This window comes from Ochotona princeps, chromosome 12 (assembly GCF_030435755.1).
Source record: "Ochotona princeps isolate mOchPri1 chromosome 12, mOchPri1.hap1, whole genome shotgun sequence".
Classification (NCBI taxonomy): domain Eukaryota; kingdom Metazoa; phylum Chordata; class Mammalia; order Lagomorpha; family Ochotonidae; genus Ochotona; species Ochotona princeps.
This window is the reverse complement of record NC_080843.1, coordinates 10925512-10991074: the sequence shown is the minus strand read 5'-3', so window position 1 is coordinate 10991074 and position 65563 is coordinate 10925512. Positions and strand designations below refer to the sequence as shown.

General features: G+C 41.6%; 1 protein-coding gene across 1 annotated transcript; it reads left to right on the top strand.

The window, feature by feature from the left end:
* The first annotated feature begins 6116 nt into the window (after positions 1-6116).
* RAP2A (RAP2A, member of RAS oncogene family) lies at positions 6117-39355 on the top strand. Its single transcript, XM_004577387.2, has 2 exons — positions 6117-6555; positions 38727-39355. Exons 1-2 carry the CDS (start codon positions 6242-6244, stop codon positions 38962-38964), a joined length of 552 nt encoding a protein of 183 aa, XP_004577444.1. The 5' UTR covers positions 6117-6241; the 3' UTR covers positions 38965-39355.
* Positions 39356-65563: the final 26208 nt, after the last annotated feature.

The window sequence follows — 65563 nt, the reverse complement described above, 5'->3', positions numbered from 1 at the left end:
ACGAGTTTTGAATAATGCTTTAATTTTAATTGTACTCTGTACTGCTACTTCTTCATTATTTTCTATGTTTTTATGCCTTTTAAGATCTTGCTTCTGGCTTCTGGCCCACCTCTCTTCCCAAGTGATCACCATAGAACGAGAGGGAGTTCGGGACTCTCAGTTTTTCCTGCTGTTTTGATGCCTTCTATTTGGAGCGCTGCTGTCATCTTACCTATCCTGTCCTTGGTCTACGTCCTCCAGAATCAGGTTGTCTATGAACTCCCTTCAGTTTACCCTCTTGGGTTTTCTGCTTCTGGACTCCTGGAAGACATTCCTGTCTAGACCATCTATCATCACGTCCTAGGAAAGTGTTTGTTTTCAATTTTACTTGTTTTGGTTACATGTTAATGCTTCCCTTCATAATTTTACATTTTCTTACACTAGCCTCTTTTTCAAGTATGGCTATTTTTACATGGATGTACACATATAATTTTGGCTGCTTGATGTCTGTCATTCATAAAATACAAATGATTTTGGCTAATTGCCCATTATTATATCCCCAAAGCCTAAAGAAATTTACATAGTATGTACTCACTAAGTATTATCTGTAAAATACCATGCTGGACGTGAGAAGGAAAGTACTTGCAAATACAAATACTGATTTTTTTTAACTACTATTTTTGCCTAGAGTCCCTCACATGTTTTCTAACAGTTGGAATGGATTGTAGAATGCAGAAAACCTAACTCAGACTCTAACGACAGCAGCTGTTTACTTAGCTCTAAATCCAAAGGTAGGCACAATTAGCACTGTTTTGGCAACCTCATGTTGTCTTCTAGGACCTGTGTTCTCATCCTTCTCCTTAGCGAACTGAAGCCAACTGACATAAGGCATCTCAGTCCAATGCACGAAGGAAGAGGTGGAGAGTGGTGCTAAAAAAGATAGACACCTCACTCCTGTTTGCCCATTCCAGTGACAAGAACCAAGTCAGGCATACGGCCTATTGGTTAAGAAGCCATCTGGGATGCTTGCATCCCACACTGGAGAGCCTGAATCAAGTCCCAGCTTCACTCCTGATTCCAGTGTCTGACAGATACGTGTGGTGAGAGGGAGCAGATGGCAGCTCAAGTTCCTAGGTCTTTGATTTCTTACATGAGAGACTCAGATCAGATTCCAAACTTACAGCTTCGGCCTGTTACACGTATGTGGGGAATAAAACAAAAGCTGGGAGCTCTCTCTCTTTCTCTTTTTCTTCTTCATCCTCCTCCTCCTTCCTCTTCCTCTTCTTCCTCTGGCTGGGAATTCTCTCTCTTTGCCCTCCTCCTCCTTCCTCTTCCTCTTCTTCCTCTGGCTGGGAATTCTCTCTCTTTCCCCCCTCCTCCTTCCTCTTCCTCTTCTTCCTCTGGCTGGGAATTCTCTCTCTTTCCCCCCTCCTCCTCCCTCTCATTCCTTTCCTCCTTCTCCTTTTTTCTTCCATCTCCTCCTTCCCACCCCGGTTTCTTTGCCTCTCAAATAAGTAAGAAACTAAATGAAAAATAAATATCACATGTCTCTTTCTGCACCAACCATGGGCACAGGGAAAAGCATTGCTCTTAATTGCTAATTGTGATTCATCCCAGGTTTTTGGCACAAATAAAGTGAAACTGCTGGGTATGCCAACAACTTTGTGTCTGCACTTCTGCTACTTAGTGAAATGAACCACACTAAAGCTCTGTTTCCTGCGAAACTCATAACTTCTTAAGATTCTTCAGGCTTTTCCTTTTTGTCTCCTTACATTTTTTTTTAAAGATTTATTCATTTTGTTACAGCCAGATATACACAGAGGAGGAGAGACAGAGAGGAAGATCTTCCGTCCGATGTTTCACTCCCCAAGTGAGCCGCAACGGGCCGATGCGCGCCGATCCGAAGCCGGGAACCTGGAACCTCTTCCGGGTCTCCCATGCGGGTGCAGTGTCCCAAGGCATTGGGCCATCCTCAACTGCCCTCCCAGGCCACAAGCAGGGAGCTGGATGGGAAGTGGAGCTGCCGGGATTAGAACCGGCGCCCATATGGGATCCCGGGGCTTTCAAGGCGAGGACTTTAGCCGCTAGGCCATGCCTCCGGGCCCTGTCTCCTTACATTTTAATCATTAAGCCATTGCTTTTAAAATCTTACTCTGCTTAAAGTTGCCTATAGAAACATTTACTTTTTCAACTGATGGATTTTTCTTTCTTTGACTCATTTCATACATTCTAACATTCTTCCTCTAATTCTTTTCATTTCAGAAGGATTCAGACATATTGTCCTTTCAAATGAAGAACCACCTTAATTGGCTCCTTCTTTTCATATATACATGCATCTCTTTACTGACTCCATTAGGAGTCGCAGAGGCTAGGCCTTTTGCTCCTTGATCGCTGCCATCAGCATTGCCTAGGCACAAATCGTACTGAGGTGGCCTTCCCGTCCAAGACAAACCAGAGACAAGAAGGTCTGAACAAAGTGCAGCAGGAATCAGGGCTCCACAGCCAAGAAACGGGGCAGATCATAAACGTTCTTTCATGCCTCCTTCACATTCATTTCTTTGCATATTTGTTTCTTACTGGCATCAAGAACAAGTCCCAGTACACAGTGTTTTTCCCACCTCATTCCACCTTTTCCAACGTCTTTCACAGAAGGAAATAAAGGAGCTGGGTTTCCATGGTAACACAATGTGACAATTGAGGGTATCTGGATAAAGGTGAGATAACTCCCTTTCAGATCCAGCAGGAGAGGAGAAATGAAGTTTTTCTTTTTCTCCTCCCAGCAATGTATTTTTGAAACTAAAGGGACCCTGCAGTGTGAGTGTACAGTGTTAAGTTTTCAGCATCATAAAGATTAATAGTTCTTGGGAAAAATTCAATTTCAACTGATTTTGTTTCTATTTTGACTTCCCTGCAAAGAAATGAACAAAGACACAAGTTGTTATAACTAAAACGACTCTTTGAACAGAGCACAAGAATGAATATGATTAAGGATTCAAAAAAAATTTCTATCTCTTACCCAAATCTTCAAAATTCTCCTTACAGTCACTAATCTTTCAACTTTTTCACATTCCCTCACAAATCAGAGTTCTCCCATCCAAAGAAGAGGTGGGAAAACATGTTCCTACCTGTTGCTTCTTTCATCTCCTGCTCACTGGAAGACAAACTGAAGGCCGCTGCTATGAGACACATCAATGGGCTGCCACTACTTCATGGGCTGTAGTCCCCACAGTTTTGATCAAAAAGCTGGCATTGATGAAAGATCAGGGAAAATACCCTAAGAAAGAGCAACATGGTGCCCCTCTAAATGATGTTCAGTGGAGTGACTGGAGTGCCCTCTCAACGTTTTGTGACATTTTCTATCAGACTCCCTCCAATCCAGAGTATTTTTAAGGGCCTAAAAACAGTCACTCTCCAGACCCACCATCCCAAAGCATATTAACAACAACAGCAGCAGCACTGACGCTGCATTCTCTGCAGAGCAGGTGAGCGTTCAGGCCCATGAGATGCCAAGCACTGGATGGGCTGTTACACCCATACAAGCAATACCGAAATCCCCAGCACAGCTACATGAAGCATCAGAGAGAGCCTTTTCAACCTCACTTCTCCACATGAGAGTGCTAGGATGAAATGGCATATCCTGTTGGGTTTCAATCCCCTCAAGACATTGTGGATTTTTTTGTTCTTTTCACTGTCTGCCATCACTGCTGATTATGGCAGTTCAAGTACAGCTGTAGTATTTTTGGTGATAGGTAGTCATGAAGCAAGAACTTAGTTATGCAGGCGGCCCTCTATATTCATGGTTTCTGCAATGGTGGATGCAACCAACCACAGAAGGAAAACATTTGAAATATTCAAAAACAATCACAAATGGGCTGAACACGTACGGACTTCTAGCACATCATACTACATAACGGGCTTGAGTATGGAGCTTTTGGCATGTCTGGGGGGTACCAAATCGAATCACCCAAGGATACTGACCCATATATTTTAAGTTTCAAAGGATAGCTGCCATCAATTATTTCAAATTAAGGCTTTTGTCGTTTATACTACAGATATGTGCTAATGCAAATTACCCATTCTTGCATAATGGGAGTGATAGCGGCAGCAGATCACTGCCTTATTATTATCATTATCATTATTATTATTTTAGTAGACTTCCATCATGGACAGACGAGATGGTTAAACAGCACCTGTGTTTAGAGGAACTCGGGTGCAAATCTTTCTTCCCCAGTCCTCGTGAAGAAGAACGGTGGAGGGTATGCCACGATCCAGCATTAGAACAGCACAGGTGTCATCCTAGAAACGGGAAACAGCGATGGACAGGTGTACACTAGCTGAAGAAGGATGCAGCAAGGCAAATCCAATTAGTGACAAATCAACCCAGGAATGTTCATCGATGTGACATCTCTACTAAAGTATGTGTGGAGGCCCGGCTCAGTAGCCGAGTGCCTCAAGTCTTTGCATGCACTGGGATCCCATATGGGCGCCAGTTTGTGTGCTGGTGGCCCCTCTTCTCATCCAGCTTCCTGCTTGTGGCCTGAAAAGGCAGTCAAGGACAGCCCAAAGCCTTGGGACCCTGCACCTGCGTGGGAGACCCGGAAGAGGCTCCAGGTTCCTGGCTTAGGATGGGCGCAGCTCCGGCCATTGTGGCCACTTGGGAGGTGAGTCAAAGGATAGAAGCTCTTTCCCTCTGTCTCTAATCCTCTCTGTATATCCGCCTTTCCAATAAAAATAAAATAAATCTAAAGTATGAGTTGGAGTGCCAGTACCTAAGAGCTAAGGCTGGAGACCCTAGGTGGCTCGAGACGCCACCTTTGAGCAGGGCCTCCACTGCAGTCGTCTGCCCCAGGGCCTGGACGCTTGTCGTCCTAACACAGACATGTCTGCCCGTGTCCCGTGACACCACCCCGCGCCCTCCAGAGAGGATGCAGCCCGAATGCACCAGCCTAGGAGGCAGCGCCCAGCGCCTCCACCTTAGCTCCTCCCACACCCCCTGCCGGCCAGAGGGGTATCTCTAGCTACGATTGGCTCAGCCAGGCCTCCGTCACGCCTCAGCTCGCCTACGATTGGCCACGGGTCGTGCGCAGAAGCCCGGGAAGCCTGCATCGAGACGCCTGCCTGATTGGTTGAAGGAGAGGGCATCACGTGGCACAAGGGCTACTCTCTGTTGGCTGCAAGTGCTGCCTTGGGGTCCAGGGACGTGATTGGATTTGCTGCAGTGAATTCCGGCTTCCTACCCGAGGCCCCCTGCGCGCTGTTGCTAGGAGGCGTCCCTGGCTCTCCCGCAGGCTGTTGCGGGCACTCCGGGCTCCACGCTTTCCCGCCGCCCGCGGGTGACCGGGCATGGGAAGAGCAGGACTGGAGGCGGGCCCCTGGGGGCGGGCCCTGGCGGGCGCGGGGCGTGGTCTGACGCGGTGGGTGGGGCCGGTGGGCGGGGCTCCCGCGGCGTCCTCGGGCGTGGGCCCGGCTGCTGCCGTGACACCTCGCCTGTGGCGGGCGCCTGAGGCGCTCGGCCGTCGTGGCCGCGGGGCCCCCCTCTGTGTCCCCACGCTCCCAAATAAACTCCATTTCGCTGTGGTTTTACAACCTCAGGCCGAGGCCTGCCAGTGCTGGAAGAAACAGCTTCCCATCGTTTAGGTGTCAGTCAGGTCCATCCAGAACTGTTCTAGAACGCTGACACACGGCACGGGGGTGGAGGGGACCGGGCTGAGGCAGCCGGACCCGGCGCGGTCGCTTCCTCAGACTCCCTCCTGTGGCTCCCGTCGGCCTCGGAGCCTGTGAGGGCGGCGCTTGGCGGCTGTCGGCGCGGGCCGGGCCCAAGGTAGCCGGGCCCACGGCAGCCGAGGCGGGGCTACGCGGCGGACTCCGCCCCGGGCCGCCAGGCCGTCCCCGCGGCCGGGCTGCGGCGGGCACGCGGGCGCGCTCCCGGGCCGGGGGAAGCGGCGGCGGCGGCGGCGGGCGGGGAGCTGGGCGTGGAGGCGCGAGGGGCGGGGCGGGCGGCACTGCGGGCCCGCGGCTCGGGCGGCTCCGGCTCCCTGCTCGCCCTCAGCCCCGCCGTCGGCCGCGGGAGCGGGCCCGGCTCGCCGCCCGGCTCGGCCCACGCGCTGGGCCGCCGCGCCCTCAGCTGCCGCCGTCGCCGCCCCTGGCGCCCGGGGGCCCGGCGCGGCCGGGAGGTGCGGGCGGCCGCGGGAGGCGGCGGGCTCCGGGGGCAGCAGCGCGGCGGGCGTAGGTCTATGTCGCGGGCGGCGGCCGCGGGGGGACGATGCGCGAGTACAAAGTGGTGGTGCTGGGCTCGGGCGGGGTAGGCAAATCCGCCCTGACGGTGCAGTTCGTGACCGGCACCTTCATCGAGAAATACGACCCCACCATCGAAGACTTCTACCGCAAGGAGATCGAGGTGGACTCGTCGCCGTCGGTGCTGGAGATCCTGGACACGGCGGGCACCGAGCAGTTCGCGTCCATGCGAGACCTGTACATCAAGAACGGCCAGGGCTTCATCCTGGTCTACAGCCTCGTCAACCAGCAGAGCTTCCAGGACATCAAGCCCATGCGGGACCAGATCATCCGCGTGAAGCGGTGAGCGGGCTGGGGCGCTGCACGTCCCGCGCGCGGCCCTGGGCGGGAGCCGAGTGTGGGCAAGAGCTGGCGCTGTCGGGGTGCCCTGCCTGCCCCTCGTCCTCTTCCATCTCACGGGGCGGTGCTTTGTTTCTCGGTTAAAACCGGGCATCCCGGTGAGCCCCCAGCCCCTGCTCTCTTTGTCCCCGGGATGTTGTGGGTAGCGCTGCTCATCACCCCTCTCCCCCCAGCAAACTTTAAGTTGAGAACTTGGGGGTTGAGGGGCCCTAGAGAGGCTTTTGCTCGCAGAGCTGGGGCGCACTACTTCTGCCCTGATGGTGCTTGACAGCCGGACCACTCACGCCTGGGCTGCGGGCAAGAGGCCGGGGGTCCTGGTTAGGTGCCCCAACGTGAACTCTCTTATGCAGGGTGCAGCTTTAAAGAGGGAGTGGGATGGGATTTGGAGACAGCTCGGTGGGGTTGTACATTTGGGGTATGAATGAACCATTCACGGGAAGAGAAGGCTGTTCGAGGTTTAAATTAGTAAACGAAGTCTAGCTACTTTACCCACTCCCCCCATGCCCCCCCTAAAGGGAAGGGAGGCAAGCAGTTCTGAAACACCCAGAAGTCTTGCAGAGGTAGGTCTCAAGTATTAGCTAATTTAAAGTTCAGGCAAATAAACTCCTGTTAGCACCCCTTTCCTAAGGCAGGGATTTTTGAGATATGGAAGACAGGTTTAAAATAAGCCAAAATGTGGGGGCGGGAGGTTTCCTCTTAGAAGTCCCTAAATGTATTTTTCCCTATCATTTCGGCTATCAGGAATGTAATAAGATCTTAGTTCAAAGTTTTGGCAAAGTTTTCTAGTTACTGTTTAATTACAGCTGACTGTTGTGTCTAGTTCGTGTTGGTGCTTGGTGGTCATTTGCGTATAATTTTCTTTTTTCCTGCCTGACTCTCCCTGTAGGCTGGAATTGAAAGCCACTGGCTGCGAAAGGTGGCCCGGTGTGTAGCACAGTGATGTTATGGGTCAGTTTGAGTCCTGACTTAGATGGAGTGCGGACCGAGCTCTGTATCCTCAGCCATGCTCACAAACCCCGTGCAGGTGGCGGGTTTCCTATAAAACGTAGGAGATCACAGGAAGGACTCTCCTCCTTGTCCTTAGTCAACTTTAAGAACTGATTTCATGTTGCAGTAAATTTTGCACTGGAGTGCAGTGGGTATTCGTGTAGGTTTTACAGACCTGCTGTTCCCAGGTCTGTGACTCCGCCGGCTTTTGACTTTACCCATCTCGTCTTTTAAGGTTAAGTGTTTACAGTTAAGAGTTGAACGATTTTGGCATGAACCTAAATAGCGTAGACATTTAGGGGCTCAAATTCTTAGCCATGTCCTCTTCCCAGTACTACTCAATTAAAAAGAAAACTACAGCAAGCCCATCTCATCCGTCAATGTTAAGCCAAATACATGTCTTAAATTCTAACCCAAGTAACCCTTCACATGAAGATGCATACATACATTGGTGAAGTCTTGTGCCCAGGGCTGGGAGGAAGGAGTGTGTCTGAGTGTCACTGGATGGTGTGACCCACCAGTTGGGTAGTTACCACTTGGTGCAGATGACTTCTCTCAGTGTTTGAAATGGGTTAACCTCGACGGGGGTCCAGGAAGGGCTGACCTGTGGGTGCTGTGACCTGGAGGGACAGAGGGGCAGACAGGGAGACAGGTTCAACCCATAGCGCCAGATGGAGTCAGGCGTCTGGATCAGCAAGAGTTTTTCATAAACTTTTCACTGGAGTTTAGTCGTGGCACCCGTGAGAGCCGCTGGGATCCACTGAGTGCTGTGACTGCCACCTCCTAGCTGGCTTCCCTGACTGCAGCGTGTTCTGTGCCAGTGGAAGGCAGAAGGGCGCTATGTGTGCTGTATGTATTGGAAGGAATGTATCACATGGATACTCCTCCCAGTCAAAACAAAGAAAGCATGAATTTCAATTAAGTGGATTTTCTACTCTTTGGAAGAGCAATGTTTAAATGAACTGGTTGTTCTAAGAGTGATTGTTCCCACTTCTTGGCCTATTGTGTGCCCTTAGTGGCTTTTGTTTTTTCAAAAATTGGGTATTTTGTTAATAGTAAGTTTTGTCCCTTTTCCTGAAATCTTGACCTTGAGATAAGTGAAACTTTGGAGGAAATAATTTAAAGTTGTATTTGCATTTTGAAATTCATTACCTACCATTGACGGGATAAAACTAAAACACGGTTAAGTTTGGAAAATTTCTGTTGTTATTTCTTTAAAATATTTTCTGTTGCTAGAGTACTTAGGGAAAAAAGCATGAAAATGAATATTTAACTTCAACTACAGAACCAATGTATGGCCAGTGAAATGAACTTCCTGCATCGTTCTTACTTGAAATGCTTCATTTTTGAAAAACATAAAACTGGCTCATACTCCCTTAAGTATATGTGGGTGCACACACATCCATTTACTGGGAGACTTCAGAAAGTTCATGGAAAAGGGCAATGGAAGATGTTTATTTTTATGCCCAAAACAATTGTAATCTATGTTACATTTTTCATGATGTACATTTCAGTAAACTTTGAAAAATCCCTTACTACAAATAAGACTGCTGGTCAAAGCTAAGTGGAACAATTGAAAATGTTGCACTTTTACATTACTATTTTACATTAATGTGCTTAAAAAATCCCTTGGGTGGTTGACATCACCAGTCAGAGGAGTGATTGAGATACAGGTGTTTCCACGGAACAACCAAATGGTGTCTGACTTGGTGACTGCATCTCTTCTTGTTGCAGGGTCGGCCTCTATCCTTACTTGAAGTATATTGAATGTGATTTACTGGGTCTGTTTGTTCTTAGGGTAAAGCTCAGAAACTTTGATTCTACGTGGCCTTCCAACACCTGGCGAGTTCTTGTCCCTCGCTGGCTCTGCAGCCTGAGCCCTCAGTGCTCACCCCCACCGCACTGCAGCCTGCACGTCACAGTTTAGTTCTTCGCAAGTCCTCGGGCTCCTCCTCTGCCTCACAGCAATCTGCTACCTTTCTTACAGATTTCAATCCTGGTCATTCTTTGCCCCTGGTTAAAATATTTCCCCCACACCAGGGAACCTTCTCCAGCGGAATCACTTCTTCCCCTGGCTTCTCATTTACACTGCGTGCCCACCAGCTCCCTTAGCTGTACATCTCCAGACCTCAAGAAATCCCATCCTTTCCCTTTTCTTTGTAGCACTCAATAGAGTTTGCTCATATAATAGCTGATGTGCAGCCTTCTCACCAAACTGGAAATCCTTGTACAGGCAACTTCCTGGCAAATAGGAAACAACTGAGAAATGTGTTGTAAAAAGGCATATTCCAAGAGAAGCTCATATTCCTGTGGTCCTTTGGCCTTCATTTCTCCCGAAGATTTTTGTTTTATAACCAGAGAAAATGAGCTCCCTTCAGCCCTAACATTGCGAGAGAGTTTATCAAGTTGAGACACAAGAGAAGAGGTGGGGCTTAATTAAGCTCGATGTCCTTTAGATGAAGGAAGTGGCAGGGAGATGCATGGAACATCGTGTCTGGATGCTGAATTAACCAACTTGGCTAAGCTAGGAGTCTGTCTACAAGTGTTAAGGGAGGTATTGTTAAAAAAAATTAAAGTAGATTACAGAAGACTTTGGAATTGATCCTGTAGTCAAGAACCATAATCAAAATTATTATAGAAATAGTGGCAGAATGTTAATGTGATAGGGGGCTTAGTGCTAATAGACCACTCTCTTGTAATAGGAGGAATAATTATCCATATTGTGACAATCTAGTATTTACATGAAATATCAAGATTCTGGGTTATTGAGGTGTCCATAGGAATGCAAATGAAGCAGATGCAACTAATATAAAGAATGAATCGAACTTAATTGGAGAGGGAGAGAAAGATCAGAGGTTACCTTGCCATTTCCACATGAGTGAATAGGATTCTGTGGGGATTATGAGCGATGTTTCCTTTTGGGGGTGAATAAAGCCCAGAAGTCAGGTTCTGTGTGAATATAAAGGCTCTGGCTCGTCTGCACAGTTCAGACTGGGAGAGCGGATGAAACCCAGAGAGCATAAAGAGAGAGTTAGGAATAGCTATTAGAGACGAATGCCTGCAGCCAAAGGTAGAAAGGATAGTTGTGCTGTGTACAGTGGAGACTTCACAACATATAAGATTTGGAAGCCTGCAGAAAAGAATGAGAAGAAGGTCTTGATGTATATTGTCCATAGTGAATAAATTATTGTTTCTTAGATAGTATTAGTAATAGATTCGTATCATGTAAGTAATAGTTTTGAAGTAATCCAACTAATTGCATTTTTCATAATAAGTAGTTAAAAGAAATCTGTTCTAAATTGGAAGCATATTGCCATTTCCATACATAGGTCTTTGGCCTATGATAGATTGGTGCTGATTGGTGCTTATATAGCCAAAACTAGAGAACTCAACATCAAATGACGCTTGTCCAAACTAAGTTGAAACATCCATAACTGCACTGCCTTTCTTCCTCCCCAAACACCTCCTTCCCCAGGCACCAAAATTCAAAGCCAGGTTGCCCAAATGCAAAGCCTAAGTTATGTATTTTTTGGGGGTGGGGCCAGGTGGCAAGGAGTGGGACTAATAATGCATCAGTCAGAACAACTTCTAATGATTAACTTAATAAATGTATACCATGAAGATTAATAACAATCCTGACACATAAAAAGAATCTACATATGGAGAAAAGACCAAATGGTGAGAAATGGACAAAACAAAGTCATTAATAGTCATGTTGGGAGGAGGCAGTGTGGGAAGTGATATGAATTGTCAAGTCATTTTTCATTAGGGGACACCTGATAATCAAAAATTGAATTTTAAAAATTGACACCAAGAACTCAGTACTTTTGTTAACCTTGTTGGTCTGTCTTGAAAACCGTTTTATTGAGGTATGATTGGCCTACAAGAAGCTGTACCTACTAAATGCATATAATTTAATGAGTTTAAAGATAAGTTTACAAATATAGAACCATCAGCCATTGTATATGCCAAAAATCTGGTCTTCAACTCCCAAAGCTTCCTCCTACCCTATTTGTTTATTCACTTACTTATTTATCCACCAATTCTTTCCTTGGTTCTGATGAGGATACTTGACATGAGATCTAGCCTCACGGCAGATTTTTAAGAATATAGTACGGAATTGTGGGCTGGCGGCACAGCTGTACTGTAGATCCCCCAGACTCGTTCATCTAGCGTCTTTAAAAAAGCAGCTTTGTTCAGTGAGTCATTTTTTATGGTCCAGTTTTTGTTTTGTTTCGTTTTGTTTTTTTCTAAAAGGAAAACTTTGTTTTTACTCCATTGTAAGCTTGGAAGATGAAAGATGTTTTTCTTTTTGCCATCCCAGGATTGGAATTTTTCAAGTTCACTCTGCCAATTGAGATGAGCTCCCTTGAGCTCAATCGTTCTGTGAAATTGCTTCTGTCTAGTAGGGCTGGGGCGGAGGAAGGTAAAGGTTAAAAGAATCGTCAAGAATCAGCAAGAGTGTAACGTGCAAATCTTGGCTTATTAAGGTTTAATGGTAATTGCACCAATGAAACCTGTAATCAGAGTGATCTTTATGATAATGTTTACTTTTTTTAAAATTAGGAAGGTGCAAAAATCAGGAGCCAACCAAGCATTCTACTAGACAGGGGAGAAGCTCTCAACTCGCCCTCTGGCAAGGAGACTGAGGAGCAGATCTGAATGGGGACACAGTGGGCACTCAGTGGGAAGTTCTTAGACTTCCCAGCTGTCTTCCAGGAAAAGCCAGATAGCTTACTAAAGTTGAACATTAAGAGCAGGAAGAGCAAGTAATGACAACGTCTGTGGATGACACAGCCAGTGGGGAGGGCCAGCAAAGCTGGCATCTATTTACTAAAACTCTCAATGAACTTGGGATTCAGTTTCTAAAGACAAACTTCTTGCATGTATCTGTGGCATGTTAAAGATTAAAGTGTATATTGAATACAGTTATACATATTTCTGAGCAAAGATTTTTATATAAAGCCAGCTACACTGTATTAAAAGGAATTTTAATTCTTTCCATGTTTCCACTAGTCATTTTCTTTGGAAGCAAGGCCTCCAAAGTAGGGTGTGTGTGTCCAGTCTAGCACTCTGCTGCTGTGTTGACTCTGTGTCATCTCTTGCTCTCCATCAGTTTTTACCTACGTTTTTCTTATATCCTTGTGCTTTTCAGACTTACCTTTAAAAAGGTATAAATGAAAGTTGGAGGAAAAATAGTTGAGTTTGGATAAGAATAAATGTTTGAGCCAGGCAAAACTTAGGGAGATTGAGTAGTTAGGCAAAGAATTTCTGTAGGAAATTAAACATGAAATTTTGATAGTGTATAGAAATGTGACATTTAGTATACACTTTTGCCTGTTATTTATTGTTTTGACAGTTGTGGTTCTTCATTAAAAATTACTCACAAGCTGACAGGTTTTAGTTTGTTAAACATGCCTTTGTGCTTGATCAGCTCAAGCCCTGAGCCTGCGAGTAGAGTGGTTATTTCTCTGGTATTTTGAGTAGAGGGGTAATTCTGATCTTGGACATTTCAGTAAAATGTGCAAGCAAGCTATAAAATGTCGATACCATTTAAGAAAGTGGAATATCTGAAAATCAAAGTTTATGGTATGTGGAGTAGAGTCTTATTTTGGCACAGACATCTTTCAGATAGGTGGATATAAAGGATCTTCATAAAGTTCATGAAAAAGGCATATCATGACAAAATGTATCCTTCAATTCCAGTTTTCCAGGAACCCTTTGAAATGCCTTTATAAACTCTCAAGTTGCTAAGGTTTTATCATATGACACTCTGAATACTAAATAGATTGAGATTGTTTCTCATCCAAGTTTTAAGCCTCTTTGGAAATACTAGGACTAATAGTCCAAGTATTTTACCTTTTTCCCCTTGTAGGAAAACTAATAAAAAGCAAATACTTCATCAGTTTAGTTTTTGGTAAGTTTCTATTTAAATTGAGGAACACTGCTATGAAATAAGATTTCTTGGGGCCAAATGTGTGCTAGGTTAAGCCTCCACCTGTGGTGCTGGCATCCCATTTAGTCCTCAGTTCAAGTCCCAGATGCTCCACCTCTGATACAGCTCCCTGCTAATGGTCTTTGAAAGCCAGTAGAGAATGTCCAGAGCCTTTGGGCCCATGCACCTGTGCGGGACACCCAGGAAATTGCTCCTGGCTTTGAACAGGCCCAGTTCTGGCCGATGTAGCTATTTGGGAAATGAGCCAGTGGATGAAAGATTTTTGTTTTTTCTTCTAATTCTGCCTTTTAATGCCTCCCCAAGTGGCCGCAACTGCCAGAGCTGAGCCACTCTGAAGCCAGGAGTCAGGTGCATTATCCGGTTCTCCCGGACTGGTGTAGGATCGCAAGGACCTGGGCCTTTTTCCCACTGCTTTCACAGGCTGCAGCAGTTGGATGAGAAGTGGAGCAGCTGGGACTAGAACAGGCAACTGTGTGGAATGCCAGTGCGTGCAGGTAGATTAGCCTATTGAATCCCACGCTGGCCCATGGGTTTGAGATTTTGTAACTTGCCAAAATTGGTATCTTAGGGAGAAATGGGATGATTGATAATTTTATTTTTTTAAATGGCTTCATCTTCCAACAAAAGTATTGAAAAATATTAATAGGTCTTTATCAGTCTACTCAGCAGTAAGTTTCAGGAATTTCCTAAGCAGAACTCTTACAAAAATACATTTTATATGATGACACTGTACTCTAGGGTAAAAATGTGTCGAGCTGAAACCAGTGTTTCATAAAACAGTAAACTTGTCACATTGCTTTTGCTACATTTTCTGTTTATCCTTTTCATTTTTGTTCATTGTTTTACATATCCTCTGACCACCAAATTGATATTGTCACACATAATTAGGAACTGCTCTTCTGGAACATTTTACTCTAAGAAAACTAAATGGAATTATCTTTGATATTTTGAAATGTTATCTTCTCTCTCCTGCCTTTCCAGTTTCCAACAATTCTACTTAAGATTACAAAATGAAATACTTCCCAACACAGGTTAGTAAATGTTACCTCTGCTGTAGAAAAACCATTTAGTCATTGAACAAAAAATTAAGTCTTCTGAGGAATTATTTATAACCATTTGTTGTGTGTATTAAAAATATAAGAATGTGTTTCTTAAGATAAGCATGTTCACTCTAGCAATGTAAGCTAACACTGGGCTTGTGAAAAATCTAGAACAGAGTAAGGGAGGTTGTTTGAGTTGAACATGCCTAAATGGAAAATCCAAAATCTGAAACTCTCCCGAGTGCTGACATGACACTGCAAATGGAAAATTTCCACCTGATCTCAGGTAACTGGTCACAAGAAAGACAACAATATGCCCAAACTGTTGTATAAAGTCACCTTTAGGCAGGTTGTGTAAGGGAATGTAAATGAATTTCATATTTGGACTTGAGTCATGTCCCATGAGATCTCATTAGTAATATGCAAATACCCCAGTTCTTTAAAAATCTGACCCGTGAAGTCCCCTTATCCTGGCCGTTTGAGACAGGGGTACTTGTAGTAGTATTCAGACCCAAGTGCGTGATGGCAGAGTTCTCACTGTAGCAGGTTGCTGAGGAGGCCTGGGGCCGGCCACATCTGCGCAGGGTGATGCTGATGTGGCCGGTGTCGCTCCTCCTTTGAGGCGCTCAAATGCATGATGACCACATTTAAGCAGATTTCTGAGAGTCACTTGGTTAAGTTACCCAAGAGAAGCACTGCAAACTTTTTCAATGGTTGACATGTAAATGTGTGATTTTCCTGCTTTCTTGGCATCCCCTTTAAAACTAATAATCCAAGTATGAAAATCCTGTATCATATCATTAATGCATTTTGATATTTTCTCCCTACCAAATATCTTTACAGCTCTCTGTTAATGAAATCTCAGTGTGTTTTTCTCTATAATTGGATGGAGAACTTTGTTTTGTTCTAATTATGTCTGTAGGTTTCCAGTGAACACAACCAACACCATATAACTTACCATGATTCTCTAAAACAGTAGTTCATGGTGCACACTGATCTTAATTTTTTCATCTTTGAAGACAGTAAGTATTGATAGATGTAAAACTGAGTTCTGGCACTCACTAGTTCAATAATTAGGAACAAGTTAATGTTCTCTGCAAGGCAATTTTCTCATCCATAATATAGCTATGATATCATAACTAATGAGCCAAAAAAGAATAAAGTGCTTCTTGATATAGCCAGTCCAAAAGCATATCAATACTAAGATTTCACCACAAGTCACGGCAGAGGAATGGGAGCCATGTGTTGGTCTGCAGCAGACGGTACGTTGCTGTGTGATTTCTAGGACTTAGGCTCAGTTGCAGAACTCGATCGATCCTGTGCCGAATCTGTTTTCCATTGCTTTCTCCTCAGTGCTTCAAGCACTTGCACAGTATGTTGTGGAACTTCTACAACATAAGGTCTGAATGCATTATATTTTTGCCTTCCCTACACACTTATACATGTTGACATGCAAATGTGACTGTTTTTATGAATCACAGAGAGTCATAGTAATGTTTAGCAAATGTACCTTAAGCATAAAAATACTGTGTAGGAAGTGACTTAATAGAACTTTTCTTTAAAAAAAAATCTTGATGGTAGACCTCCCTGTGAGTATCAAAAACTTGGCCTAGAGTGAAGATTATTTTCTAAGTCTTTATGGTTAGTTATATGTAGTAATTGTGTTGACAGCTTTTTTAGTAAGTCAACTCCAGAAAAAGTTTTATCTTTTTATAAAAATCACCACTGTATTTACATGGCATTACCTTAAACATTATGCAGAATAAATAGAAGATACTCCCTTTACCCTTCTGATTTGTCAAAATGTAATCCTATCTATGAAAGTATGTTAGATGATGTTATTATGCAGAAATAAGTGTTTGGATTTCTAGTTTCTGGGTTTTTTTTAAGTCAGAAATTTGTAGGACTGAAGACTGTTATATTTTACTTAGTCTGTCTTAGTTCATTCAGATGCAATGGCAGGATGCCTTAGCATTGATGACTTCTAAATGAGGGGAAGTCATTGCTCTCAGCGTGGAAGTCAGGAGGTCCAAAATGAAGACCGTAGCTGATTCTGTGTCTGTGAAAGCACATTTCTTGGGCGGCAGCTCTTGCTGTGCTCTTATGATGCAAGGGACAAAGTGATTCCTTTTGGCCTTGTTTGAGAGGGCCCTTATCCCTTCCACAAGAGGGGAGTGCTCCGGAGCTAATCATCTTTTTTTAACTTCTTTTTATTATTATCATTTTATGATACAGTTCCATAGATCTTGGGATATCCCTTATCCCCTCTCCAATTCCCTCCCCCCCACTGAGTTCCCGTATGTCATTATCATAGTACAATTCCCCATACACAGTCATATGTCCATCATTGCGGGAATGGGCAATGGCACACAGTCCAGCATCCTATCGTCAAGATATAGTAAACAGTTTCATTTGGAGTCCATCTTTGGTCTGGAAGTAGAGATGCATATTGCATTGTAGCCTCATGTCTGGGTATGATAGACTCCACTACAGTTACTATGCATCCCCTTAAATGAAAAGCCACAATACAAAATCAACAACAGGAAGAAAAATAGAAATTTATAATGCCATGAAGTTAAATAACATGCTACCAGATATAATAGTCTCCATTACAGTTACTATACATCCCCTTAAATGAAAAACCACAAAACAAAATCAACAACAGGAAGAAAAAGAACAAATTAACAACACCATGAAGCTAAATAACATGGTACTGAATGACTAATATGTCACTGAAGAAATGGAAAAGAAACCAAGAGCCTTCTTGAAGAAAATGATGCTTCTGTATGATCTATGAGTCATTGAAACATTTAATCAGAGGAAAGTGTTTTGAAGAGATAGAACTAAAAAATAAATCAAAATCCATGAGATACAGTTTCTGCTGATCTTTGTTGGTGAACTGTGTCTCCTGTAGGCAACAAATAAATGAGTTTTGTTTTTTAATCCAGTCTACTAATCTGTGATGTTTGATTGATGAGTTTAAGCTGTTTACATTCAGGGTTAATACAAATAGGTGGTAATTTGGTCCTGTCTTTTTAGCAATGGGTCGTTCATTGATTTTGTCTTCTGTTGTTATTTTACTGGAATGTTATTCCCATTTTCCTTTGGTTTTGGTGGGTGCTATTCCTTTTCTCTGTCAAGAGAACATCTTTAAGTATCCTTTGTAGGACAGGTTTGGAAGAGGCATATTCTTTTAACTTTTCTTTACTGTAGAAGAATTTTATTTCATGTTCAAAGACAAAGGAAAGTTTTGCTGGGTACCTTACCCTACACTGGCAATTTTTTTCTTTTAGAATCTGGAATATGTCGCTCCATTCTCTTCTGGCCTGTAATGTTTGCTGTGGGAGGTCTGCTGTGAGTTTAATTGGCATTCCTTTATATGTCAGGTGATTTTTTTTCACATGCACATTTAAGGATCTTTTCCTTATATTCAATTGAAGAGAGCCTGTTGGGAGTTCTGTGCCCCTCCTGGATCTTGTTTCCTAATTCTTTCTCCAGATTAGGAAAATTTTCCCTCATTATTTCATTAAATGCATTTGTAAACCCAACTTCTCTTTCTGCACCTTCTGCAACTCCCATAACTCGTATATTGGGCCTTTTAATAGTGTCTTTCAATTCTTGAATACTTTTTTTGACCTGATCCAGCTCTGCTTCCAGCTTTTTGGTTGTTTCCCCGAGGTGACAGGAAATATCTTCTAATTCTGAGATTCTTTCTTCTGCTTGCTTCATTCTATTTTGGCGACTCTCCACTGTACTTTTAATTTGCTCCACTGTAGTCTCTATTTCTGATATAGCAGCTTTCATTTGATTGGTTTTGAGTGCAACATATTCCTTGAATTCCTTGAATGCCTGCTTTACGTGCTTCTTGTTGTTGATAGTTTTATAACAAGTGTTTTGAATTCTATATCTTCCATTTCTTCAGTGTCTTCATCAGTTAACTCTGAATTTGGCAAAGGGTTTTGCTTGTTTGCAGGGGAGTCTTCAGTAATATTCATTGTGCCTCTGTCTCTTCTTTTGCTCTTGGTCATTGTACTTCTGGTTATCAGATTCTTCTCCTTGGAGCAGGTTCCTAAGCTGTGTCACCCACAGGTCTGTATTTCAGTTTTACTTATTGCAGTTGGTACATGGCTTTTTGTTTGCAATCAGTTGGCCATTGCCTCTAGCAAGTTCCAGGTCTGGGTTCTTATATTAGATTTCCACAAAGAACTCCATAACCCCAGCTCCTGGCTCACTGGTCTCCACCTCCTGTTATACCATGCTGAGGCTGCACCGTTGTCTGTGCAACCTTTCTCCCACTTCCAGTTGGAGTAGGTCCCAGGATTAGGGAGACACCAGGTGTTCTATATAGCTAGGTTGTTGGTTGTGCTGATCTTGCCAGAAGCTGTTGGCTGTTAGGTCTGAGGGCCACACAGACCTATTTTGACCTGTACAGTGCCATAGTTGGTATTATTTTGCTGTAGAACCAGCACAATGCACTGAGTCCAGTGAGTTCTCGCGAGCTCAGCACATACGCAGCTCACTGTTGTCCCCTGCAGTCTTAAATTCTTTGCCACACTGTAAGAAATGATGCCTGATGTGCCACTACTAGAGTTCTTGATCTGCTGGCCCTCAAGTCTGAGGGCTACCCAGGCCTGTCTTGGGTGGAACCTATAGGAAGCCATGTTGTTGTAGTTCACTGAGGCAGAAATGAGTTCACTCCCAGCTCTGTGCATGCGTAATCCTGCCCCATAGCCCCTGCCTCGTTAAGCAAGATGGCGCCCGATTCGGCTCTAGGACATGGACTGGACTATGAAATTCACCCTGTTCCTGCACAGCACCGCCCTTTCTGGGAACTGCTGCTCTGTCTCTGCTCCTGGTCAAATCAAACAGACCAGCAGGACACGCAGTTCTTTTTTGGGGTTCACCTCCTAAGCTCCTGGTGAATGTTCCTTCCCACCTTGTTGCTGGCGTAGTTCCACTGCTGGCGGAGTTCCTGTCACCGTTTGCTGAATGCTGCTGGGGTATCAGTCACTGCAACACCACACCGTTGTTTTCACTGCTTTTCTGTATCTGTCAGTCTCCAGGTACCCCTCTGCTGTTGTTCTGTCCTCTCCCATTTCCCAAAATGTGCCCTCTCTGCTTCATACTGGCTGATATTTCTCTGTCTGTTTAAACGTGTCCTTACCCTGTTCCATCATCTTGATTCTCTAATCGAGCTAATCATCTTTTAAAGATCCCACTCATGAAGATAGTGGCTCATTGGGGATTACATTTCTTTTGAAATTTGGGGTCAAACAAACTTTCAGACCCTAGCAGTATATTCAGTGTATTATGCAATGTGTAGTTTCCCACCCCACACCTAAATAGCAACCTTAGTCTTCTAAGTACAGTCAGTGTGCATCAGCAGTGTTGGTTGGTAATGTGAAGGACTCTGTGCCTGTTGGTAAGACAGCAGTAAAGCACTGTCAAAATGCACCAAAACATCAGTTGTACTATTTTTTCCCCTAGGCTGTTTTAAGAAGATAAGGCTTTGTCAATGGGTGGTTGAGTCTTTGCATAATACTAATGACACAAAACACTTCATTCACCATGATGTGGCATTGAGGGGCACCAACGCATGCATGCATCTTATGTCATATCTTCCCTCGTGGCTGTCAACTAGGTTTGGAGTGCTTGTCAATCACTTTTGTTGAGAAAGGGTATAAACAGTGTTGCATCAGAGGATGGCCATGTCAGTAGATGTGGTTGCTGTAAGGAAAAGCTCCTTCAGCTCCTTTTGGACTCATCAGGGCAAATGTTGTAATCCACTGGAAGCATTTACCTTGAGAGAGGCAGTGGGATGTTGGTGTTTACAATCCCTGAATTAGCATGGGATGCCTCCCAAGAATATATACATTTTGTTTATTAATTTGGAAGGCAGAGAGATGGACAGAACTCCCGTCCACTGGTTCACTCCTGAAATGCAGTGAGCAGGGCTCAAGCAGAGCTTGAGCCAGAAGTACAATCCAGGTGTCTAGTGAGGGTGGTAGAGACCCGGTCACTTGAGGCATCAGCTTTGTCTCCTGAGCTTTGTATCGGTGGGAAACTTGAGTCAGCAGCTTGAAGCCAGGAACTGAAAGCAGGCACTCACGTCTGAGAATGCAGGCATCTGAACTACTTGGCTAAATGTCCACTCCAAAAAGGCTACTCTTTAAAAAACAGATTTATTTGTTTGTTTGTTTGTTTGTAAGGCAGATCTACATGGAGAAGGAGAGATAGAGAAAAAAAAAAAAAACAACTCTTCCACTTACTGTTTCACTCCCCAGTTAGCTGCAGTGGCCAGAGCTGAGCCGATTTGAAGTCAGAAGCCAGGGTCCTCTTTAGGTCTCCCACATGGGTGCGGGATCCCAAGGACTTGGGCCATCCTCTGCTGCTTTCCCAAGCCAAAAGCAGGGAATTGGATCAGAAATGGAGCAGCCAGGACCTGAACTGGCACCCATATGGGATGGATGGAGGATTATCCAGTAAGGTACCTCACCAACGCCAAAATTACTCTTCTTCCCTCTGTCACTTCATTTCATAGTCCATTATTATTATTATTATTATTATTATTATTTTCCATGATATAGTTTTATAGGTATAGGGTTTCCTCTCTTTCTTCTTTTTTCTCCCTCCCCACTTCCCTCACCACCATTTTCCTGCAAATTATTACAATGTTATAGTCCTTCAGCTGCAATCCAAATTCCAACATTCTGCTATTTATGTGTATCATGGCATTGTAGGTACAGGCAGTTGAGGCTACTGTTAATGACAGAAAATATTTATTACTAAGGCCTCCCAAGCATATTGTGGGGTATGTGTGTGTGTGTGTTTGAGTGACAGAGACAATCTTCCTTCTGGTGCTTCACTCTCAAAATGGCCACAGTGGCTAGGGCTGAACCAAACCAAAGTCAGAATCCTTGCCTAAGCTCTAGAGTGGCAGGAGCTGGTGTGGGCTCAGGCGCTTGGGCCATATTCCACCATTTTGCTAGTAGCAGGGAGCTAGATTGCGAGTAGACCAACTGGAATTCAAACTGGTGCTCCTATATGGGGTGCAGGCATCATAAGTGGAGGCGTAACTAGCCACACCACAGCACTAGCCCCTTGTCATCTGGTTCTAGTGAAAGAAATGTTTATACGTTTATGGTGCCGGGGACAATCTGGGGAAGGATATCAGAATGGGTATGGTAATATACCCTTTGCAACCGCTTGAAGTAATTGGTACTGGCCCCTGATCACACTCTCAGCAGTGTCTGTTGTTTGTAAAAGTAGCTGACATGGACCATCTAATTTATTTGAAAAAAGGAGTTGCTTCCATATATTTCATGCTAGTTTGCTTAGGTTTTGATATCTACCATCTAGCACTTAGAAAGTACTGAGTATTTTGTTGGGTTTATGAATAAAGATCCTTTTAGGTCATTACATTCTGTATTTTGATCACTTTCTCCCTCAAGTCTCTTGAGACCCCTGTTATATGAAATCGGTATTTTAGCATCCATTACAAGGCATGATGAAGAGAATAAAACTTTGAAAATCGTGAACCTTCCAAAAGACCATGTCAACCTTGTGGCCTTGTATGTGTTTGCCTGGTGTCAGGGATGAGGTTTTGATTTTGTTTTAATTGGGAACAATATACCATGGATACTTATTTTTTAAAAAGGGTCAAGTTTGAAGACCATTGCTTCCGTAACTCAGTTCTTTGATGCCTGTAAGTATTGAGAATGAATTTTAGCACTTGGGTACAGCTGCATATTAAATATTCATGGCCCTTCATTTCTGCCGCTCCCAGAAGTAACTTCAAGGGTAGCAGAGCTGGCAAAAGGCAGAAACAAGACTCGAATTCAGAACTCCTAACACTATTGAGTTGGGTGTTTTTCCTTTTTTGACCCCTAACCATTATCTTACTAGAACTTCATGGCCGTGTTTCCTGTGTAGCAGCTAGACTAACCAATATTTGCAATAGGAACATAAATACACTTCTGTTTGCAGAAGGTAATACACTGGCAGCATGTGATAGCAGAATAGTGTGTCTCTTGTTTCTCTCCAACCTTTCCCACAAAGATTGCTGATCTTGGATGTGACTGTCCTTGGGCAAGGGAGAGAAAGTCAGAGGAGATTGGCATTTTTTTTTTCATAGCTGTATCAACACAATTAAAATTCTAGAGCTCACTTACTAACAGATGGTTTGAGTGAACTTAGAAAAGAGTAATTAGCATTTTATATAGTATTTTACAGTACTCACAATACTGTAATGGTTAATTCATGTAAACCAGTATAATGGCTGGCACAAACTAAGGCTTTTATGGATGCTAGCCATTATTGGTGAAGTCATCACTGGTTTCTTTTATTCTTGTATATTAAATGTATTGGTAATACATGAGTATTATTAATGTTTCTCTTTCAGATTTAAGGGACCTGAGGTTTGGAAGGGTCAGGTGACATAGCCAAGGGAGCAGGTATTGTAGGTACTCTAAATTCAAATCTGGTGCCTGCTTGATTGCTCGCTCTGACTCGCTCACCCTTACTGTCACTTTCTGACTTATAGTGCACTCCATCTTGATCTTAGCAAGTGATTAAATTGTGATTGGCTTCACTGGTAATCTACAGGAGAACTTTAATCATTGTAGAGTCACTATGTATTTTTACGAAGGTGGTAATCTGTGGGGATGGGGGAAGAGTACGGTAAAAGCAGTGTGTTTTCAGATGATTGTTGCCATGATGGCATAGGATAGAGTGGTGGAGGGAGAAATCGTAGGTGAGACCAGAAGCTGTTCCAGGAGCTTAGGTATGAGCTGTTCTGGAAATCAAAAGATTTTTATAGTGGAGGTAAAAGTGAATCAGGACCTGATTTCTTCATTCAGTAGTTCCTGAATTACTGCCCATCCCTCATAGTTGTTGCCAGGGTAGACCTGTTGTTTCAGCGTTTCTCGCACCTTATTACAGTTATTAAGACTGCACAAGTCCTGTTGTTTGTGCCCCACAGAGATGTCTTCTATTTCTCACTTTGCTTCAGGCTTGAACCAACTCAAAATCTCTACTCCATCATTCTGTGTTGGTTTCTACGTTATCTGTCCGTAATGAGTTTGCAGCTCCTTTCTTCTTGAGCTTTTGTGTTTGTTCTTGCTTTTGCCGTCCGTTATCTGTGATCCAGGTCAGACATCACCAGCCAGTCTCATGCAGGTTGAGCCACTCAGTTACAACATGTGTGTAACTGCTGTGTTCTTCCTCTCCTGAATTGCTAACTTCTAGCCCGAGTCTTCTGGATTGCAAAGCTTCCTCATTTCAAGATTTCCTGTCTTTTTGTTTCACTTGTTACTATTCGTGTACATAGTAATTTGAAAATGAGAAATTTTTTTTGTATGTCAACAGTAAACAAAATCTCCCGGAATAAATACTCTGATTTAAAAGTTTTCAGGAGTCTTAGCTGCTGTATCTTTAAAGCATCTTTAAATCCTCATTCAGATGTAGCTTTAGAAAGTAGCTGTAACTGAACTTTAATTATGTAGCAGATACAAATTAAATATGTACCAGATAAGAATTGTCGTTCATGGGCTCCAAGCTATAGTGTAGTGGTTCCTATGGCACCGAACCACCATCCCATATGGTTACTGGTCGATTCCTGGCTGCTCCACTTCCAGTCCAGCTCCCTGATAATGGCCTGGGAAAGCAGTGGAGGGTGGCCCAGGAGTTGGACCCTGGCACCCACATGGGAGAGCAGAAGCTCCTGGCTTCTGGCTTTGGCCCAGCCTACCGCTGGCAGTTGCAGTTGTTTGGGTAGTGAACCATCAGGTAGAAAATTCATTCTCTCTGTCTGTCTCTCTTTTTCTCACTCTTTTACTTACTTTAACTCTGCTTTTCAATAAAAAGAAATGTCTTTTTAAAAAAGAATTTTAATTCATCAAAAAGCTTTAGCCAATAGTTCAGATATGAACTGGTGCTAAGAATGCATGAGGGTCTTCAAAAAGCATACAGAAAATAGATATTTTAGAAATACCCAGATTTCAAATTTTTTTGTATTAAAATAAACTTTCAGCTCCATCTTCCCATGGACTTTTTATATAATTTAGAACTTAATCCAATTATAAGTTTAGGTAACAACCCAACTGCATACTGACGAACACTTGACTCAGTTTCATCTTCATAAGTAAATAGTTAGGCCTGTGCTTTTCATGTTTTAATGCACAGGTTGCAGATTTCAGCTCACCAAAGGTAAGATGCATGTGTTAGGTCTAAACATCTCTGTTCCTGTTAGAAAGGAAAGCTGTGTGTTACTCCTCTTTGTGCCCATTCCTGGTGTCTCTAATTATGTAAAGAAGTGTGCTTTAAGGAGAGATCTTAACATGATAGAATTTCAAAATAATTTTTTGGTGACACCTAAGAATTGTACCTAGCTGTAGAATGCTAAGCCATATCTCTCTGTGCATGTGTGCGTTCTGTGTTGTTCAATCCGAATAAACATGTCAGTCTTACAGAATTCAATACTGTGATTTTAACTGGATGACAATTTATCTGTACATCTAATGCATATGTCAAATATAGACTGACAGCTGCTTTCCTTACCTTATCACAAACATCTTGAGTATGCTGCTGTTTGCTTTTAGTTTCTAAATGACAGTTCTGTGGGTTTCTAGTTATAAAACCTTCTCTCAACTAATGCAATTCTGGCCTAAATAATCTCCATTTTTGGTCAATAAAAAGCAAGGTTAAACATAATCATTGTTATGTTTTCTCCTTTTTGGCATGGATTTTTGAAGTACGTGGCATCTTGATCTCTCTGATTCATGGTCAGATAGATGTGAATTTTAGACCTGAGAGTGAAAGAAACCTACAGAATTATTTTCATTTTTATTTCCAATAGTACGTTGTACATTGTACTTATGCTTTCAGTCTGCAGCCAATTTTGAATATAAAAAACAGCTTGCAGCATGAGATGAAATTTTAAACTGATTAGCAGTTTTTAGCTGAATAACGTGCATTTTGATGACTTTAAATGTGATAACCAACATGCATGTGCACTCCATTTGTCTTGAAGATTATTTTGTTGTTCCTGTTTTAATTAAAAACTTACTTCTTTGTCGTGCTTACTGATTCTTTCTTATAACTGAGGTGTTCTTTTTATGCAGTAAAATGCACAGATCTCAGGCATGTAACCAGATGAATTTGTTATGTAGCCAACTCACAGATGAAGATGTAGGCCAAACATTTCAGACAATGTTGCAAGCGCTTCATGTTTTATTCCTATCCCTTCTGTGCCCAAAGATTGTCACAGAGTACTTTTGTCTACTCTTCAGTCTGGCTTTTGCTGTTCCTGTTTCTGAAGGACATCCGTGCTACGGATATGTGGCAGTCGGTAGTTCTCTTAGAAGCAGAGTGTGTCCCTGTATGAATATGCCTGGATTCCTGGTGGGTTCTCTTGGTGGGCTGTGGGGCCAGCCTGCTCTTAATAATTCTATTATGAGCATGTAAGAACCGCACATCCTACTACGCATCTTTTGTTGGCTTTCTCTTGATGTGTACTTTGGAATGGAACACAAATGCATATGTTCGGCATTAGTAAATCCTGCTAAAATGAGTGTTTCCAAATAGGAACCAGTTTGCTATCCCATCAGCAAGAGTTCCAGTTATGTCACATCCTCACATGTAATAATGCCGATATTAATATCACCAGTAGCTAATCTATTAAGATTCTGAGTATCATTGTGATTTCCACTTTCTTAGTTTTTATTTCCCTGGTATGTTGAGCACCTTTTTTTTTTTAAGATTTTTTTTTAATGCAAAGTCAGATATACAGAGAGAAGAGACAGAGAGGAAGATCTTCCATGCAATGATTCACTCCCCAAGTGACTACAACAGCCGGTGCTGCGCTGATCCAAAGCCAGGAGCCAGGAACTTCTTCCGGGTCTCCCAAGCAGGTGCAGGGTCCCAAGGCTTTGGGCCGTCTTCGACTGCTTTCCCAGGCCACAAGCAGGGAGCTGGATGGGAAGTGGAGCTGCCGGGATTAGAACCAGCGCCCATATGGGATCCTAGCACGTTCAAGACGAGGACTTTAGCCGCTAGGCCACTGCGCCAGGCCCGAGCACCTTTTCTTACGCTTAATGTTCATTTGTTGTCTTTTGGAACTATCTCCTTAAGTCTTTTGTTTATTAAAAAAAAAAAAGTTGAGGGCCCAGCATGGCTGGCTTGGAAGTGGAGCAGCCAGGAATCAAACCAGCACACATATGGGATGCTGGCACTGCAGAAGGCAACTTAATGTACTGTGCCACAATGCTGGTTCCCCCAAAACTACAATCTTAATTCTCATAGCTGTATTATAAATGTTGTTATACGCTGTCTAATCCTCCCACTTTGTTCTTCAGATTTGCTTTTGTATTTGAGCACACTTTGCTTTTGTATAGAATCTCATATTTCTAAGGATCAGACTGTCCATTTCTATGTGGAAGTGGGGGATACCCCCTGGCATTTTGATTCGGATTGTTTGAAATCTGTAAGTCAGTTTGTGGAGAGTCAGTATGCTAATAATGGTTCATCTTCCAGTCAGTATGTGTATGTTTCTGCTTGTCAAGGTCTTTCTGAAATTCTTTAAGCAATTGTTTTGTAATTTATTTATGGTATTTTGAATTATATGTAATATATTTGGTAGTATTATACTTTATTTTAAATGGATTTTCTAATTTCAATGCAATTCAATCCTGTGTCTAGATCGACTTTGTATCTATAACTTTGCTTTCTACAATTTGGTAGCAAATGTTTGCACTTTTGTATTGCAGGTTTTTGCCTTTTTGCACCAGTAAGGAATTCAGTTGTGCTTTAAAGCTCCCCTTTTTATACTTAAAAGGTGTTTTTTTTTTATCCTTTCTGTTAACTCCCCATAGCCTTCTTGTCCACGTTCCTCCAGTTATTACACCTTGTAAATGGAACATTCCCGTCACAAGAAGTCATTTCATCCCCTTTGTAGCCACACGCCCCTCCACACCCACATGCTTCACTGGCCTCCATTAATCTGTAGTTTTTCCTGTAATTTGACCACTCAAGTAAAGTCCTAGAGGATGTAACCTTTCGAATTGGCTTTTTCCTCTCAACTAAACTTCTTGGAGTTTTATCCAAGGTTTTATGATCCCAGGAGTTCATTCCTTTTTACTGCTAAGTGTTCTCCTCCTCTTGATTATCACAATTTGTTCATTTATTGAAAGACATCTCAGTTTTTTCCTGATTTTTTTGTGAATAAATGATCATAACTGTGTATGTCTAAGTGAATGCAGGTCTCCATGTTCTGTGTTAAGTGCCTGGGGTGCATCGCTGCTCCTGGGTAATGGCAGCTCTCACTTCATCCTGTCCGGCTGTTGTCCACAGTGAATGTGCACTCCACGTTCATGGCAGTGTCTAAGGGATCCACTTCCCTTACATTCTTGCCAGCATTTTAATATTAGTGTTTTTATTGTAGATATTCAGGTAACAGGTTGTGACATTTCACTGAGGTTTTGATTTACATTTTCCCAGTAACTAGCGGTGTTGAACATCGCCATAGCTTCTTCAATCAAAGTCTGTTCATGCCTTTTGTCCGTGTTCTAATTGGGTGACTTGTTTTTACAGAGGAGTTTTGAGACCTGTTTATATATTCTACATATTAACCCTTGGTGATTTTACCCTTTGTCAGGTAATAGATACGTTTCTCGGTGTGTGGCTTGCCCTTCCATCCTCTTAGCAAGGTCTTCCACAGAGAAAAAGTTGTGATTTTGATGAAATCCAATTGATCAGTTTTTCATCTTACAGATTCTCTTTTTGGTATCAGATATAGACTTTTTGCCTGGCACTAAACCATGAAGATTTTCTCCTATATGTTTTTCTCTAAAAGTTTTACAGTTTGGCATTTTAGGTTTAAAACATAATCCCTTTGTAGTTAATTCTTGAGTAATACGTGAGGTATGGTTTAGTCTCCTTATTGCTCAAGCCTGGAGTCAGTCGGGCCTATTTGCATGGCTCTGTTTCTCAGTCTCCTGTGCGGCTTCATTGGTCTCTGTAGGTCAGCTAGTGCTCTGCAGTCTTGGTGACTATCTGTGCATAGAATGGTTTCCAGCATGTCTGCTGCGCATGAGTTGTCAAATAGCTGTGTGCTTTGGGCCAATTGCTAATGGTATAGTTTTTTAATCTTTTATTTATTATTATTATCATCATTTTATGATAGAGTTCCATAGGATCCTGGGATTTCCCTTATCCCCTCCCCAACTGCCCCCCTTCACTGAGTTCCCCTATATCATTACTAAAATATAGTTCTTCATGCACAGTCATATGTCCATCGTTGTGGGCATGGACAATGGCACACAGTCCAGCATCCTATTGTCATATAGTAAACAGTTTCATTGGGAATCCATCTTTAGTCTGAAAGTAGAGATGCATATTGCATTGTATCCTCACCTCTGGATATGTTAGTCTCTATTACACAGTTACTATATATCCCCTCAAATGAAAAGTCACAAAACAAAATCAACAACAGGAAGAAAAATAGAAATTTACAATGCCATGAAGTTAAATAACATGTTACTAGATATGAGAGCCTCCATTACACAGCTATTATACATCTCCTTAAATGAAAAGCCACAAAACAAAATCAGCAACAAGAAGAGAAAAGAAATTAACAACACCAAAGTTGTAGTTTTTAAAGAAAAATGCCTTCCTACCTGATGTTCATTGCAAGTAAATATGTCACTTATTCTGTGTGTTTATCCTGTGTTTTGCCATCTTACTGAATTGATTTAGTAGTTCTAGAAAGATTTATGTTTTGTCTTTTTTTTATTTCTTGGGATTTACTAAACAGATAATCTTGTCACAGTTTTATGTTGTCTTTTATTTTGCATGTGTGTGTTACTGTTTATTGCAATGACAAGAACTAATACTGTATTGAGTAAGAGCAGTGCCTTTCACCATTAAGTTTGGCCATTGTAAAGTTTTATAGATATCCTTTATCAGAATGTGGGAGCTTTTTATCATTATGAACAGCCATTGAATATTATAATGCTTTCTCTGTATCAGTTGATGAAATCAGCTTTTGTTACTGGGTTAATATGGTATGTTATATCATTGGATTTTTTTTTTAAGCTTTATTTAGTTACAGAGATGGAGGCAGAGATAGAGCTTCTGTCTGCTGGTTCATTCCCCAGATGGCCACCAGGAGCCCGGGCTTCATCTGGGTCTGCTGTGTGGGACCAGGGCACAAGCCGCCTGACTTCTGCTTTTCCTAGTCCGTCAGCTAGGAGCTGGATCAGACAAGTAGCAGCCATGATAATAACCTCCCTCCCGTATGGGAGGCTGGCATTGCAGGTGATGGCTTGACCCAATATGTTAGAGTGCTGGCTCTTGATTTTCTTTTAATATTCAGTCAGCTGTGCATAATACTTTCCTATGCTAATTGTCATCCATATGTATGAGAAATATTGGCTTGAAGCTTCCTAGTTTTGGTCTTTTTTTAAGATTTATTTACTTTTATTGCAAAGTCAGATACACAGAGAGAAGAGACAGAGAGGAAGATCTTCCATCTGATGATTCACTGCCCAAGTGACTGCAACGACCAGAGCTGCACCAATCTGAAGCCAGGAACCCAGATCCTCTTCCGGGTCTCCCACACGGGTGCAGGGTCCCAAGGCTTTGGGCCGTCCTCGACTGCTTTCCCAGGCCACAAGCAGGGAGCTGGATGGGAAGCAGGTCTAGAGGATTAGAACCAGCGCCCTTATGGGGTCCCAGCGCGTTCAAGACGAGGATTTTAGCTGCTAGGCCACCACGCCAGGCCCCCAATTTTTGTCTTTGTGTCAGTAATTTCAGAGTAAAACTGTCTGTTTAGAGTGATTTGCCTAATTCTGTTTTTCTAGAATTGTTGTTAATTCTTTATTTGGTTAAATAAAGAACTAACAACAATTTTATCTAGCTAGAATTGTTGTTAATTCTTTATTTGGTAAAATTCTTCAGTGGAATTATCTGAGCCTAGAGATTGTCTCTTTGGGAATTTTAAAACTACAAATCCAGATACATGAATAATTTAGGGAGCCATTCCAGTGATTTGTTTCATAGCCAATGAGCTCTGATGGTTTGAGGTTCCCAAGTAATTGCCTGAGTCCCCGTTTAGGTGCCATCTGTGCCATGCAACATCTGCTGCATGCCTGTTCTTTCCCTGGATGAGACCAAGGCGGTGACAGGTGTGGGCAGAGGTTTGTGGGTCCCTTTCACTATTCAAGGCCAATTACCAGAAATGCCCTTTTAAGATGAAATACTGAGTCACATTGAAACACTTCAATGCAGAGGAAGAGGGGCAAGCTTGTGCAGCTCATGTTTTCCATCCTTACAAGAACTGCTGATCTTCATGCCAACAGCCTGTGGTAGAAGCCCTGTCCCTCAGCCAGGTAGTCATCCTTCTTGGGAATCCCCATCATGCTCTGTTGAAAGATTCAAAAATACCAGTATCACGAGTAAAGAGGCAATTATTTTGAACTTTAATACTGTTGACTTTAAATTTGCAGATCTGCACTGAAACTCTTATATGTGTGTGTGTTTGTGAACAGTTAGATGGACTAGTGTACAAATGTGTTTTTCTGGCTTAAAAGGTGCGTAAAAGGTAGACTGATAGATGGATCCATCTTGATATATACTTTACATCCCTTGAAAGGAAAGCACACTTCTTTTGTTGTTTGTTTGTTTTGTTTTGTTTTGTTTTGTTTTGTTTTGTTTTGTTTTGTTTCTTTCCTCTTCTTGCCAGAACCTGCAAGTCAGGTCTGAGAGCCAGTGGAACTCTTATGATGATTGCCGTGTATCTGTTTGCTGCAGCATGACTCTGCTCTCTATGCTGCTTCCTTGTGTCCACAGGTCTCATGTCTCTCTGCCATCAGAAAGTCCTCTCCTATTCCTCCAGATTGCACCCTCTCTGCTTTGCTTTTTTTTTTAATTATTTATTATTTTTACTTCATTAATTACATTGTATTATGTGACACAGTTACATAGGTACTTGGAAGGAAAGCACACTTCTAAGTGTGGTTCACCAACCAGATTGCTATTTTAGTGTAGACATGACAGGAAGATTACACCTAGTGAAGGAGTAATTAGAATTCAATTAGTATACTTAACAGTACAGACTATAAGCTGGAATACTATTTAGACATTAGGGTAGTGCATATCATTTATTAAAACAGAAATATTAAGTAAAAAATGGAGACTACTAAATGCAAGAGTGCGTATTATGAAAAAAGTTTGTGCATGGATTTAAAAATGTGTTTAATTTCACTTCCACGAACTTTTTGCAGCCCCCTGATGAAATGACCCAGCAGTGTCACTGACTGGTCATGTTTATTAGGAATTATGCTGAGGTTGGTGACATTTAAGAAGTTGACAAGGTGGTTTCCTACAGACTAACAGATACATAATTTGAAGAGCTTTGGAATTTTGCATTTTTATGCATATCCCCTAATATATTTGGTATAATCTTCTGTAAAAATATACATCAATGTTTATAAAGATAGTCATCTACATGAAAAACCACCTGGAAGACTATACATAACCAAAACATTATACTGTGCATTTTCGTGACGTGAGATTAGGGTATTTTCCATTTCCCGATTTTAGATTAGTAGGGGCTAGCACAGTGGCTCAAAGCCTAATTGTGTGCCTTGCAGTGCCAGCATTCCATGTGACGTCAGTTCTATTTCCAGCTGCTCTACTTTCCTTCCAGCTCCCTGCTTGTGGCCTGGGAAAGCAACAGAAGATAGCTGGAAGTCTTTGAGCCCCTGCACCCAGGTGGGAGAACCAGAAGAAGCTTGTGGCTCCTGCTGGCTCTGGATTTCAGATCAACTCAGCTCTGGCCATTGCAGCCATCTGGGGAGTGAACCTTTGGGTAGAAGCTGTCTCTGTCTTTTCTTCTCTGTGTAAATATGCCTTTCAAATTAAAAATAAATAACTCAAAAAATAATTGTTATGTATTTTTTCTAAGATATGATGCATTTATTTGAAAGGCAGACTTGCAGAAAGAGGGAGGCAGAGAGAGAGCTTCCACCTGCTGGTGCACTAAAGCAAGGAGCTAAGAACTCTATCCAGACCTTCCACATGGGTGCCAGGGGCCCAAGCACTGGGACATCCTCCATCACTTTCCTAGGGAATTAGCATGGAACTGGGTTGGAAGTGGAGCAATCAGGACTTGAACTGGTGTTCATATGGGATGCCAGCATTGCAGGGAACTGGGTTGGAAGTGGAGCAATCAGGACTTGAACTGGTTCTCATATGGGATGCCGGCGTTGCAGGGAACTGGGTTGGAAGTGAAGCAATCAGGACTTGAACTGGTGCTCATATGGGATGCCGGCATTGCAGGGAACTGGGTTGGAAGTGGAGCAATCTGGACTTGAACTGGTGCTCATATGGGATGCCAGCGTTATGTTATGTGATTAAATAGACACTTGGGTCCTTATCCCACAAATTTCTGTTTGTAGCCCTAAAGCCCAGTAGTCAGGTTTTGTTGTTGTTGTTTTAATTTTCAAATTAAAATGATGAGCCCAGTTTAGACACCACCAGAACAAAATATACAGGCACATATACATACATGTGTACACATATCAGTTACAAGGCAGGAGAAAGTAACACACTTGATAAACACATCATATGCTTTGGAGCTGACGATATTTGCAAGGCACCTTAAGTGGTGCCAGAACCAGAAATACTGATGTTGTTAACTTCATTAAGCAGAGCTACTTAAAAGAACCAGTTTTACTTATTTATAGCATATCTAATCAGACTAATGAATACACAAGACACTTTGAAATGTATGACAATAAAGTGAATCTCTACCACCTATAAACAAAATGAAATGATGTAGCAGTGTCCTTCATTCAGCCTCTGGCCATGCTCTTTAGGAAGTCTGAGGACAACACGCTGAGGCTGCTGAGAGATTGAAGAGATTGACAAGATGTCATACATAAATTGGATAGCATCGGAATTTTGCATTTTTAGCATATTCTCCAAATGATGTGTTTTGAAAGGGAGAAAATGAGGACAGTCCCGAAACTATCAAAGAAGCTAGAATGTGAAAGTAACTGCCATTAGAAGCTAAACAAGTGCCTCGCCTTTGGCAGATAGAGCCCTAGCTCTGTTCCTAAACACCATCCAGCAGGCTGGTCTGTAGCAGAGCTAGGTAAAGTGCACAGCAGGGGTGAAGCCCATAGTCAGGAGCTGCCTGAGGTTCCCTGGGACTGAGCAGCGGAGGCTCTCGCCCACCCTGCACACCCCATCCCCGGGCGCAACAGCTACCACCAGCGTGCTCAGCACAGGCCAAGGTGCCTGTGGGAGACGCTTGTCTTGCAAGCTACGTTGGATGTCTGTTTAACTTCACATACATATATCCACTACACTTCAGGGGTATTGCAGGAAGCGCTGCAGATGCCCCCACCACCTCCCACCCTGGCCCATTTGCCACTCTTGAACCGCCAGGCACGCTCCTAGCAAGCTGCTCCGCTGTTGAGTCCGTGTGCTGCTTAGTGTGGCCTTCTCCAGACACCTGCTTATACCCTGATTCATGTCTTCACCCACAGGCCGCCTCCCCTGTGAGCGTCTTGTTGAACATGGCACCTGGGCCCTCAGCCTATTCCCTAAACCCTTGTTCTCTTTGGCATTCACTAACTACCTTCTAGCATGTCTTGTAATTTACTTAATGTTTGTTGTTTTCTGTGTCCTCTGCTAGACTATAATTACTGGAGGCAGAGGTCTTAGTTTCATTCACTGGAATAGCTTCAGGGCCTGGCATAGTGTTTCACACATGGAGGCTCTAGCAGATGAGTACAAGGATGTAACAACTAGTGGAAAATAGAATGAAGAGAGAAGCTTGTATGGTGTGGAAAAAAAATTGAAACCATGCGTACAAGGGATCTTTAAAAATTAAAATGTTCTTTTAAAAAAGTGCATGGAATCTAGTTTTTGTACCAAAATAAACTTTTAATTGCATTTTCTACACTCTTTGAGGTATGTTGAATAGATGGAAAAGTGCATGACGCTTGATCAATAACTAGCTCCATGTGCCACCTCAGGCATCACTGAGCATTTCCCAGATAATGGGTGCTTGAAGGACGCTGTCAGGGACACAAAGCTGCCTGGGCCCCGAATGCTGCTGTAATCCTGCCTGTGGTCTGAGCACACTGGTGCCAGCTGTGCCGCGTGGCCGCCAGGGAACTCTGCTGCTCCATCCTACCGCTCGCAGTCTCTGGAGCTCTCCCCCGGATTTCACCTTGTCTCTCGCTGTGTGCTTCTGTCCCTGTCTCGGCCTGCTGGATGTTATTCTCGAAGGTTCGTCAGGGCTCAGCCTTTAACATGGCGTCCGTGGTGGACGTGTTATCTTCTGCCCCAAGTTTTAACTTGAGACCTTCAGAGCTCTTTAGAAATGAGTTAGACCTGCTCATTTTCTGCTTCCAAAGACCAAGACACCCAGGGAGTCAGGTGGTGTTCTAAATTCCCAGAAGTTGCTAGGGAAAGTTCTGAAACTATTTTTGTTTGTTTGTTTTGGTAAACACACCACATTGTAGCAGGAGTGAGACCCTCGCGGCCATGGCCCTCTGCTCTGTACAAGGCACTGCTTCCCTCCCATGTCCTTCTCCCACATCTGCATTAGGAAGGACCTGGGCTCCCGCACATCTTCCTTCCACAGGTAGAGCCCTACTCTGGCTTTCCACCCCAACTCCTCACCCACCAGTGCCAGTAGGATAGCTCAAGCCCCCCGTGGTGTGACAGTGCCTTGTCCTCATCCACAGCTCGGGACTGTCAGGCGCTGCCTGGCTGCTCCCAAGGATGCTGCCTCTGTTCCCAGTCAGAGCGGCAACTATGAGCTTCTTGGTTCCTTTCTGTGTCCTCTCCAGCCCAGGTCTCATATGAGTGGGGGCGGGGGGGAGAGAAACACTATTCTGCATCTACCTAGTATTTGGATTTTTAACTGAATCCTCTCCTTTGACCTTAACGGCAATCTTCTGTGTTCAGGGGAACAAGCACTCTTACTTTTATTTCCCCCTGACCAAGAAGTGAAATATAGCTACATGAAAGAAATGATGTGCTAGGTGTTGCAGCTTCCCACTGGCAAGACTGGAAGCAGGACCTCCAAATCCCGGTGTGGAATATCTTAATGCTGACAGATGGAATCCACTCGCACTGCCTGCGAGTGGTACATGTCCACGGCCTGGTCTCCCCTAAAGCGCCTGCGCGGCCTTCGCTGAGGCTCACACGATGTGCATCTGCATCTGTGGCGACCTGATCTGAAAACAGACACATCAGTTCTGACACAGCCTATGGACTTGCTGGTACTGACTAGATCTCCTCCTCCATTTGACAGTCATTGAGTTCCATAATATACAGCCCTGTGTTTGTGCTGATCTAGTTGATTTTTGAGAACAGAATGCTGAAAATCCTGGGTTAAAACAGTGTGCTTACAGCCTGTTCATGTTTGATTTTTTTTTAACTTTAGAAAATCTAAATACTGTACTATTGAAGGGCAAGTGCAAGAAACTTTTACAAAATGAAGTACCTTTATAGAGGTACTGGGAAAGCCATGGAGGATGTTCAGAACTCATGTGGGAGAGTTAAAAAAAAAAAAGGCTTCTGGTTTCACATAGACTAGATTGAGCAGTTGCAGCTATTTGGGGAGTGGGCCAGCAGTTGGAAGAGCTCTGTCTCTCTTCCTGGTAGATATGCCTTTCAAGTAAAATCATGAAAATGCGAGAAGCTTATGAATGGTCAGTATCATGGCTGGTTTGATAAGCTACCACTATGATGCCAGCATCATTAATGAGTGCCAGTTTGTGTCCTGGGTACTGCATTTCCTATCCAGCCCTTTGCCAGTGGCCTGGAAAAGGCAATGGAAGATTGTCCAAGTGTTTGGGCCCTGGCCAACCACATGAGAGGTCCAGAAGAACCTCCTGGCTCCTGGCTTTGGCCTAGCCCACTACTAGCCATTGCAGCCATCTGGAGACTGAACCAATCATGACAAACTCTCTCTCTCTCCCTCTCTCTGTGTAACTCTAGCTTTCAAAATAAATGAATAAACCTTTTAAAAAAACTATGTAGACAATGCAATCAAAAGATGTTTATCTTCATACAAAAAAATCTTGAAATCTACACTTTTCTTTCATATATGCATTTTCCATGATGTTTTTGAAAACCCATTGCTTGATACTGTATTTTAAACTAAAAGATTTTTTTTTTCCTTGAAACATACTGATAACAATAAGAAAGTGATTTGGTATTTCCAATCCCACACCTCTTTTGATCTCTGTATAGTAAAGATTGAAATTAAATGCAACCAGTAAATTTTACTTAATTGTATTCATGTTTATATGTTACTTCACTTCCAAGCAGAGGATTTTAAAGGACACTTTGATGCATATACTCATGAGGAAACTGCACTGCAGTTGTAGTTTTGCAATTAAATAGGTAAGAGACACTGCCCTGACAACTGGCGTCAGAGCTTGCTGGGAGCGCTCTACAGCAGGTCAAGGGAGCCTGTATACCAAGTAGCTGATACATGGCATTCTGTAGTAATACAACTTCACTCTCATGGCCGTTTATCCTACCATAGGCACAGGACTACACATGATTGTGTGTTACAGTCCTAGAAGATGTGAAAAATGTGTCAAATGTTCAGGGCTATCAGCATAATCTAAGAGGTACAGTTGGTAGTAGATAAATTTATGTAGAAGACCTGTGATACACATTACATTTATCCAAGTTGATTTGTTTGCAAAGTGATAATATCCAAAATCTAGATATACTCTGGATGATGTCTCTCCCATTCATGGTAAGTTGGCTTTATGGTTCACACTGCTAAATGACACCCTGCCCAGAGCATGCCCTCTTGCTGAAACTATTCTTAGTTTGATCTAGTATCAAAGAAAAAAGGGAGATTCCCCAGGTACTAGGGTCTGCTCTATGAGTTAAGGACAGGAAGAGGGAATTGTGGGAAATCACCGTGTGTAGTTACTACTTACTTTGAACAATAGCATTGCCATCAGAATCTCGCCTCACCAGTTAACCCGTATCTTTAATGTACAAATGAAAATCTTCTTAGGATGTGTAAAGGATACTAAATAGGCAAGCCGACAGGAGTTATTTTTACCTGTTGTGTGCAATGCTGTCTGTGTGCAGTATCTACCGCGAAGCCACTCATGTCTGTACCAGGATGACTGGGGAAGTTGTATTGTTCTTTTCTTCTCCCTTAAGAGCCTTGTCAGTGGAGTTCTTTCTAAATATGTTAACTCAGAGATCTTTCTGGTTAGGAAGGAAAAAAGAAAGCATCAAGTGAAGATGAGGATAAAAGTGTGCAATCTTTGTCAAAGTAAAAAGTGTGGGTGTCTCAGCTATCAGACATCCGATGGCTTGCACCTTTTTATTAGTAATAGTATTATTATTAATTTCTATTGAAAAGGCAGACTTACAGAGAGAAGCAGAGACAGAGAGATCTTCCATCTGTTGATTCCCTCCCCAAGTAGCCTCAACAGCTGGAGCTGAACTGATCTGGAGCCAGGAGCTTCTCTGGGTCTCTTACATTGGTGCAGGGTCCCAAGGCTATATGGACCATCCGCTACTGCTTTCCCAAGCCACAGGTAGGGAAATGGAATAGCTGGGACATGAACAGGCACCCATATGGGATCCTAGCACATGCAAAGCAAGGATTTAGCCACTGAGCTATTGCACCAGGCTTGGTTTGCATTCTTTATGATTTCTCCTATTTATTGAGAAATTTGCAAGAACATGATCAGCTTTATTTGCTTGTAGGAGATACTAAAATGGTTACAATTGTGTTTGTTTACTTTGTAGAACTATTTATTACATGATAAACTGGGAAATTTGGAGTAAGCACATTAAAATGTGGGGGGAAAGCTAAAGGAACTTAAGGGTTTAGCCTTGCAATTCTGAGAATCATTTTCCAAGTATCTGATAAAGCAAATTGATCTTAAAGAACATATCCATCAATAGCCTCAGAATGCTCTCAGGTGTCCGATGGAGGGTGCAAATAGCTTTTCATGCAACTAAGGAGTCCTTTTTCAGCAGAATATAGTAAAAAAGTAGGAATCCCTTTGTCTGATTAGCTCTTTGTGTTAACTTCTGCATGTCTGTTTCTGCTTCTTTTCTCATAGGTATGAGAAAGTGCCAGTCATCTTGGTTGGAAACAAAGTAGACCTGGAGAGTGAGAGAGAAGTGTCATCCAATGAAGGCAGAGCCCTGGCTGAAGAATGGGGCTGCCCCTTTATGGAGACCTCCGCTAAGAGTAAGACAATGGTGGATGAACTCTTTGCAGAAATCGTGAGACAGATGAACTACGCTGCTCAGCCCGACAAAGACGATCCGTGCTGTTCTGCCTGTAACATACAGTAGCACCCAAGGCCGGCTGTGTCCCAGCGATAGCTCATCTACTCTACTGCAGTCTGCAGGATGGCTGTTGTGAATCCACAGCGCACAGCCGCCTGGATTCAGAAGTGAGCAGTGGTTGTCAGTTGATACCTCTGCATAACATTTGGGTCCAGAAACCAGTTGTCACCATTGTCGTCAGTCTCCTTCTGTGTCTACAACTTGAAGGCATGGCCTGCTCGATCTACCGGGTGACCTCATTGGAAAGCCATGGTGGCATTGTCGCTGAGTTGACAGAAGCAGCTAATGCATCGATTAGAAGTAATCTTGAGGGAGAAACCAGAAGAATCCCTATGATCACATACAATTAAAATATTTTGTCTTCTTTAAAAAAGAATAAAGATAAGTAAAGGAGAAATATTTTCCTATGAGAGTACTGGTTTTCAGGACTTGGTATAGAGCTTCTAACCAATGTATTGCATCTAGTAAGATAGCAACAGCTGGCCTGCCTGCTGCCTTGCAGAGGGGGCGTCTGCTCTGCTGATGAGGGTCTGGTTCCGATGTTCCAAATCAATGTTTAATTGTAGATGCTATCCTAATCTGTGACTCAAAACTAATCCACACACTAAGCCTCAATCAAACAAAAGTGCAGGTTGCATAAAAATACAACCTGTTAAGTCACCTGCTTTGCCACAGAAAATGGAGGCTTTTTACAAGGGTTGGATCAGAATTAAAACTCAAACCACCCTCTGTTAATCCAGGCAGGGATGGTGGTTCTTCCTTTGTTCAGCAAGAGGAAGCAACTGTAACAGAAGATTGCCTAGCCTTACTAATCCGAAGCATCTAGTCGATAACTAGCACCATCGTGTAAGGGGAATGAAGCCATGTTGCATGCACATGTTCCCGTGTGCAGACACCTCATAGGACAGCACAGACACCTGGCATTTTGACATTCATTGAAGCAGCAAATTCCTCCTTGCCTTTAAGGGCTGTGGTTGTGGCGTGACCCTGGCTAACAGGCTGTGAAAATCCCGTTTGGTGTAGCAGAGCTTGCTAACAGGCATTAAGAAAAAATTGAATAACCATGTGAACTAATTTGGGCTTAAAAGTAGAATTGAAATTACAGAGTGAAAAGTAAGGGACAAAAAGCCTTTTATCTTGAATTTTCTTGGAGATTTACATAAAAGTTTTCTTATGCCAATTTTGCTCTGATTACTGAAGTGGCAAATAAAACTGGAGTGAATATTTTGTTTTGAAAAGGTGCTCAAGCTCTGATACTTTCGGTTTTCATAGCCTCCAAGTATTTATCATTTGCATGACTAATGGCACAGGAACAACCTGTTGGTAAGTTTTACAATCAAGCATAGAAGGGTTTGCAGCAAATTTCAGAACCATAAGCACTGACACAATTACCTTGAGCTGGGCCGCTGGAGGTGAACTCGACCTCCAGAACTGAGTGGCACTGAGCCTGCCATCTGCAGACCACCCCAAACTCTCTTGGTTCCCAGTCTTGTGCAAGTAACCTCCTATCTTACATGTGTAACTGAGAGAAGAGTGTGTGTTTGTATGTGCATGTGTGTTTATTGTTCCTAAGAATTTGGCACAAGTTGGAAGTGATTGCCTATACTGAGCATCTGTACTCCAGAATACAGTGCATCAAAAGCATTTTTTCCTTTTAAATTATTTGGGTGTCTTTTATACATGATTGAAATCATTAATATCCCCCAAAGTGTTCATAGCCGGCATTAAGGTTAGAGGATAGTATTTGTCATAGTTGAGATACCTGAAGTAATGAAAGCCAGGCCATGCTGATCGAGGATGTTTGCACTGTGAATATTTACATGCTATGGTATGATTTTTCAGAATTCTCATTCATGAAGCTCCTTGTTTAGAGGACAGAACGTTTTAACCAGCTTTAGTAAAAATAAATTTGACTATATGAAAATTAAAAAGATAGGAAAGTCAGATTCAAGAAATACAGTTTACTGAAATAGAAATATCTTTTAGTGATTAGATAGGGCTTTGAAGCTTCTGACTTCTCAAGATGATTCTGGGTTTTTGGGGTTTTTTTTATAATTGTATAATAGCAACTTATGACAACTAAGATTGCATAATAAAGCAGCTATGATAATTCTGCAGTTTTACATTTTAATTTCTATGCAGATGTGAAAATAGGTTAAATAATGTGAAAGATATGGCAAAAATGTAAGCTGGAAAAGATGATCTCAAACTTCAGTGTTTAGTTAACAGGTTTATCAAAACAAGGTGGCTTTTACTGTCCAGATGACAATAGTAACTGATCCGGCTGCCTGATTAGTGTTCCCACATAGCCCCACACATTGAGTGACAAGATGTCAAAGATTCCCAAACACTGGACATCCTCCTGTGCCCTTATTATTGATATTCATCGGGGATGAACATAACTCAGTTTGAATGAATGTGTTTGTTGATGTGGTAATAAAAAGCTTAACGATACGAAGATTGCATTTTTGGCACAAGAAATACTAGTGGCTATAGAGGAAAGTTGGTGACCTTGGGTCACTGTTGATTCTATGCCCTGATCAGACTAGCAACTAGATAAGTGAGTTTGAATTTCTAACATGCCTTAAAAATTATGGTTTGATCCAAAGACCCACTTTTTCTTTAGCCATTGTAATAAGGTTTTCTTTTGTTTATTTTTATACAAGAACAGCATTTTTCTAAGTTGGTTTTTTTTTATGTTGCAACTTTAGTTTTTTTTCAGCTGTGATAGTGATGGTAACGCTGCCTTTCTTTTTGAACTTAAAGAAAACCAGCCTGCCTGTGATCAAAAGTATTACATAAGATCTTTTCTTAAACTGTCGAAAGGTGCTTTGATGATTTTTCCCCTTTGGTTTGTAGAGTTACAACTGAACTTTTGACTCTGATCTCTACAATTGCCATCACATTTCTGTGTTTGAAACTACTGATACTGCTTTTCTAGATGCAGAAACGTTGCCTGAGGACGTCTGGGATTTGCTTCCAAGGGTTTTACAGTTTGGATGTTCTCAGTGTCCGCAAGGCTCTAAGTGTTTTGTGTTTTGCTGTTGAATTTTTGGTTTGTCTTGTATTTCAGTTTTTTGTCCTCAGTGGTCTTGTGTTGGCACTGGTTAAGCTTGCTTGTCTCCTTAGCCAATCAAATGTCAAAGACTAGGGGGGGGTTTCCTTTTGCTTTGTTTGTTTCTTAACATGTCATTGTGCATCTGTTAAATCTTGATCAGGGTTTCGAGAATGACTGCAGTGGGTTTTGGAAACAAACTTACCATTATTGATTTGGGGTTCCCAGAGAGAGTTCACAGTTAACTGTTGAGCTCTAATACAACTGACCATTTCAAATTGAACAACAGCTTATTGTTTTGTAACAATGTCAGTTGCTAAATCTTGACATTTCAATTAAAATATGAATTGTAGTTATAACTCAAGGCAAATTCAACAGTTGTGTTTGGAGTTAAATTATTTTAACAAATAAATTTATTTAATGAAACTCTGGATTTTTGTCTTGTTTTCATTTATGTATACTCAGAAGAGAAATGTGCTAAATGCCTTTGTAATTGCTTGGGTTACCCACGTCCCATCTCAGAATGTCCAAGTTTAAATCCCATCTTCACTCCTTATTTCAGCTTCCTGCTACTGGATACTTTTAGAGACAGCAAATACTTGGGCTCCTACCACTCATGTGGGAGACCTCAGTTGAGTTCATGGCTCCTGACTTGGGCCTGGCCCAACCCAACCTCAGTTATTGTGGGCCTCTGGGAAGTGAACCAGCTAATGGTAGAGGTATGTGTGTGTGTATCTCTTTAAATGGAATAAATAATTCATTTATCTAAACAGAGAAGATAGTAAGATAATTTCATGCTCTCTAAAGATAAAAATGTGAAAAAAAATTTGTTGTCATAAATATGAGTAAGTAACATTTGTTATGATAGGCAGTTATTTTAAAGCCTGATATCAAGGTGAATGGAATCATTCTAAATAATTTACATTGATTATCAGTTGCTTTATGGTCCGGCTACTGTCACTGAAATGTTTCAGTGTCCTAGTGATGGCTTGTGGCTATCTTTTTGTTTTCAGGTCATGTGGCTCCGAAGGTGCCAGAAGCTAAAGTGTGCTTCTCTGTAGGGCTATAGGCCTGTTGTTCTATAGGGACCCTGTGAATGTTGACTGATGCTGCTCATTGTATACAGCCTTCAGCTGCTCACATAAGGGGTCCATTCATTCCCTAAGACAAGTTAGATTATGCCACTTGGTTATGTTGCCTTCCAACTTTTGAAATCCCTGGCACATCTCACCAGTTGAGAAGCTTCATTGTTTGAGAATATAAGAATAATGTGGACGAATATAACAGAGGCACTGTGGACAGAATCTCAAAATATTTAAAGGAAAATGCACATATTTTTCAGTAATACTTGACAATCTCATGTGAGATGTGTGTAAAGAATTTAAATCTGTCCAATTCTGATTTCAGTTGGGAAAATTTACTAGAGGCTGAAAGACAATATATTTAAATTCTCTGAAGTTGTACGGTATATTGTTTGTTAGAGGTCCATGAATGAAAATATAAATATTTGCAGGAATAAGTTGTGTCATCCAGTTCAGAGCCAGGGGGCCCAGAGAACCTGTGAAAAAGAGAATATTGTCCCTTCAAAAACTGTTGACCTCTTTGATGCTATGTAAATTCTACTAAGATACAGGGGCTTTTCGTTCATTAAATAAATCAGATGCTAGTTTTATTTTTGCAAAACTAGCTATTTTTCTAGCCCTCCCCCTCTTTGAATGATTTGCTGTTCTTTCAAGCAAGGTGGTATCTTTGAGTTTTCTAATAGAAAAGAGTCTTCATGTTGTCTTCCAGGGATTCCTCCAAGACTGACTGGCCGAGGAATATATGCTTGAAAGATCATTAGGTATGTGTGAATTAGGAAAAAGTGCGCTGAAGCAATGATAATTGCTTTAGTTTGTTGTTTTGTTTTTTAAAGATTATTTTTTATTGGAAAGTCAGATTTACAGAGAGGAAGATCTGTCTGATGAGTCACTCACCAAGCGACCACAATGGCCGGAGCTGAACCGATCCAAAGCCAAGAGCCCCAAGCCTCCTCTGGGTCTCCCAAGCAGGTACAGGGTCCCAAGGCTTTGGGTCATCCTCGACTGCTTTCCCAGGCCACAGGCAGGGAGCTGGATGGGAAGCAGGGCCTCTGGGATTAGAACCGATGCCCATATGGGATCCTGGCGGTTGCAAGGTGAGGGTTTAGCTGCTAGGCTACCACGCTGGGCCCAATAATTGCTTTAGTTTGGGAATGTTTTTCTAAGATCCTTGCATTTCAATGGGACAGAAGTGTTAAAAGGTTTTACTGTGTCGTACATTTATAGTGTTACATTGGTGGCATTTGGAGTATGATTTACTTTCTTTAACTGTTCTTTTCATCTCCATCAAAGAGTGACAGAGAAAGAGATCTTCCTTCTGCTGGCTCACTCCCCGGACGGCCACAAAGCAGGCTGGACCAGGCTGAAGTCAGCGATCTGGAATTCAACGGGGCACTGTGATATGGTACACAGGCTTCCCAAAAGGCAGCTTGGCCTGTGGCACCCTGGTGTCCAGTCCGGCTTATTTTTTTAATCCTAAAATCATTCATGGCCCGGCACCACAGCTCAACTGGCTAATCCTCCAGGCACTGGCATCCCATATGGGTGCTGGTTCCTGTCCCAGCTGCTCCATTTCCCATACAGCTCCCTGCTTTTGGCCTGGGAAAGCAGTGGATCATGGCCCAAGTCCTTGGGATCGTGTACCCGTCGGAAGGCCTGGGGAAAGCTCCTGGCTCCCAGCTTTGAAACAGCTCAGTTCCAGCTGTTGCGGCCATTTGCGGACTGCACACTTTGTCTCTTCTCTCTGTGGCTCTGCCTTTCCGGTGAAAATAAATCTTTTTTTTAAGATCATTCATTCATTAAAAATACAAAGAAGGAAGGGAGAAGTTCCACTAACGTCCAGTCTCCCGGGTGGTTATGTTAACTTGTGATGTAAGTCACTGCAAATGTCTTTCTGCACATGTGTACCCATAGAAGCATAGGAAAAGGCAATACCTTGATGTTAACTTTGAGAAACCGCGGGGCTGAATACTAAAAAGGAATCATCAAATATCAAACTGAGTGGCAAAGTTGGGGCGCATGTCCAGCCTTCCAACTCTACGTCACTTTTTTCTTGCTGTTAATCCTTTGTGAAATTCAATTCCTCAGTTTCCCAGTTCATTCAGCCATAATTTATTAAGACTCACTCCTGCAGCAGGCACAGTGCAATACACCAAACTAGTCACACACGCATCATCATCTCTGATGTTAGCAATACTTGTCTTTCCCTGTTCTCCCAAGGTAGACACAAACAAACCTAATCATGAGATGCAATATGTACTTTTTCTACCATGACATCAGATGGATCACTGGAGAAGCACTCTGTGACACAGAGCTTCATGGGAGCAGTGTATGTCAGGAAGCAGTAGGAAGTAAAATTGGACAGTGGTGGGGAGTGTTGATGATGCAGAGCCCACAACAGCGTGATGGGGAGGGTGGCTGAAGCAGTAGAATGGCCCTCAACCTACCATGCAGCCATCTGTGCTCCCCATGAGTCACCAAGATGTAACCACGACAAAGACTGGGAGACCTCAGCACTCTGAGAAACGGGGAAAACCATCATGAGACCGAGCAAGCAGATGCAGCTGTGCTACACAGTGTCTCCCAACTCCACACTGCACACATAGCGCTAGTACGGGCAGTCCTTTTCATCTTGTCCTTCTGCTGGTGCGTAGTGGCATATTTTGCTTTGTACTTCGCTATAACCAGTAGCCATGCTTGTTCTTCCCTGGTTGTACTACTTCTTGTTTTGTGTGTACAGTGCAGTTTCTGCTGGCAAACTTTTTATTGCAAGGAGACTTCCCAAAGAAGGAAAGCAGGGCCCTGCCCTCTAACTAAATAATATATCAGAGTCTGTGTGGAGCTCTGAAGAAATTATGCTTTCCCCTGCCCAAAAAGTGGGAATCCTTCCATTGCTGATGGTTCTCTCCTCCCTTTGGAAAACCACTGAAATCCTAAGGTAGGGCTTTCCTCGAACAGAAGTGATACTCACTGTCAAAAGAACCAGACTGGATGTTTTCCTGCCTTCCTGGATAACCAGTACAAATCCAGGTACCACTATTCTGAGTGAAAGCAAGAACATTTAAATTTACTACGTGACACCTGAATGAAAGACAGGATAGCCATCAGTAGCCCCCTTAATCCAATTCCACTTTCTTTTACTCTTCCTGTCTCTCATTGGTTACTGGGATCCTCCACTGCCCAGTGTTGCTAGATTTTATCCACATCTTGAATACAATCAATTGCTACTCCAGTCATGAGCAGTGTATCCTTTGGGGAATAGTTTTGGTCTGGTGATTGCTCTAGCTGTTTTTCTGGCAGTAAAAATCTTTTTGGGAAACAAATCAGTCCAATTGAACAGCTGGCATCAGTAGCCCCACTGGGTTTTCTTTCACCATCCAAGGGTATATGATTTGTAACTAAAAAGTGAAGTAAAACACAAAAAGCCTTTTTCACATACTCATACTAGCGGTATTCATTGCATGTTTTTTAAATGACCCACTTCTTGGTGAACACACACAGGACCAACTGCTTGCCGTTAACCTCAATTTGGTGCATCAGAGATTACTATTGTTGCAGCCATGTCTGCCATTATTCCTCTGTTGGAAACTCTCAAAGCTGCTTATGGCTATGGCCTTGGACTTCGGGGCTGAGACAGAGCAGAATGGGTACGAATGGCTGCCACAGCAGGGCCCACCTAGTGTGCCAAGGTGGATACTTCTTAGGAGCAAACAACAGAGAGTCCTTCAAGAGCAAGTCTTGACAGAGTCCTCAGGAGTAAAACATGAGTAGAAAACTAGAAAACAAGTAATGGCTCATTTCCCTCGTACTTGGAGGAATTCTCTCTTGTAGAGTTCCTGATATGCCATTAATATGATTGTATTCATTTTTCCTTCTTACAATGGCTGGTCAACTTTGGTCCTGAACAAATATTGTCTGGCATATTAGCACATCCATGACAGAAAAACATTACTTAAAAGGCAGAATGTACTAGAACTAAGAAAACATACCTATATGCAAGTCATTTCTTTTTAATTACTTTTAGATGAATTCCACCATTGCCGTGGAAACTGTCCTTGGGAGTGTTGGGAATTGGGATCCTCTTCCAAGTTCCACAGTCCTATGTCTAAAGAACTTTCTTGTTTGGAGTTCAAAAGCCATTTTGCAACTTTCCATTGGAACAACATGCACATTTAGCTATTAAAAATTTCCCAAAACAGTTGATGTGAGAAACACTACAAGTTTTACATGATTACAGACTTTTTTCTATAAAGAATTAGTTATTCTCTGTAGTTTGATTGGTTCATTAAACAAATTTGTCTGATATGGCAACCATGGCCTACGTCACCAAGTAGCTACTTAAATTAATATTAATCAAAATGAAATAAACTAAAATATAGTTGCTCAGTAGTACTAGCCAAGATTCAAATCACAATAGACACATTCTGAATACTCAATAGCCATAGGAAGTTACATGTTAGACCATTCAAGTATTTACCATATCCATCAATACAGAAAGTTCTACTAACACTACACTTGAATAATTTATTCTAGTCAGACCTATTATATTTTGTTTATTCAGAAACAATAAGGAGCTAAGAACCTGTAAGAGCTAGCTTCAGGAGTCTGCATCTTGGGTTGTCATAAATGAACCCGCACTTGGAGGAACACATGATGAATTTAATTGCCTGTTGTCACAGTCTGTAAATTCTTAATAGTTTTATACTTGCAACCTTGGTTTTTCTCCCTGTGTTACCTAAGATTAGGGCATCAGTCCTGTATATGTGAGAGGGATCTTTACTGTTCAATTTTTGTTTCCTTTTTCCAATATTTAGTTCTTTAGAGGATATGGGAACACAGTCAGAACATGGGATAAAATTCAGGCACCTGGAATCCTTAGATATGATAGATTCACCAGGAATTCACTTTCAAGAACATCTGTTCCCAGAAATGACAAACACCTACAGAGTATCCTGGCAACTCCAGCATTCAAGAAACATTCAAGAAGTATTCAGATTCTCTTATTAACAGATACGTTCATGGATTGAGTTGCCCACAGTAGACTTTCTTTCCTTTAAATAGCCCTGTCAGAGCTCACCTTAAAGATATAACTGATCTGTTTTGTTCTATATCCACCCATTCCTTATCTCTTACAATCATTAATGCAACAAATATGAAATACCTACTGGATGCAAGATACTGTTGTAGGTCTGAATAAAAGATCATGCAACCCACACCTACTGTTGCCATCTGGCAAATTATAGGTTGCAATTAACCAGACATTAACAACAGATTCAGCAGGACCAGTAAAAGCAAAGGCAGCAGAGATTCATCTGTGATTTATCAGCTGCACCCCTTGTTTCCATGGTCACATGAAAACACAACCACAAAAACAGAATGAATGTGCAATCCTGACTGATTCATGCACTCCCTCACAAAGGAGAGTATTTTCTTCCAAAGCAAGTTTTTGTTACTTTTTTTTTCCCCTCAAAAGTGTATGCCAGTGGCCAACATTGTGGTGCCTTGGGTAAAGTTGATACCTACAATGCTGGGATTCTATATGGGTTCAAGTTTGTATCCCGGCTGCTCCACTTCTGATCTAGCTTCCTGCAAATAGCCTGGGAACAGCAGAGAAGAACAGCCCAAGTGTTTGGGCCCTGGCACCCATGTGGGAAACCAGACAAAGCTCCTGGTTCCTGGGTCCTGGCTTCAGTCTGACCCAACCCTGACTATCATGGCCATTGATAGAATGAACTAGCAAATGAAAAGATCTCTGTGACTTTTAAATAAGCAAATATATCTTTTTTTTAAGTATGCCAACCAGAAAGAAAGGCTTAGATAATACGAGTATTAGTGATGATAATACAATTAATCCCAAAGGCATTTTCAATTATCTTAGGTGTTGATGTACTTTACTGATAAATTTGAATCCCAATAATGTTTCCGTTAAAGTGACATTTGTGCTGGTTTGTGTTCTCTGAACTCATATAATCCAAAAATGAACCAAACGCACGAGGAAGAGTGTATGTGATTTAACTAACAAAAATTAGCAATGCCAACTAATTGAATTGCTGTACTAAGTTATCTTCTCTCCTTTCAACATATTGGGGGTTGGGGGGAATTACAACAAAATCACACCACATAAACTGACTAGGGAATAGGGCAAAGTGCATATTATAGAAAAAGTAGTAGAACACATACCCCCAAGGATGGTAAAGTTATTCACAATGCAAGCCAAATGATCCTATATATTTTGAAAGATGGCCTATTCATACTTGATTCTGAGTTTCTTGGCAGCCAAAGCCAAGAGAAAAACAAAACTATTTATAGTGTCCTTGAGACAAAAATAACTAACTCTGGAGATTTCCCCAGCTGCCCCCATGGATCTCCATAGGGGACACTGTGTCGTGTAGCTAATGCTACCACCAGCTACAAAATGGGGACTGTTCTGTTTGCTAATCTTGTAGTCCCTATCACTCATTCGTAGCAATGCTTAGTTTTCACAGAATGGTTTCCTGGCTTTCCCATAAAGGATAGCTTTTGAAATATTAAATTTAGTGTATCCCAGGAAGATGAGGATTTTTGTTTCAGATCTCAGGCATAGTGACAACAGGAATTTCTGCTCGTGAATTTTGAGCAATGTGAAGAGTGAAGAAAGGACTCGTGGGAAGTGTACCAAGTTCAGAGCCAACCTTGTGTGACAGTTGCAGCCCCATCACATCTCGCATTGCGTGTGATGAGGGCAACAGAAAAGGAAATCAAAAGAGAGAGGGGCAGAAAGGTTGGAGAAGAGAGGGTAGTCCTGAAAGAATCAGCTCTCTTGGACTTAGGGTCTTAAACATTGCCAGACACTCAGTAGGATACTCTGCAGGCGTGGCATCAGGGAAGAGTTGGGGGCTACTTAGACTATTGTTATTTAGTACACTTTACATTTCAGAGAATGTTTCAGTTCACAGAAAAACAAATGTGAGTGGAAGTACAGCGAGTTCCTACACACCTCTGCCTGCAGCTACAGTCTCCCCAGCTGCCAACATCTTGCATTGGAATAGGACATTTGTTACCCTAAATTAGCCTGCATTGACGTGGCCATTGGGCCTGTTGGTTAAGCATACCTATCACCTTGGTTTCACTCTTAGAAGGTGGTGCAGGCTCCACCTTCCTTCAAATGCAGCCCCTGCAAGGCAGCTGTGATGGCTCAGGCATTTAGGTTCCTTCCATCCACGAAGGGAACCTGAATTGAATTCCAGACTCCCAGACTTTAGGGGAAGAGAACCAGCAATTCATTCTTGTTACTGTGTATTCTATGGATTTTGACAAATACATGAATTGGCAGATCCAACTTTTTTTAAGATTTATTTTATTTTTATTACAAAGTCAGATATACTGAGAGGAGGAGAGATAGAGAGGAAGTGGAGCTGCCGGGATTAGAACCAGCGGCCATATGGGATCAAGGCGAGGACCTTAGCCACTAGGCCACACTGCCGAGCCCCAACAGATCCAACATTTTAAGCTCATACACTTTTACCCTTAAAAACTGAAGTCCTGTGCATAGAATTAAGTGTGATATTACTTAAGGCTGAGGAGCAAGAGTTCAGGATATGAGATCAGTCGGAATCAAGGCCTCCTGCTCCACAGTGGGTACCAATGGGTCCTACCAGAGGGGTGATGGACTTTCAGCTGGAGGGGGGTTGTTCCTTATTAACTCCAAGCTTGACTTCCTCTAGTTTGGGGATGGAAAACTGAATTCTACTGGGAGTGGAAACAGCATGCATAATGGAAAATAATGGCAGATCTGATAAATCTAATTAGGAAAAGCCAATTATAATCTTACCTCTGAAGACTGAGATGCTTAGGGAAATGGGTTGGATTTTAAAGTTAATTAGGCAATAATATATTGCACCATTTGTTGAAAATCTTCCTAAAATGTGTGTATTTGATTTCACAGTTACAATAACACCAAGTTTGGGAAACCATATATCTGTTCTAATTCCCTATGAAATTGCCCATAACAATACTGAAAATTAAAAATGACCAAGAGCCAAATGAAGGTGGAATTTTCTGTCTGATCTTTCTTTGTCAGTGTGGAGTATAGACACACACACACACACACACGCACATACACACACGTTAATTTAAAGGCCAAAACACTGGCATGGCAAAGGACGAAATGTGATGTCTTATGCCTACTGCAAAACAAATATTTAGTGATGTGTTGAAATTTTTGTTTGATTCAGTAAGACAATAACCAAACCTAACGCAAAGACAATAAATAATAGAAATTTAAGGGAAAATGCAGATACTGCTGTCTTCTTGGAAAACCTAAGAAAACCACGGAGAAACCTATCATAACTAAAAACAAAAGAGAGAGAGAAATTAGTGCTAATCATAGTCAGTCATGAGACAAAACACAAATGGAAAGAAAAGGCAAGCAGAAATGCAACTCAAAACCACAGTGCTGGAGCACCGAATGACTGCAGCCAAACTCAGACTAACACATGCTGGTGAGGATTGGAGAGAGTGGAACACTTCTGTATGATTGTGGTAAATTAGTACAACAACTTTGGAAAACAGTATGGACATTTCTTTGAAATCTAGAAATGGACTTGCCATAGGATCCAGCAATCCCACTACAGGATGTATACCTCAAAGACACGAACTCATGGTATCAAAGAGATACCTGCTCCACCATGATTATAGTAGCACTGCTTACAGGAACAACAGTGGAATCACCAAGGGGATCATCAACAGATCAATGGGCAAAGAAAATGTGGTAAATACACACAAGCAGAATATTGTTCATTTATAAAAAATAATGAAATCTTATCATTGGCAGCATAATGGAACTGGAGGATTTTATGTACTACAGGGATTAGAACCGGCGCCCATGAGAGGGGGGACGGAGCGAGTATTCAGCAAACTGAGCTATCTATCATGCTAGGCCTAAAACATTTCAACAGTGTTGAGATGTGTGGTGAGATCTTGGGTGCCTAATCTAAAAATATTTGAGAAATTAGCAATACTTGAAAAGAAAAACAAGTAAATAATAACTATACATGTTTTGGAAACAACTGACTAGTTGTTTTGGTACTTAATCCTAGCTTTGTCACCCAAGGCAAGTGGTTTAATTTTCTAACACAATTTCTTCATTCAGAAGATGAGAAGTATAATACAGATATCATGAAGTTGCAATTATAACTGAAAGATCACTTCATCACTTCATCACAATACATGCCACATATTTGTCTTTAGTTATATTAGAAATTAGAACTTTAGATAGATGTGTTTCAGGAGCCAAAAGAGATCTAAATTTTAAACCTGATAAAGTAAATGATTTTTCACTGAAATCATGTTATGAATCTATGTATTTTGCAATAATATCCACTGCTGAGTCATGGTGCCCTGAGAGCATAAAATGCTGCAAAGGGGCTGGACAGAATTTAACAACACTTACCCAGAATTTCAACCATATTTTGTCCTTTGGTGAAGTCATTCTGTTTCTAGAAACCTAACTTAAAAGATGAAAATGAGTGAATATATTAACTCTTGCATTATAAATAACAATTCACTCACTCAGCTGGAAAGCACTTGGGCAAACTATGCTGGGATATGCTTCAATATGCACATGGGATTATTTCAGACTATGTATATTTCTGTATAGAATTAGAAATGCCATAGTGAATTGCTCAGAGCAGAAAAAGAGAATGTCTATACCAAATAATACCAATTTTACAAATTATATATTTGAAAGTAAAAAAAGGGACGATAGAAAGAACTAGAAATGGAAAGAGAGAGAGCTCATTCCTTTGTTGGGATTCATTTCTCAAATGCCCACAATGGCTGGCACTGGGCCAGGGCAAAGCCAGAAGCCAGGAACTGAATGTGAAGTCAAGTTCCTGAGTGAACTCAATCACAAGTTCCACATCACTGCCTCCCAAGATTAGCATGAACAGAAAGTTGGAGTTGGAGCCAGAGTGAGGCATTAAACCCAGGAATTCAAATGCCCATAGACTTGGCATCTACACTGTCAGGCTAACCATTACTCCTTTAATCCAAGTTATACACATTAAAGCCTTAAACACACACAATCACAGAGTTTATACAGATTCCACCAGATTCCGTGTGTGTGTGTGTGTGTCAGAAAGAAAACAAAGTATATATTGTCTGTGCATCAAAATTGTCTATGCCCTTCTGTATTTTATAAATGTTGTATAATCAGCAATCACTTATTTTATAATTAAAATTTATATTACTTAAAAATAATTTTTCAGAACAGTTGGACTGTTGTAAACTAAGAGAGTATAAGATCTATTTTTTCTTTAAATTTTTGTCACTATAAAGAAAACAGATTTTACATATTTCATACATCAATTTCAAGATGACAACCATAAGCCCCTCCCTCAATCAGCCCTCTTTCCTTTTTTTCCCTTTAATTCTTTTCAATAACAGTTTCCATTTTTTTTAATAATCACAGGGTTAATGCACTGCTAATCATAATATTCACAAAGTAAAAAGTAGAAAGACAAGAGCTGGAAACACTAATAGAACCATACATGTTGTGTTTATTCCTGAACATTTATTTTATTCTATATTAACTATACATATCAGAGAAAGCATATTTCTTTCTGGGCCTGGCTCATGTGACTGAGCCTAAAGGTCTGCAGTTGCATCTCTTTTGCTGCAGGTGAGATTTTCTCCTTTCTTATAGATGCATAGTATCCTATTACGTACCTGTACTACAGACACATAATACCAGTCATCAGTTGATGGACATCTGGGTTGGTTCTCTTAGCTACTGTGAATTGAGCTGCTAGAAATACAGGGATACAGATAATTGTTTCACAAGCTGATTTCATTTACTTTGGGTCATTTCCCAGGAATGGAATGACTGGCTCGTGGGTGGATCCATTTTCAGATTGCTGAGGAAAATCCATACTGTCTTAGACACTGGCTTTTAAAATACCACCAACAGTGCGTCCGAGTACATCCTTGTCAGTATTTATTCTGATTTTATTTTTGGATGATAACATGCTTACATGAGACAGAAAAAATTATTATGGTTTTTATTTATATTGCCCTAATAGTTGGTAATCCTGAGCATTTTTTCATGTGTTTGTTGTCTATTTGTATTTCCCCTTGAAAATTGACTGTTTATGTCATTTGCCCATTTCTTAACTAGATTGTTAACTTTGTTGTTGTTGAGTTTGTTAAACTCCTTATATATCTTGAATATTAATCTTTATCAGATGTATAATTTGTGAATAATTTTTACTATTCTGTTGGTTGCTTCTTCACTTTGTGGAGTATGTCCTTTGTTTCCTTATGCAAAAGTTTCTTAACTTGGTGTAATCTCATTTGTTTACTTTTGCTTGTATTGCCTGTTCTTCTGTGGTCTTACCCAAGAAGTCTGCTTATGCCAATATCTTGAAGACGTTCCCCAATGTTTTCCCCTATTAGTTTGATTGTATCAGGTCATAGATTTGGGTCTATGAGCCTTTTTGCTTTGTTTTCTGTATAAGGTATAGGATAGGGGTTTTATGTCATGCCTTGTCGTGTGGAGATTTAATTTTGCCAGCACCATTTATTGAAGAGACTGTCCTTTCAGGAAGTGATTTCAGTTCATCAAGATTAATTGGTTGTGGTTATATATATTGATCTGCAGTTTCTATTTTATGTCTTTGGTCCACGTATATATTTGTATGTTAGTACCAAGCTGTTTTAACTATAACTTCTCTGTAGTATTTCTTTAAATCAGAGTTGAGTTGTCTGAAGCTTGTTTGTAGTTGCTTAAGAGTGTTACAATTATTGAAGGTCTCATATTTTCACATGAATTAAAGGTCTTTTTTCTGGATCTGAAAAGAGTGTTGTTGGTATTTTGATTGGGATAGCACTGAATTTGTAAATTACCTTGAGTAGTATCAACATTTTGATGGTATATCAATCCACGTACATGGAAGATACTTTTTTCCATTTGTGTGTGTGTGTGTGTCTTCTCTTAATGCTTTCTAATTTTCACTGTCAAGATATTTTGCATTCTTAATTAAATTTATCCCAAAGTATTTAAAATTTTTGTAGATATTGCAAATGGTACTGATCTAATAATCTCTTTGTCATCTATGGTATTATTTATATGTACAAATATTATTGAGCTTTGTGTGTTGATTTTACAACCTGCAACTCTGCCAAACTCTCTCATAAGTTCTAAGAGTTTATTAGTGGAATCTTTTTGTTTCCTGTATATAGGGTCATATCAGTAAGATCTGTTTTTATAAAAACAGATAAAATAAAATAAAATGCAGAATTCCTGGCATGCTTTAATTAGCTTAATTATTATTTTTGTGACTGATTTGGATTATTTTAAAGTTTTGAGATTGTCTTTCAAAATATCCATCATCCTAGAAGTATTTGCAAAATTCAAGAGTATACTATTAAAACCAATATGTTTTAGGGAAATAACAAAATAATCTCTGGAGTTGTATATATACATGTTTTAACTACTATTTAACAAATAATACTACTATTCTTACAAGTTTTATCTTTCTTTTAAAAGAAATTGAATTCAAAGCAGTTAATTTTCTCAACCTCTTCACTGACTCATACAGAGGCATACAGCATACAGTAAGCCATACAGTAGCATCATTTTCTTCAAGGTTTTTGATTTTCTTTTTCATTTCTTCAGTGACACATCAGTCATTCTGTAGCATGTTATTTAACTTCATGGCATTGTGAATTTCTATTTTTCTTTCTGTTGTTGATTTTGTTTTATGACTTTTCATTTAAGGTAATGTATAGTAACTGTGTAATACAGACTATCATATCCAGATGTGAGGATACAATTCAGAGTGCATCTCTACTTCCAGATGGACTCCCAATGAAACTGTTAAATATATCTTGACAATAGGATGCTAGAATCTCTGCCATTGTCCATGCCCACAATGTCAGAATACACTTAAATAGCAAAATGATGGATTTATGGCTGTTCATGAAGAACTATGCTATTGTAATACTATAAGGGAAATCAGTAGGGAGGTAGGGGACTTGAAGAGGGGGAAAGGGAAATTCCAGAACCTATGGAACCATCATAAAATAATAATAAAAAAATTTAAGCTCATTGAAAGTCATAGATATTTGGGTTCTTGTTGATAGAAATTTTTCTACCCTAAAATAATAAAGCCCCTCTAAGCAGTAATTTTCTTCATAACAGAGTTAATTAACACATCCACTCTTGATGAAAAGTTAAGTATTCTCACTTTGTCGAAATAAAATAACCAACCTCGGTTACCTCAACCGAACAAGAGGACGGTACTAAGACTTGTTTGAGGTTATTTCCTGACACACTTGTGGTTAGAATTGGAAAAACAGGATTCACTCCAGATAGATAAATTTGGGAGGATACAATTTGAAATGGAGAAATAAAAAACAATGTGCACTCCAAAAGTATGCCACATTTAGAAGACAAGAGGAATTCAGCATACTTTTAGTGGCATTGAAGAAAACATAACTAGGAAAAATAAGTGATTAAAATTGAAGCAAGAGGTCAGAGAGTGCATTGATGCCTGGCTTTAGCAGACTGGCTTCTGCTGGTTCAGAAGGTTCCCCAGGCTCATCTCTCCCTGCTCCAACCCCTTTCTTCCTGCAGTCCAGGAGAGTTACAAATTGGCTTTTCCAAATACCATATCAACAGCAGCTTATGCATTCCCAAATAACCAAGCTCTAACAGGGCATATTTCACAAGAAACAATTCTGAGCATGCTCACTGTGAATCCCGTAGATTTTAACAGTAGTTCAAGATTTTAAAGGGCTGTCCATTTAAACATTACTTGTATAATTTAGAAAACACAGCCTTTTAAAATTACGTTTTAATAATACTTTTTTAGCCTTTTTTAAAAAATATGGCTTTCTTTTGAAAAAAAGCTGTGACAAAATGAAACTACTGAAAAGAAAATATTAAATACAAAAGCACAGGGACTTTCTTGTCCTGGAGCAGTGCAAATTCAGCCAAATTTTGCTGATCCAGGTCTGTGAGAAATATGTAAAGATTTTAAATAGTTAAGACTATTCAGCTTTAAGGGTTTCCTGGAAAAGTGAATAAAAATTAAGTACTGTGGCATTTTTATTTGTGGATTTTTGAAAAAGATTTATTTATTTTTATTGCAAAGTCAGATTTATACAAAGAAGGAAAGAGAAAAAGATCTTCCATATGCTGATTCGTTCTCCAAGTGGTTGCAATGGTGGGAGCTGAACCTTTCCAAAGTCAGGAGCCAGGAGCTTCTTCCCGGTCTATGTGTGTGCAGAGTCCCAAGGTCGTGGGCCATTCTTGACTGCTTTCTGAGGCCACAGGCAGGGAGCTGGAAGGGAAGAGGAGCAGCAAGGACTGGTACCCATCCCAGTGTGTGCAAGGCAAGGACTTTAGGCAGTAGGCTACCACACTGTGCCCTGTGGATATTTTTTTATGTAAATGTATCCATCCATCTTTAGAAAATCAGGAGAAAATCTCCAAATAAGCCAAAATAAGTATCACATAGACGAACACGTGTTACATCCACAGCCACTGCTTTAAGAGTATTTACAAAGTTGAAAGCAGTTAAAATGAAAATTTGAGAGGAAAAAAAAGAGAATTGAATAATGCAGATAAAATGATCAGAAGCCTATAAAGAGATTAATTTAAGAAGAATCAATATGAACAGCATGGTGCACTTTGGCCCTGATCTTCCTGGCTTGTGAGCCCTGGGCAGTGGGAGCAGCGTGATAGAAGCGGAGCTAAGGCAGTGACTGTTGGCATGTGGATGTGTATTTTGGTCCCAGGCTGTGAGTTAATCATCAAAGCCGAGTGGGGCGAGAGAAGAGAACATATTCAGATCTGGCAGAGAGAGTTGTGGAGTCTGCAAAACAGGGGACCTGCACAATAAAAATACTGGCTCAGGAAAGAAGTCGGAGATTAAAGCCAAAGAATGCAAGGATGGAGAGATTTGGGAGACTTGCTTATCCTTGTTGTTGGGCAGTTTCCAATTACTCAATCCACTCACATGACCTCTTGCAGGACTTCTCAGAAGCTGTTCCTAATCTCTCTTAGAATCCAGACCCAGGGATCAAAAGAATAGCTTGTAGTCTGGGTTTGGCAGCATGCTGGCCAAATACCCCCCAGAATTATCTAGTTCAAATACACTCTCATGTCAACAGATCACTTTGAAGAGTGGAAGAAGATAGCAGAAAACCAAATATTTAAAAAGGATACCCATTTGCTTTTGCTGACCTCAGAGCATTCTCATGTTCTGAAGCCAATGTTGAATATTGATAAATTCTACTCCTCCTTATCCTCAAGCATTAAACTTTAGTGTTAAAGAAACTGAAAGTAACCTAGAGACCGCCTTATTCAACCCCTCAGTTTCATCCACAAAGATACTGAGGCCCAGTTTAAAACTGCCATAGTGTTGGCATGGGTCAGAGAGCCACGAATGTTTCCTGTCCCAAACCAGATCATTGTGGCCCCCCAAATTTGTTTATTTTCTTACATTCTGTATTTCAAATAATAGTGGAAGTATGTTGGACCACCCTCTTAACAAACTTTCCTTTGACACATCAAGTGCAGCAGCCTCTTGTTATACATCCCTGTTTTGTTCCTGGAATGTCTTCACTCTATGCTTTAGCAATGGGGCTAATCATGTTTTTAAAGTTTCATAAAACTTGCATGGGTACAGAAGGATCACAGAGAACTCATGCCCTCTGGGCCTATGCAGGTGAAAAATCTAACTGGTAGAGTCAACAGGAAATTCAATGCCAGGGTCCTTTGGGAAGAAATTAGTCCAGCAACCAAGGAAATATGTGCTGGAACTCATCTTACCGAATGTTACCATAAATGGCTTGCTGCTCAGACAAGCAGATAAAGCCTGTCTTCTCTCTAAAACCAGAGTCTCAGTGTAGTCTCTGCACTCTGGGCAGTGAATTCACCATGCTCGATAACAAGCTACCTTGGCACAACCTATGATTAGCTCATTGACTATTAGTGCAATCTCTAACAACCTGTATCCAATGCAATAAGATAATGCGATATAATCTATAAACCAACAATTAATGTCAGAATGCTTAAGATCTACATCGAAAAACTGTAAAACCTACTATACCCTCAATACGCTATGTTAACCTGTAATGGGGAGGGAGTGCAGGGAAATCTTTCAGGACCATAAAAAGAGTGAGAAAAAAGTACAATATAGCCTATCAAGATCAAATCTGGTAATTCATAGACAACAGACTCAAAAACCTAACTTTTAAATCCTGCTGTCTAATCCTTAAAAATGTTTAAATACTTTGCAAGTCAATTGTAATATATCTGTAAGCCACATCAACCCAGGAATTTGAAACTTCTAATTTATGTATGTTACTGTACAATGTACTGACATGTCCCTCATCCCCAGCTACCACCACCTCCCTCTGTGCTACCAATATCATCTAGTTCACGGAATAGCCCATTCTCTTTAAAACTCCTTTCTCCATCTGAAGTTCTTTGTCTACTTTCTATTCTTTGCTTTAGCTTCTCGTGTTTTTTTTTCCCTAAGAAACGTTCCCTGGTATTTACAAGACTCAAAGAAGGAAGGAAGGGAGGAAGGCAGGGAGGGGGAGAGGGTAGGAGGCAAAGAGGCAAAAAAGGAGAGAGGGAGGAAGGAGGAAGGAAATGAAAACCAGAGCACGTTCATGAGGGATTCACCAAGAATCCTGTCTGCTGAAGGAAAGACTGAAAATAGAAATACATTTTTAAAAAATGTGATCAAATGAGTCCAACTCCAAAATCAGGAGTGATTCCAGGGCTTGGTCTCAGATTAAAAACAATCAATTAGGATACCACGAAATATCCTGATAGTCAACATCAGCACATTTTATTAGCATATTTTTATTTGTGTTAAAGATTTATAATCTATTTATTTGTAAAACAATGTTACAGAAAGAAGATTCAGAGAGAGAAACTCATCCACTGGTTTGCTCCCCAGATGACAACAATGGCCAAAACTGAGTCAATACGATGCCAGGAGCTTCTTCTGGGTCTCCCACATGCATGCAGGAGACCAAGGACTTGAACTGTCCTCTGCTGCTTCCCACATTAGCAGGGAGCTGGATCAGAGGTGGAGCAGCTGGGACACAGACTGACACCTATATGGAACACCAGCTGCACAAGCAGAGTTTAGCCTACCACACCATGGTGCCAGCAATACCATATTTTTTTAAACTAAAATTGATGCAGGGCCCGGCACAATTGCCTAGTAGCTAAATCCTTGCCTTGCAACTGCCAGGATCACATATGGGTGCTGGTTCATATCCTGGCTGCTCCGCTTTCCTATCCAGCTCCCTGCTTGTGGCCTGGGAAAGCAGTGGAGAATGGCCCAAAGCCTTGGGACTCTGCGCCCATGTGGAAAGCCTGGAGGAGGCGTCTGGCTTTGGATCGACTCAGCTTCAGCCATTGTAGCTGCATGGGGAGTGAACTAGTGAATGGAAGATCTTTCTCTTTGTCTCTCCTCTCTGTAAATCTGACTTTTCAATAAAAATAAAACAAACCTTTTTTAGAAGAATAGATTAAATTAATTTTTAAAAATCATTGGGAGCAAATTTAAAAATTAGAATGCAATCATTTTTATTGATTTTTCCTTTTGCTTTGAGTTGTAGAATGACTTGACACAACACTTGCTTATATTGTGACGTTTGTTCATCATAGACTTTTACACTAGTTCTTATATTTTGAACTGCAGTGTCAAATTAGTATTTGCCTTGCTTATTTAGTTTTTGGAGTAATGTTAGATTATGTGCCCAAGGCAAGTACATTTTCTCACTCACCGTAGCCCTGTCTGTGTTTAGCTTTGGTATAGGATTCATAAAGCTATCCTTCTAGTTCTTCACTCCATCTCCTTGTACTAATGTCATTCACTTTTGTTTATTTTGGATTTTTAAATATCATTATAAACTCACACTGCAGCTATTTTTGTTTATGCTGTTAATTATCTTTAAAGAGATCTAAGCATTTACCCATTCTGCTACCATCTGGTGCTCCAAATTTCTTCATATATATCACTATTTCCCTCTAGTATTATTTTTTCTCTGCCTGAAAAACTTCATTTAATACTCTTATAATGCAGTAATGCACATTATATCTTCATTCAGAAATATTTCAGAAATATTGAAATAAATACTGCTAAGTAATATTTTCACAGCTCATAGCCTTTTAGGCTAACAGGGACTCCTGCCTTATTCCTATCCCAATATTTTAAAGATATTCCATTGCATTCTAATTTATATGATTTCTTTCTTAAAAATACCTTTTTTATTTGAAAGGAAGATTAATAAAGAGAAGGAGAGGCAGAGAGGGTCTTCCACCTGCTGATTTACTGCCCAAATGGCCAGAATGGTCGGAGCTGAGCCAATCTGAAGCCAGAAGCCAGGAGTTTCTTCCAGGTCTCTCTTGTAGATACAGGGTCCTAAGGACTTGAGCCACCCTCCACTGCTCTCGCAGTCTATAAAAAGGGAACCAAATCAGAAGTGGAGCAGCCAAGCCAGAACATGAACTAGTGCTCATATGGGAGATGCCAATGCTTGCAGGTGGAGGATTAGCTTGTAGAACTACCATGCCAGCCTCTATATGAGTTCTAATGAGAAATCTATTGTAATGCTTACATTTGGCCTTCTCTACCTAACATCAGTTTTTCCATTGCTGCGTTTCAAGATGTTTCTCGTGGTCACTGGTTTAATGCAGTTAAGGATTGTGTGCCATAGTGTAACTGTCTTCAGGTTTGTGTGCATGGAAGTGGTTGAACTTGTTGGGTCTGCAGATTTGTAGCTTACAACATTATTTAATCATATTTTTTCTCTTTTATCTTTCCCCTTCCCCTCAGAAATCCAACCACAGGTATAATCAGACCAGGGAGGCTCTGATTCTCTGCCCATATGTATTTAATTCCAATTTTCTCTGACTTCTACTCTTGGTGCTTTATAAATTTTACTGCCATATCTTCTATTCACTAATTGTTTCTTCTGAAATATTTTGTCTATTGTTAATCTCCCTTCATATCTTTTTATTAAACATATTGTATTCTATTAGCAGAAATTGGATTTTTGGTATACAAGGACTTCAAAAATTACACAGAAAAAAATGGAATTAAAAGTTTATTTCACTGTGCAGAAAAGTTCCTGTGAAATTCATACACGTTATTTATGTAAAAACCATCCCCCATGCTCTTTATAAATGTCTTCATGTATCTTGGAGGTTTGTTTTAACTTAGTGTTGGGAAGCGTGGAATAAGGTGGTTTTCACTTCCTTTCTGCTCTAACATCTCTGCCAGTTCTCTGTTTTGCTTCATTGACTTATCTCCTTATCTGAATTTCTCTCCCTGCTCCTTGGTATGCTTAAATATTTTTTTATTAGGATCCAGGCATACTCATCATTATCTTCTTGTGTATTGGCTAGTTTTTCTTCCTATAAGCCTAATTGAGTTCTGTTCTTGGATGCAATTAAGTTACTTCAAAGCAATTCGATCCTCTGAGGTCTTGCCTTAAAATTTGTTGGATGGGACCTGAGTTGTATTTTATCTAGAGCAAATCATTTCCCACTACTAAGGGAAGAATCTTCTAAACTCTCCCACAGGGTCCATGGAACATACTGCTTCCCCACTGGTCAGTAACAGGTTTTATTTGTAGTCCTTGGTGTTAGGCCCTATTTTAAGTTACCTTTTGGCAGGTCTTTTTTCTGGCCTCAATCATTTTCCTCACTCTCTTGAGCTGATCAAGGCTCAGATTTAACTCAACTCTAGCCCTCTGGTGATCTCGGGGACTCCTTCTCTTGCACCTGTTTTCAGGGACTAACTTGAAAATCTAGTCTTTGTCTCCATGTGGATTGCCAAACATCAGGAGAGAACCATCTCACTCTTGGGCTTCACTAATTTATCTCCTTCCTACCCGACCTTATTCCATGGGCTGCTGTTCCTGTTGGTGATCATGAGAGCCAGGTTTGGAGGCAGCCCAGGCTCGTCAAAGTGGCAGCACCCATTGGAGTATATGTAGCTTGGGTCTGGCTATATTGGGTCAGGCTGAGATAAGCTGAGTATGCTGAGAGCCAGATGGGATGCAAAATGACTAGGCTAGGGCTAAGCACAGCCCAGCACATGTAAAGATTGGGATTGAGGGTGGACCTGGTAGGGGTTACTGGGCACCATCCCTGTTAGGCTGTGACACACACTGGTATACATGAAGACCAGGCCTATGCTGGGCTGGGCAAGGCTGAAGTACCCATTAGTTTGCATGAGAGATGGGGCTCAGGGTCAAACTGACCTGGTAGCTGCATCTATTGATATCTTTGGCTGGTGTAGGTAAGGGGTCAAACCTGACTTTGCCTTGGTTGGAACACAGAAAAGTCAAGGTTGATGTCACCTCAGGGAAGCTTTCTTCTAGGACACCGCAGCTAGATCACTGGACTCTAACCCCAGACCCAGGGAAAATCACAATATATGTGGTCCAACCTTGAAGTGTATGTGTCAGTTCTAGGCCTCCTCAGTGGCTGATGCCTGTGTAGTGGACAACATGCTCAGGTGCCCAAAAGGACAATCAGATCATTTAGGCCAGCAGAAGACATCAAGTACCTCATCAGAGGATAGAAATCAGAACAGGTTGGACCATCTCTTGGCCATGCTTTGTTCTTGGGCCTATGGATGCACTAAAGAGGACTTGGTTAGCCAATAGACCTTGGAAAGATTTTCTCAATCTTGGTGCAACAAAGCCTGTGACGTCTCAGATGTATAAAAACCACTCAGATGACACCCCTGGAACATTGTTCCCTGCCCTGGAGTCTCTAGGGTGTCATCAAATGACTGTCCCCAACCCTGGGTGCTAATGCAGTTTGGCAACAAGCGAAGTGGACTCCCTTCCACTCCTAGGGGCACAGGAGTAAAGGAAAATCCACCTTCCTCAATTCCTTGACTCTCCACGTCTTTGTCAGAGACCCACATGGGTATGCATTCCTCTCAACTATGTAAACAATACTAAAAATAGAGTAAAATTGAAAAAATAAACAGTATGGACACTGGTCCCTACTGACTTTTTTGAGCAGCTGAAGAAATTGCGGTCTGATTTTTTTTCAGGGATTTCCTAATTCTCTAATTTGTGTTCTGTTTTTACCAATGAACTGATTCCAAAGTGATGCAGGATCTTTAGGGACCCTGGCAGGAGGGAAATGGGTGGTGCAGGATAGCCTGGGAATTGAAAAAGGATCCACTACTGAGCCTTGGTTAGAAGCAAGAACTTTGGGCCTGATACGATGGCTCAATTGGCTCATTATCCACCTCCAAGTGTGGGATCACTTGTGGATGCTGGTTTGTGTCCTGACTGCTCCACCTCACATCCAGCTCCCTGCTTGTGGCCTGGGAAAGCGATAGAGAAGGGCCCAAAGCCTTGGGACCCCGCATTCGCGTGGGAGACCCAGAGGGGGCTACTTGCTGCTGGCTTTAGATCGGCTCAGCTCTGGCTATTGTGATCATTTGGCAGTGAGTGAGTGGATGGAAGACTTTCCTCTGTCTCTCTTTCTCTCTGTAAATTTGCCTTTCCAATAAAAATAAATAAATCTTAATAATTAAAAACACAGACTTTGTTGTCTTGTGTCAGAAAACAAGAGCGCAGGATGGATGTTTCCAAGATGATTAGCTAGCAAGCATAAACTGCAATTTTGAACAAGCAAGTGAAAAGTAATGCTGCCTTAATTTTTTTAAAGATTTATTTATTTTTAATTGGAGAATCAGGTCTACAGAGGGGAGGAGAGACAGAGAGGAAGATCTTCCATCTGCTGACTCACTCGCCAAGTGGCCACAACGGCTGGAGCTGAGCCTATCTAAAGCCAGGGGCCTGAGTGTCTTTCAGGCCACAAGCTTTCCCAGGTCACAAGCAGGGAGCTGGATGGGAAGTGGGGCCACCAGGACATGAAACAGTAGCCATATTGGATCCTGGCATGTGCAAGGCAAGGACTTTAGCCACTAAGCTACCATGCCAGACCCACTGCCTTGAGATTTTAAACTAAGCTTCCTGCAAGTAAAGTGAGTTATGAACAAAAGTAGCTTTGCTGGCACCTTTGATTTTCTTGGAAATATTCTTACTCACCTGCCTGTATGACGTTCAGAAGTTTATTCCTGTATCCTGGGGCTTCCCTTTCTCAATCAAAAAAGTGAAAAAATAGGGCCCGGCGGCGTGGCCTAGCGGTTAAAGTCCCCGCCTTGAACACACCCTGGGATCCCATATGGGCGCCGGTTCTAATCCCGGCAGCTCCACTTCCCATCCAGCTCCCTGCTTGTGGCCTGGGAAAGCAGTCGAGGACGGCCCAAAGCCTTGGGACCCTGCACCCATATGGGAGACCCAGAAGAAGTTCCTGGCTCCTGGCTTTGGATCAGCGCAGCACCAGCTGTTGTGGTCACTTGGGGAGTGAATCATCGCATGGAAGATCTTCCTCTCTGTCTCTTCTCTCTGTATATCTGACTCT

Bases quoted from the DNA above. Each gene is read 5' to 3' on its own strand.
- RAP2A (XM_004577387.2), top strand. From the start codon at position 6,242: ATGCGCGAGTACAAAGTGGTGGTGCTGGGCTCGGGCGGGGTAGGCAAA. The intron at 6,556-38,726 runs GTGAGCGGGCTG...CTTTTCTCATAG, and splicing joins CAGATCATCCGCGTGAAGCG to GTATGAGAAAGTGCCAGTCA.